Here is a 72,089-nt window from a genome sequence, read left to right on the forward strand (position 1 = left end):
GGAGGAGATGGTGGAGTCAGAGGTGGGGAAGGAGAGGAAAATCTGAGAATCATCAGCATAGAAATGGTATGAGAAACCATAGGATGCGATGAGGGGGCCCAGGGAGCGGGTGTAGAGAGAGAACAGGAAAGGACCCAAGACTGACCCTTGGGGGACTCCAGTTAAGGGAGGGTGAGGTGTGGAGGTTGCTCCACGCCAGGTTACCTGGTAAGTGCGGTTGGAGAGGTAGGAGGAGAACCAGGCCAGAGCAGTGCCAGAGATCCCCAGGTCAGCAAGAGATGATAGTAGAATAGAGTGATCAACAGTGTCAAAGGCAGCAGAGAGGTCAAGGAGAATTAGGACAGAGGAGAGAGAGGCAGCTCGGGCACACTTAAGTGAGTTGGTGACAGACAGGAGGGCGGTTTCAGTGGAGTGAGCAGAGCGGAAGCCAGATTGGAGAGGGTCAAGCAGAGAGTGGTTGGACAGGAAAGCAGAGAGCTGGCGGTGTACAGTCCACGCAAGGGTTTTGGAGAGGAAGGGTAGGAGGGAGACAGGATGGTAGCTCTGGAGGGAGGTGGGGTTGAGGGTAGGTTTTTTGAGGAGGGGAGTGATAGAGGCTTTTTGAAGGCAGAGGGAAAGATACTAGAAAGTAGAGAGATGTTGAGGAGGGAGGAGATGAAGGGGAGTTGAGCAGGAGCAGCAGCTTGAAAGAGGTGAGTGGGGAGGGGGTCCAAGGCACACGTGGTGGGTTTGTGACCCTGGAGCAGGGAGGAGAGGTCAGAGTCTGAGAGGGGCAAGAAGGTGGAGAAGGAGGGCGAGTTAGTAGGGGATGTAGTGGGTGTAGGGGTTGGAGCAGGAGGGGGTGCGGGGGAGGGAGAGGTGTTAAAGAGTTTGCGGATATCTGAGATTTTAGAAGAGAAGAAGGAGGCAAAGTGGTCAGGGGAGATAGAGGAGGGAGGAGGAGGGAAATAGGGTTTAGGAGGGAGGAGAAGGTAGAGAATAGTTTACGTGGGTTGTTAGTGGAGGCTTTGATTACAGATTGGAAATAAGCACATTTAGCAGAGGAGAGAGTAGAGGAGAAGGAGGAGAGGAGAGTGCGGTAAAGGTCTAGGGCAGCAGGGAGTTTGGTTCTCTTCCATTTCTTTTCAGCAGATCGCAGTGTGATTCTTGCCGAGCGGAGCGCAGAGGAGAGCCAGGGATGGGGAGGGGAGGGGCGAGCAGGTCGGGAGGTGAGGGGACAGAGGGAGTCGAGGGAGGAGATGAGTGAGGAGAAGAGGGTGGAGGTAGCAGAGTCTACGGAGAGTTGTGAAAAGGAGTCGATAGGAGGGAGGTGAGAGAGAGCACTCAGTGTTCACTCAGTGAGCAGGGAAGTGGGGTAATATTTCCTGCCACGTTTTCAAACATCAGCATACATTGGATAAGAATGCAGCCCAAGGCTAGTTACCTTTATTGTCAAATTATTGATTGTTGTTTATGAAATGGATTTTGTTTTTAGAAGTTACATTTTGACAGGTAGTAATTAACAAGTAGTGTTATGTTAATATTTTAAGTACAATATTTACATGTTGTATGTAAAGATTTGTATAAAGAGGATCCTGAACAATAGGTTGTGCTATACAGCTTTTATTTCACTCAGGACAGATTTCCCAATAAACCACAAGCCTCGAATGGTACACTTGAATGTTTCCACTCCATTAATGAACAGCGATGCTGGAATCCATTGTGATATTTTTTTTCCCCGCTCTGCAGACTCTTCCCTGTGTGCAGCTGGAGGGCAGTTTCCACAACGAAGGATACCAGCTGGAGCCAGGTGCCTGCTGCTCACATCATCATGTTATTATTATTATTCTATTTCTCTATCAAGCCTGCTGTTCTACAAGCAAGGGTAATGTGTGAACTATCAGCAGTCTCAGGGTGGAAGTTCTGAATCCAGCCTGGTGATGAAGCCCCATGAAACAATGACTTGATTTACATGCGGGGAAACTTTCAGGACATTTGTCTACTGTCATGACTTATTTAAGGTGGTACAGCTGGATTACTATTTTAGATAGGTGTGGTTTCTGTTTAGTTTATGTTTGAATAACAATATAACAAATTATACAAAAACAATCAAATACAACATGAAGTTTCAAAGCAGGAATTGTTCAATTAAATATAAACCAAAACTATCTAAAATTGTAAGTCAGCCATACCACCTTAAATAAGTCATGACAGTAGAAGATAAGTCATGACATTTTAAACCAAGCCAGCGTCTCACTTGATAAAAGCCCTGCCACATGGAAAACAAATTGGTGTTATGGAAAGAGACTTTTTAATTTTATGAAATATGAAGTTTTATCAAGCCTATCCTTATATAGATATTCATCCTCTTCAGATATACTAGAAATGGTGTCTATAGTGTTCTTTCTAGTTTCCTCCGTCCTGCCTATATAGTGATGCATTAGATCACATGCAATTACAGTACAGCCATAGCTGAAGGGTTAATATGGATAACAAAAATACAATTGTTTGTGTTGTTTTGAGGGGAATAGTTGGTTTCTAGATTAGAATCTGTGATTGAAATTACTGATGTCCCGCATGTGTTGGCCTTTATTAAAACACACAACAAATCTATTGTTCCTGTCGTCACAAAATCTCTTTTGAATCCCCTTCCAGATTTGAACTTGGATCCAGAGACAGTGTCCAGTACAGGATCTGTGCAAACTCTCAGCGCCCCTGTGCAGGTTAGTAGTCTCTGCTTTGGATTGTTAAGCAGCAATTCTAGTCAACTCTCCATTATTCAGAGTAATATGGGGGAGGATGATCTGGATTCAACAGAAACACATAGAAAAACACATCTAGTATACTTAGTGTTCCGCGTTTTGCTTTTTTATTTTTGATAACCCTGTGATGTCCCTATAAACATAATTTGAGCTGATTTACTTTCTTAATCAATATTTAATTACCAAAGGACATTGGTTCAATTTACCCTTCTATGTTTTGATTGAGTTAAAAAGGACATGCATTGATCTTGCCTGATTCCGGACCTGCATTTCGTTCGGGCTCAGTCTAATCATTGCTGAATTTCATTGCGTTTGTTTTCTTCTGCTAATTTAAATAACATTTCACTGATCAAATATACCATTTATTGACTTAATAACTGTTAATTAATGTTTAAAGGGAGGTAAAGAGCTGGAAAAAGAAAACCGATAACTTGGAATACTAAATATACCGGACTTCAAGTCACCAGTGTACAGTACTGTTTATTTGTTTTTGAATCACTCCACCATTGTTTTATTTAATTCTTTGAAATAATTGTTTTTCATTGATTTTTCAGATTAGCCGATAAATAGTTAGAGTTATGTGTATGAAATAAACAAATCTTTCTTATTTTTAAATTGTGAACTGTCTGTTCATCTATCCTGTAGTCTGATGACATCGTCACTCCTTAATACATTTTTATACTGTTGGGAGACGCGTGCAGGGAGAGCCAGGTGCCTTCGGGAGACTCTAATACAGTACCTCCTGGTTTAGTTGCTAAAGCTAAAATCCAATCTTCTAATATGTATGTTAGAGAAAGGAGCCATGTGACCTGACTATGTATGGTCTCATTCCTACTACAAACCGAATAAATAAATGGGCTCGGTTTGTACCTCAACTCACTGGTGATGTTGACTCCCTTCTACTTGTTATGCTCCTAACTGTGATTGACGAGCTTCCCATCAGTATAAGATGGATAATGTTTGGAAAGTCAAATGGAAATAACATATACCATATGTTCTTTAAAATGATCAATATTATTATTATAACAGTAGTAAAAACCAAATACTGACACTTACAGAACATTATTGAATAATTTAAAGGAAACATAGAAATGTATTACACAAATACTTCCAAATGTGATGAAATTTGACTTTCAAAAGCCAGCCCTTATGCTTTACACACACAGTTAGGGAACAGGTTTACGCAGTTACTTTTTCTGAACTTGGAATGTCTTTCTTTATATTCTATAACTTTGTAGAATTATACATCAAAAGTCCTTCATAACCACTCATTCACACCAGCTGTCACTCCTTATTACTACTATACTACCATCATTTATGACACAGGCATGTGGTTAGGATTACTGTGAAATTTGAAAGGCAATATTTGCTGAAGGGTTTGCACAGTCTGACACAGGAAGTGGTATGGTATATTTATTCATTTAAACAAGATTATTACAATTGGTAAACATGTCAGACTCTACTGCAAAGCTCTTGAGTGTGCTTGGTTGAATACAGAGCCTGAAGATCTGCAGAGTAATTCATGGGTGGAAATGAAAGAAAGTGGAGGAATTGGAGTAGTCACTGGAGCTGCTGCCGTGTCTCCAGTAACACATTGGGGGAGTAGATCTGCCTGGCGATGGTGGTGCTGTGGAAGAGCTGCTCTTTGGTGTGGAGATCTGTCCTTGTAGAGCTTCATTAGAGAAAGATGGAGGTGTGGGTCTGTTCATTGAAGGAGGGGGGCATTCTAGTCACTGGTTGAGTGGTTAGTTAGGTGGATCTATTTACTGTTGGAGGGGGAGGTCTATTCATTGGTGGATAGGTGTGTCTGTCTAGTGGTGGATAAGGAGGTCTATTCATTGGTGGATAGGTGTGTCTGTCTAGTGGTGGATAAGGAGGTGTATTCATTGGTGGATAGGTGTGTCTGTCTAGTGGTGGATAAGGAGGTCTATTCATTGGTGGATAGGTGTGTCTGTCTAGTGGTGGATAAGGAGGTCTATTCATTGGTGGATAGGTGTGTCTGTCTAGTGGTGGATAAGGAGGTCTATTCATTGGTGGATAGGTGTGTCTGTCTAGTGGTGGATAAGGAGGTCTATTCATTGGTGGATAGGTATGTCTGTCTAGTGGTGGATAAGGAGGTCTATTCATTGGTGGATAGGTGTGTCTGTCTAGTGGTGGATAAGGAGGTCTATTCATTGGTTGAATTTCAGATTGATCCATTGGTGGATGGAAAGGTCTATTCATTGATAGGAATTCATTCATTGGTTGACCAGTAGGTCTATTCATTGGTTGAATGGCAGGTCTATTTGGAGGAAATGCAGCTTCCTTCATTGGTTGAGCAGCAGTTCCACTCACAGATGAAAAAGCAGATGCATTTATTGGTCGGGGGGCAGATCTCTTCTTAGAAGAAGCAGAACAGGAAGATCCTGCCATCAGTGTGCCTGGACTTGATGATGGGATTCCAGCTGCTGCATTCTTCTGAAACACAAAGCACTCATCAGCATCAATAACTGCAGTTCACAAAAACATGCATCCCCTTGCAAACAAAGCAACTTCATTTCCAGAAAGATGTGCAGCAATTTCTAGATTGAATAATAGACAGTTTGTTCAAAGCCTTATCAGAAGAACAAGTTAATAAAGACTGACAGAATGAAAGAGTAACCACACAAAGTCATTCCCATAAGTATCTAATAATCTCTTGACTTTACCGGATCATCCAATGGAGTTTCACTTGCAGTCAGAGGTTGGACACAGGCTCCTGGGCAAAGAATAGAATTCAAATCCATTAAAGCAATAAAAGTGAACTAGTTAACTCTTTAAGCAGATAAAATAGTTCCTTACAGACAATCAGAGCAGCTCAGTACCTCCTTAGGCTTAACTGAACATATCTTTTTATTGATTTAAAGACCTTTCTGAAGTTTGTAAACTTGTAAGATTAGCAGTGATAACATTCAATAATTCTATATTCCAAAGAGTAATAAAAGCAGTCACTCTGAGGGGGGAAAAGAAAAAAATTCTCCTTAACTATAATCTGCCAAGAACCAAAAGGAACGATGACCTCAAGCTCTGTATATACTGTAGCTGTTGAACTCTAATAAATTTACATATTATGTGGGGCACCCAGATTAGCTTTGCATTCCTCTGACACATGATGATGGGATACATTTTGAGATCATTTACTGTATTCTCAAATTTTTATAAAATACATGTATGAAATAATGTATGAAAACATGGCCTGACTTATAGAATTGAAGACATTGTGCACACCACTTAACCATTCAATTCATAATATGCATGGCATTTCCACCGGTAGTGTGCAATGAAAAAGATATATAGCAGTTCTTAATCAACAGGCAGTATGTGTACATATTAATGCAATAATAAAACCAGCTCTCACTGCTGTGCTGGGGGAGGCTCTGTGTCACTCGGTGGGTGGGGGTCAATCGAATTGCAGAAGCTCTTTGCACATTCCCAAGCCTGATGTGAGCCTCGACTAGTCTGAAAAATAGGAAACTATTTCAGCCACGGAACCTTAATGGACAATGTAAAATGATACAAAATGTAATTCAGGGCGGACGCACTTTTGTCGAAGGTTTGCATTTTCATCCTTCTGCACTTGCAGAGCCCGTTCAGCAGCTCGTTTCTGAAGCTGTGACAATACAGAGAGGGATAGAGGGTAGCATTAGGAAGCAACTCTGCTTAAAGAGATCAGCACTGTTCTGTGAAATGGAGGAGTCACAAAACACTTACCCATTTCTCATGCACTGCCTTCTCACAAGACAGATTCTATAAGAGAGAAGATTCATTTCTGTCAGGGCATCGAAAACATAGATGTGAACTTTGCAATTCAAAGGGGATCTCAAGTAGTGTGTGTGTGTGTGTGTGTGTGTGTGTGTGTTACTTGTTCACATATTCTGCTACAATTGTTTAAGTAAGTTGTGTGTTTTTATTTTTTCGACATCCTGACCACTTTTTTACACTATTAAATTGCACTACACTGTGCTTCGTTTCCAAGATGGCTTCACAAGTACCCTTCAGAAGAATGTCAGAACTATAGTTCCCATCATCCTCTTGCTCATGTATGAATGATGGGGGTGATGGGAAATGTAGTTCTGACGTTCTTCTGAAAGGTACATGTGAAGCCATCTTGGAAACAGAGCATGTAGACTGAAATTTAATAATGTAAAAGGAGGTCAGGATGTAAAACAAATTAAAAATACACACACTTTACTTAAACAGTAGCAACGTATGGAGACATGTAACACATAAAGATTCTCTCTAATTCAGATTTTTCATTCTTAGCCCCCAGGTAAACATTTTGGACAGTTTTCAAAACAATAGTTCCTGTTGTTGACATGATATATGTTTACAGTATATCTGTATTTCTTACAGGTTCAATGATTAACACATAGTGCTATATTTAAACATGCAGTATAGTAATACTGTAAACAAAGATGATTCTACTTTCCATAACAATGACTGCACGTAAACTGTACAACATAATTTGTGTATTGCAATTTCAAACGTGGTGCTTTCTCATTGCAAGATATATAGGTATATACAGTGCTGTGTGCAGTGCAATCCCATGTGCTGTATACAGATTTTTTCCATTAAAGGGTATACGTATACTGCTGAAACAACCAATATTTAGTTGGAGGGCATGACGGATTGCCAAACAAACTATAACATTCATTTCTTTGAAAACAACAGAAAGGCAAACTAAAAAGCTAAATAAAGTTTGCAAATGCACAGAGCATTCCACACTATTCTGCACAGGGGGGATTGGCAGATTTTGACCAACCTGTGCAGCAAGTTGAAATCATGGGATAGGCAGCAGGAAGGTTAATAGCAGTCCACAGCTGCCCAGATCTGATATTCTGCCCTACCTGGTATGCATAGGAATACTGTGTATTCTTTAGTTTCTCCTGGATTTTGTGCAATCTTTCCTTGTAAATCTTTAGTTCCTTGTTTGCCTGTACTGGATTTCCATTGCCTTCAAACAGTCTCTCCTCCTTTTCTCCATGCCTGTGCTCTTCCTGAAGGAGTTTTCTGAAAGATTTTAGACTTGTTATCCACAGCTATTATCCACTCAAAACAGTTGAATTCATTAAAGGGGAAATCAAGTTCCCCACAGCTCTGTAAGTAAGGTGTGTGTATTTGTAAACTGTTCACGCCAGAGGTATTTATTTGTTGAACTCTTTCTTTATGACTTTATTAACATCCCACATGTGTCACCAGCTCCATTACAAACCGTCATATTACTAACTGAAACCCCGCCCTCACAACCTTACTAAGCCCTCTGTCCTTTGACCTGCAGAGTATATGCGGTAACACCCCCAATACTCCACAGTATTTTTTTTTTTGACAACCTGACCACTTTTTGACACTATTAAATTGCAGTCTACAGTGCCCTGTTTCCAAGACACATGTACCCTTCATCGTCTGCTGTATGTGTGATGGGGGGTGATGGGAAATGTAGTTCTGAAGTTCTTCTGAAGGGTACATGTGAAGCCATCTTGGAAACAGAGCACTGTACACTACAATTTAATAGTGTCAAAAATTGGTCAGGATGTCAAAAAACAATACACACATCTTACTTTAACAGTTGTAGCAACATATGAGAACATGTACAGTAACACACACAAAACAACTTTATTTCCCCTTTAACAAGGTGAAGTTCAACTCTTAAGACTCTATTGAAATCGACATGGAGCTGAAACATTTGTCATTGATCTCAAGTCTCCTTTAGTGCTTCACAACTTCAGATGTCCATAAAATGGCAGTTGAGTCTCCTCTGTAGCCCCTCCCAGCAGCATGAATACTCACTGTCGGAGAGTGTTCCATGTTTGCTCATACAGATCCCTCAGTATCTCCAGTTTGTGTTGGGCAGTCTTGAGGTTTCTGTGCTCCAGGTTTCTTCTTTTCTCTGTAACACAGATCCCCAGTGTAATTCTAATGTAATAACTGGGAGGGAGTTCATTATTAGAGAAGCAAGAAAGCGAACAGGACATGTACCTTCCATCTCACGTCTGGCTTTCTCTTCATCTGCTAGTTTGGCCAGATTTCTGTCTCGTTCTTCTGCCTTTGCTGTGATTTGGATCTAGATTTAAATGAATGGAGAGTACATCGTACACATTCAGAAAACACGTCTTTACCACCCTATTTAATGCATGCTTAGTGTAGTTTATTTCATTTTTGCCCAGCACATGTATAATGTATCTCAATAGTGGGCAGCAGTGTGGAGTAGTGGTTAGGACTGTGGAATCTGACTGGAGGGTTTAATTCCAGGTGGGGGACACACTGCTGCTGTAACCTTGAGAAAGGTACTTTAACCAGATTGCTCCAGTTAAAAAAGAAAATTGTAGAAATGCCTAATTGTATGTAAAAAATGATGTGATATCTTGTAATAATTGCAAGTCTCCCTGGATAAGAACGTTTGCTAAGAAACTATTAATAGTGCAAAATTGCAGAGCAATTTAATAAAAGCAGCATAAAAAATAATCACCTTCAAATGCTTAAAAAAAGGATAGCTATTTCATAGAACTAGGACTAGAATGAATTTGAATGAATTAGACTTACCTGTGAAACGATGTTGATCTGTTTAATTGTCTTCTTCATTTGATTCTCTGAAAGAGTAAATGTGTTTGTTCAAACTCCAGTTTGGTGGTACTCAGCTCTGGCCCTCGACATCCATACCAGTCCTGCTCTTTATTCTAATCAGGTCCACACTACAAAACCGATCTCTAGAACCCAACTCAAAACCGTTCTGATTAGTCTAGCTCAAAGTGCCCACACTGAAATACCTCTTTCTCTTTAGTCAGTATTAATGCATTCACACATTATTAAAATAGTGTGGTTTCATTTCTAGCAGTGCAGTGGCTAATAGGACTTAATACACTATCCCACCATGCACTAGCTAGTGTTTGCAAACAAGAAAATGTGGATTCTATGCTAGTAGAACAAATTGTGCTTCTGACTTTCCTGAAAAAATGCAGTCACATATGGCAGTAGGTCCTATTATATGTAATTTATTTAAATAACGTTTATTTTACAAGTTAATTAACGTTTATTTGACCTAAAACCTGCTTCCTACAATGTTCTGATGTTAACAGCAACAGCTCGCCACCTCACACCGGAGTTTACACCCAGTTCCCCTAAGGCAGTGCCTGTTTGCATGAAACATCTTAAGACTATTTCACTTATTTCACTTTATTTATTTTTTACCATCGAGGCATCGTTTTTTCCATAACGCAAAAAAAAAAAAAAAATGCAAAGAGGTATTTTTAGTTACAGCCTACACGGAAATGAAACATTTCTCCAGTCTATCTCCATATCATTATATGTTTATAACTTAATACTTTAATTATACACATTTCAAATGATCTGTCTCTCACACTGCATTAACTCAGTTCCTCAAAAGTTAAAACAAATATTGCTGTATCATGCAGGACCCACGACCGTCTTCTATGAAATTATTAACCATCTTTCATAAACAAACTGCTTTCAACGTCAATTGTGAACTTCTTGCGCGAAATCATTTAAGAAATGTAAATATTTGCAATAGCCATGCGCCACACGTAAACTGAGGATTCTGGGATATTGGAGGATACACAATACGTAGATCGGTATTACAACGTCCAGACATATGATAATACGCACTAACTGATGCGACCTTATTTAGAACCGGACTGTAAACCACCTCCTGAGGTAGTCTCAAGTCTGGTTCTCGAGGACGGCATTAAACGCTCTGTAGTGTGGACACAAACCGTATTTAGCACTTTTAGGTGGTTTAAAAGCAACTAATACGGATTAAATATTAATCAACAGGTTCAGTGAATTAGAATTAGAATAGAGAGTATGGAGTAAAATCCTTGCACTGGACTAGATGGACTAGATCTTAAGGGCCAGTTTAGCACCACTACTCTAGCCCCCACCCCCTTAAATATTCAGTTATCTGCTGCATTGCTCGGGGATTACACTGCACCTGGAGTCTCACCATTGACATTTCCTTCCTGAATCGTCACAGTCTCACACTGAGCATCTGCCTTCAGACCTCCCAGCTTGCTTATCTGCTCATATAAAGCCTGTAGATTGTAAGCAGTCAAAGTCGTACACAGTTTTCATAAATGAGTCATTTACATTGAATTAAAAACATTTGAGATTAAAAAAAAAAAATAATACTATAACTAGTGAACAGAAAGGAGTGGCAGTGCTCTATTTTAAGTGAAATAAATAAGTAACATTTAATAAATAAGTTACAGTATCGGCCTGAATTTACGGCGATTTCGATTTTCAAAGAAGTGAAATTTGGAGGATGTACTTTTTGTTTCTGAATTACGTATACAGGAACATTCTCTCTTTCCAGCAATACTGCCCCTTTTAGTCTGGCTGCTGACTGGCGGAGCACTCGAGTGTGATTTGACGAGTTTGTCTTTTTCAGCTTTGTCAGCAGGTCACTTAAGAAGTAGTCTTTTGTTTTTATATATTATATTAAGCAGTGGTGTACCTCAATGTCACAGTCTTTGCTGGCTATGGAATCTGCCATATCTTTGGAAATCTTTTGGAGCATTTTCATTTCCTCAGTAAGCTTACTGCGTTGTTTCTCCCCGTCTTTCACCTCTTTCAGTAGCTAGAAAACAAGAATCCTTCAGTGTTAAACATTGTGTTCCAGCACAGAGCAGTGCAGTGCTCTACACATATACAGGTGTGTTCTCTTGTATAGAATACAAGAGTTCTACTTGCCTCTTCCTTCTCGTGGTTTAATCTTTCATTCTCTTCCAGAGTCCACTGCAGCTTAGCCCGGAATTCAGCCTCTTCAAGACTGTCCTTTTCCAAAACTCCTGCTTCCTAAATTGGTTTCATATCCAAGAAATGGTATAGTTTACATACGGATACAAAACTAGATCAAATCTTTTAAATAGCTAGTATACCAAATTATCTTGTTCTAGATAACATCAAACCAACTTAGATATATGCAATATGAGTGTAGCGTTGGAGATTTTATGCCTTTAATGTGTTTTTTGTTGCTTTTCCAGTAAGTGTTATGTCACTCTTGTTCAATTAAGGGAACATTGAGCGATGGAGACCATGTCTAACCACTGCAGCTCCCATTGACTCCAAGTGAGAGGCGAAGACAAGCACATGCGTCCACCGAAACGTGCTTCAGGCTGTCAGGCCATCCGCTTTCTTTCACTCTTTCTTTCACCGTGAAGTCAACCTTATCTATCGGGTCGAAGGAAATGCAGTTCTGGTTGAAAAACAGCCGGCTCGCAGGTGCTCAGTCACCACAGGAGTCTCTGGTGTGTAGTGATGAGACAAGGATTACTCTGTCGACTGAAACCCTCCACACTTGAGCGCCGCTTAGCCAATTGTACTCTACCACCTGTATGCAGTCCTGCTGGGTCACTTTTTTCATTTTTGTCCAAGGAATGATAGAGCACCACAGTAGATACTGTGATACAATGTACTATATGTGTTATTATTCATATATATATATATATATATATATATATATATATATATATATATATATATATATATATATATATATACACAACATGCCTGCATATATTTCTAAAGAAGGCTTACATAGCGTTGCGTTTAATTTAATTTGAAAAAAAAATACAAAAAACATACATTTAATTTTGGATAATTTTGCATAATTTCGCTTTTTTCTGTGCACAATTCCCTGGGTTTTAACTGGGCAACAGAATAACACCAATCATACCTTCAATGGTTCTGCATTCCATGATTCAAAGATCTTCTCGCAGCTCTGAATGGATGTTTGAATCTCAGAAATCTATTCAAAATAAAAGAGGCTACAGTGAAACTAAGAAACAAGGTGTCATCTTTATGTTAATATCGGAGTAAGTGAATAGAAACTACATTGCTAGGCAGTAAACTTGTTAACTGATCAAACTTACCAGTTGTTCTTGATTGGCCCGCTTTGTCTTGTGTTGCTCTAGGGCAGACTGTGAGGCTCTGAGCTGTTCCTCTGCGGATTCGTTCACACGCTGTAGATATTCACACATGCCCTTTTAGGTGAAGGACAAAACAGAAAGATTCAAACAGTGCTCCAATTCCACAGCATTTCAGGGGGAACTCAAGGTTTTTCGTGTGTGTGTGTGTGTGTGTGTGTGTGTGTGTGTGTTACGTGTTCCCACATGTTGCTACAACTGTTTAAGTAAGGTGTGTGTGTATTGTTTTTATTTTTTGACATCCTGACCACTTTTCTGCACTATTCAATTGCAGTCCACTTTGCTCTATTTCCAAGATGACTTCACATGTACCCTTCAGAAGATCTTCATTCTCATGCTCATGTATGGATGAGGGGGGTGATGGGAAATGTAGTTCTAAAGTTTTTCTGAAGAGTTCTTCCGAACAGAGCACCAGAGACTGCAATTCAATAGTGGTCAGGATATCAGAAGAAATGAATAAAAACAATACACACAACCAACTTAAACATATGGGAACATGTAACACAAACACAAAAACGTTCCCCTTTAATTACATACTTATTCCAGCAATAGTAATAATACTTGGTAGTTCCAATGAAACTGGCATTTATGCAATTAATTTGGATTATTACCATACTATTACGCAGTAATGACATGGTAATAACAGGTATGTGTGCACTGGCGTCTAATGAGCTGTCCATTATTCTTCATGTCCTACCTGCAGGTTCTTGTTTTCACGTGTAGAAGACTGTGTTGCCTCTTCAGTTTCTTTCAGATGTTTGCCATGTTCCTGAATCTAATCAGAACAATACAGTTCATTAGTAGAGTTCTTGGTTTAGGTTTATTTTCATTCAGACTCATTCACGTTTGTTTGGGTATTTTTTTTGACTTGGTCACTTTGGCAGGGTACACTGAGTGGTGTTGGTCATGCAGGCAACACATGAACAGTGAGTGTGTGATGTAGGTGAGCTCCTCAAAGCAGCTCAGTAAAATAATCACTTTAACGGTTTGCTCAGTTCTGCTGTCACTGAGCCACTCAGGACGCTCCTGAGCATTTCTCATCAGAGATCAGAGTGAGTGGATGGAACGGACACCTGCAGGAAACAAGTGGAGGCGATAGGAAGAGTTGACTAATTCACACTGAAGTCACCGATGATGAATTGGTATGACTTCATAAAGTTAATACATAAGATGGAACAAATGGCTGTTTTCAAATTTTTATCATTTTATTTCATTTTTCAAAATTTAGAGCTGTTTTATAATTATTATTACTGGTGCCATTAATATCCCATACGGAAAGGAAATGTATTTAATATATTTAAAATATATAGCTTTACAATGCATACATTGTTCCTACATTTTCCATATATGAAACATATTTAAATATATCAAATACACACACATATATATATATATATATATATATATATATATATATATATATATATATATATATATATATATATATGAAACATATATGATTGTGACAGGCTGGCGAGTGGTGACGTCAGGCCAGAATGCAGGACACAGAACCGAGGCAGTAGTACTGCAGGGCAAAAGACACTGCGGCGCCATTTATTCAAACAATAATACAAATAAATATTTAAACCAAAAACACAAAAGAAAAGGTTTCAACAAAAATAAATCTCGAACGCAAACAAACGCTAAGGTCAGGCTGAGCAACTGCCTTCACTGATCCTTATCCGTTCTTCCTTTTAAATATAGCTCTCACTCTGAACACCCACCCCAGCGCAGCGAGCTGCAGGTTTTTATATACTCAGCCGGGGGATTAACCAGCTACCAATCAGCTGATTATCCCATAGCTGCATTCTGCACGAGTTTTTGAATTACAGGCAGAGGAGCTGCCAAACCTCGCCTCTGCCAGAATGTACACACATGCACGCACGCAAACACGCCATCTTTTTAAATAAATAAATACCTATACAAAATCATAATACAACATGACAATACACAATAACGAAAATGAAAACACATTTAAATGTACAGGGCTCCTCGCCCTGTTACAATGATCCATATATTTACAGATATATTGAAAATATATTTTCTTTCTCTATGGGATTATTGTTCGTTTTTGGATCAGTCCTGCAATGTTGGTATTAAACACCAGATAGCCAGATATGAGGTTTAGTCCAAACAGAGCGCCAAACTCAGGGCTATTTCATCTACCATAACCTCAGAAATACAAACGAGTAAAGAATTGTTATTCGCCATTTTAAACATCGCTCAGCGCTTTCGTGTAGCAGAGCATTAAGTCAATTTCAAATCAGATCAGTGTTCTTTCTGAGCGGCTCACTTACTTAACGCACCCACTGTTAAAATGTGTGAGCCGTTTAGAATATGTGAGCAGACACAGTGAGTTGAGTGTTGCACTTTTTCAACTCTTTCTAACAAAATGTAGAAACCCAAATCCATTACCTTTAAACACACACACATTCTTGCTGGTAAGAAAAAGGCACTGCAGACAGCTAGACGGGTTACCAGCGGATTGCTCGGATAAGAGAGGTGTTTGGATAATTGAGGTTTTAGCTCTTTGAGCCGCAGTGGTTTAATTATGAAACTACAGATTCTTCATTTCTTTTCCTGAAAATGTAGTGTGATTTCTTGCTGTAACCATTGTTTAGTATGTGTTGGTGGTGCCCTCTAGTGGACAAAATTGGAAACAGCCAAAATAAGTGACCTCACAGTTGCAAAGTTTAGCAGAATCTGTGTTTTCTTGCATGTATGCAAAATCATCCAATATCTGTTACAGGTTCGCTTTTTTTCAGAGTTTTGTTTCTTATGTGAAATAATGTTTAGGGTACGAAAGCATTGAACATTTCTGAAATTACAACAGTTTGCCGTATTTTTTTTAAGTTATATCACAAAAATGTAAGCTACTGTGCCTCGAAGGGTTAACCAGTTTAATTATTGTGAATCTTTTTCTCTTACTGCCCTTCACTTTACAAAGTCCATCCTGTGCTTACCGTGTGTTTTAAATCTGATAAATGACCAGCAGCTTGGCAAATTTCATCTGACAGCTGTCTAATTTTTTGGTGAAGCTGTATTTCTGTCACTAAAATAAACCAGAAATAACAAGAAAATATAACTTGCTGACAGCCATTTCAGTACAGCAAGCAAGACATAGACATTAAATAAATCATTTTAAAATGTACGTTGTTTTTCCATTAGATAAATACATACAATTGTTTATTTAAAAAAAAAAAAAAAAAAAACAGAAGAAAGAACCCTGAATCCTATTGCTTCACACTATTGTAATAACACTTACGTTGGTACATTGGCCTTTTGATCTGAAATAAATACATAAAGGAAAATATGACTCATTTTTCTGTCAGCTGTTTTTGTAAGAAATACGGTCTTTGCTGATACATTCATATATGTTAATTGAATAATTATAATAATCTATTTTGTTACTAAAGCAATTTACAATGAGTTATTTTACATGACAATTCCCCCTTACCCAGGGCAACTTACAGTTGTTACAAAATATGCACATTTAAAGAATTACAGTACAATTTAGAGTACAATATACAATCATTTCAACTTTTACTGAAGCAATCGAGGTAAAGTAACTTGCTCAGTGTCTCATCTTGGATTTTAACCCAAAACAAAAATTAGCAAGACCACTTGGGGATATTTTCAGTAGTTGTCTGAATCCTTTTTTTTTTTGGAATCGTATCATTAGTTAAATGAGGAATCACCATGAGAACCCCTTCTGTCAAACTGAATTCAGTTTCTTTACTCACTGCGAGCACAGTCCTCCATAGCACCACAAGGAAGGATATGTATCCCATCAGGAAGGTAACCATCACAGGTTCCCAGGGAACCCCAAAGAAATCAGGTCCTGGTCTCCAATCAGCAGGCAGGGTCCCAACAAACTAAAACAAAACAGAGAACAGAGCATTGTAAACCTTCTCAAATCTGAGGCTGCTTCAGCAGTGATCAGCAGCAATCAGAGAATCAGCGCTGTGCACAATCAGAGAATCAGTGCTGTACACAATCAGAGAATCAGCGCTGTGCACAATCAGAGAATCAGCGCTGTACACAATCAGAGAATCAGCGCTGTACACAATCAGAGAATCAGGGCTGTACACAATCAGAGAATCAGCGCTGGACACAATCAGAATCAGCGTTGTACACAATCAGAGAATCAGCACTGTACACAATCAGAGAATCAGCGCTGTACACAATCAGAGAATCAGCGCTGTGCACAATCAGAGAATCAGCGCTGTACACAATCAGAGATTCAGTGCTGTACAAAATCAGAGAATCAGGGCTGTACACAATCAGAGAATCAGTGCTGTACACAATCAGAGAATCAGCGCTGGACACAATCAGAATCAGCGCTGTACGCAATTAGAGAATCAGCGCTGTACACAATCAGAGAATCAGGGCTGTACACAATCAGAGAATCAGTGCTGTACACAATCAGAGAATCAGCGCTGTACACACTCAGAGAATCAGCGCTGGACACAATCAGAGAATCAGCGCTGGACACAATCAGAATCACCATTGAAGTTAGTTAGCTTTTCCTCACAGCTCATTAAAAAGAATACATAAATAACATTAAGAATACAAAGCAATCAAAAAATCTCTCTCTCTCTCTCTCTCTCTCTCTCTCTCTCTCTCTCTCTCTCTCTTTATATTATTTATTTAGGTTAATAGAAGTAGGAATAAAACTCTTGATAAATCTTGCTCTTTTAGACAGCAGTTTTACAAACCAGTAACATAAGGAGTGTTCCAGGTCACAGAGACTCTGCGTGCCTCACGCAGAATCGAACCATCACTTAGCTTTGTAAGATTAGGAGAAGGGGCCCGGTTGCACAAAAGCTATTAAAATATTTTAAGACCACTTTCTGGGCTTCAACTTAATAAATATTTAAGACCAAAATAAATAAGACCTGTTGCACAAAAAGTCTTATTTTCAACCTGGACTTAAATTGAAGTAATTATGTAAACCTCCTCCTCAGCAGGCTTAAATGGAGGGAACAAGCTGAACTGCTATCTGAGTCTGTCATACAGCATCTGTTTCAACATGTGGTTGCCAAGGGAAGAGACTACAGTATAGTGACTCATTTTTAATGTACCTGTTGCTAATAACGTGCATCCTCTATTCAATTTCTTCACTTGCCACAATTGCATTGCAAACAAGACATTTCCCCCCAAAAATATATCAATTTAGCCAGCAGTGTTTTCCTTTTTTCCCTTCATTTTAAGTAATTTCCAATACGAGTTACACCAGCAGCCATGTTTATTTTTCAATTCAACCTCAAAAAAACAAGACTGGTCTTCGTTACTTAGCAACAGCAGTTTAAGCCCAGTCTTACGTGAGACCTGCAAGGTTTTGCTTTGTGCAGCGGACTTATTTAGAGGTCTTACGTTTGGTCTTTTTACGCTAAAATACAATTGGCCCAGGAAGTACAATCATTTTCGCTGCACTACAAGAGACTTTCTTAGGATGAGCAACAGAAAGTATGACGTTATAACAGATATTACCATATGTCAACAGTGGATCAGTTCCAACCCTTTCTAACTCCAGCTCAAGAGCCAAGCTTATCCTTCAATGGAATCCTAGATACAACCTTAGCCTAGTTGGTTTTGGCTAGTACAATGTTGGATATTTCAGGTTACTTTTACATTTGAATAGGTAACTAAATCAGGTAATCAGGTACTGGTAATGGAAAACATTTACTGAAAAATGGCTATGAAACATAGGGCTGGTTTCACAAACCCCAACTAGCACTAATCTTGGACTTCCCAACCTAAACTAACATTGAGTAGTCCAGGATTAGTGCTAATTGGGGTCTGGGAAACCAGCCAATAAGGTTTACTTTGATAGATCCTTTGATATTATAGTGTTTCAAAGCACTTAATGCAACAATTTACAAGGCTCCTTCTATTAATACTTTAACATCCCTTCTGGCTTTTTAAATGTTTCTTATTGTCTGTTGTTTTTAATGCTTGTGTTTGTTTTGTTGTGCTTTTGTTTTTATTCTGACTTAAAACACGACTTTTAAGTGTTGTTTGCTATTGTACAACTTTGTGATTCGTTGAAAAGCGCTCTATCATTTTAATAAATGATTATTAATTATTACAGTTGAGTTCAAAAACAAATGACGGTAAAATCAATTACCATATAAAAACAATGATTGCAGTAACAACAAAACAATGGCAATGTAATACAATGAATTATAATAGAATTAAGCAAACAATTATAAAATCCATCAGTATTAGTACATCAGTACAACTTTCTATAGCTTTCCAAACCCTCCTACTACCTCTGTCCATACTTAAATCCCCCCCCCCTTAACTAAAGAAGTACTACAGCACTGAACATACCTCAATTACTGTCCTAACCAGCACTGAACATACCTCAATTACTGTCCTAACCAGCACTGAACATACCTCAATTACTGTACTAACCAGCACTGAACATACCTCAATTACTGTCCTGACCAGCACTGAACATACCTCAATTACTGTCCTGACCAGCACTGAACATACCTCAATTACTGTCCTAACCAGCACTGAACATACCTCAATTACTGTCCTGACCAGCACTGAACATACCTCAATTACTGTCCTAACCAGCACTGAACATACCTCAATTACTGTCCTAACCAGCACTGAACATATCTCAATTACTGTCCTAACCAGCACTGAACATACCTCAATTACTGTCCTGACCAGCACTGAACATACCTCAATTACTGTCCTAACCAGCACTGAACATACCTCAATTACTGTCCTAACCAGCACTGAACATACCTCAATTACTGTCCTAACCAGCACTGAACATACCTCAATTACTGTCCTGACCAGCACTGAACATACCTCAATTACTGTCCTGACCAGCACTGAATGGAGGGCAGATAATGGTCCCTTTGCCACATAGTGTGGAGAGCTGTCTCCTTTGGAATCCATTGAGAAAATAGAAAAACTCAACAGTCCAGGGACGAGATTTCTCTCACAACAATGCGTTTTCTATCAATAAAATACATTTAAAATAATAATTCTTAGTATAAATAATAGTAATAATAATATGAGATGTTACAAAATAAATATAAAAGTGACCTTCAAGTGAAACGAAACTGTTGCGGATGATTAACATTACAATGTTGTAGCTAGGATGCATAGAATGTTTTCTCATATGATGTCACAATGATGTCATAAAGATATCACCATGAGGCTTACTGTAGGTTTAGGTTTTTGATGGCATGACAACCATTTGTTTTTGTTTAAAGTAGATCTAAGGCAAATTCCTATTGATGTAATTGTGTTCCATGGATTGTGACATCACCTCTGTTTGCATCCTTATATCTTTAATAATATTGCATCTTTACTGAATATAGCACCTGTAGGGATTAAAGACGAGGTCAGAAGTGGAGATTTCAATCAAGCTGTGTTTATTCTGAGATCTCAGGAGAAGTACAATTCAAGCAGATTGACAGAGTAGGTCTGCCCATAGACATCAAGCACTTCAATATATATATATATAGTACAAGGGAAAAAAACAATTCCAATTGTTATGCTAATTTCACCGTCTGCAGCCTTGAACTTTGTACAGAAATGAGTTGTTTTGGCTTTAACATTCCCCACACTCAAACAAACACACACACATGCTAACTGACTCGAGTGGTTTTGTAGTTAATCTCAGGGATTGCTGTCATACTGACTCGAGTGGTGTTTTAGTTAATCTCAGGGATCGCTGTCATACTGACTCAAGTGGTTTTGTAGTTAATCTCAGGGATTGCTGTCATGCTGACTGACTCGAGTGGTTTTGTAGTTAATCTCAGGGACTGCTGTCATGCTGACCACTCCATCACTGCTGTCCCCCTCATCACTGCTGCCCTCCTCACTGCTCCCCACACCAGCAGCCCCAGCATAGCTTTTGGCCCTGTGTGGACACTTATGGAACAAATGGTTAGCACTCCCACACAAATCTCTTTTCTTTGCATTCTTTCGTGTTATTTCCCTTTTGGTTACAGTTTCTGCAAAAACAGTCCTTACAATCTTCAGCCTTGTGCCCCATCTCATTGCATTTCCTGCAAACTTCAGGCTGTCCAAAATAAAACAAATAGCCTCTATTCGATCCTATCGAGAAGGAGGAAGGCGGATGCCTCACCCCCTCATACCCCTTTTCACTAGGGCGGAACCTCGCCCACACTCTCCAAGTCCCGTTCCACATCCCGAACTCGTCCAAAGATTTCTCTGGCGGTCTGACCACATTAACATATTGTCCCAAAAAAGTAGACACATCTTCTGCAGGCACAAACGGGTTGTACATAAGCACATTCACCACCCTAACTTCTTGCCTAAAAAGCGCTTCAAAAACAAAATCCAAAAAAGGCTTCTTCTTTTCATTAGTCTTAAAACATTGCCAAACATCCCTACAATATTCTTCTGATTTAAAAGTTAAATAAAAAATTCCTCTTGCCTGAAAGTCCTGCAGACAGAACACTTTGTCGAGGTCCACCTTTATCCTTCTCAGCACTTGCTTGACGAAATCCTTCCTCAACATTTCTGGTGTTCCTTCCTTCTTCAATAAGCGAATAGTGTTCCTCAGACGAGGTCCCAGGGGCTTTGCTGCATTCTCCACCATTCCTTTGCCTTCTCTTCCCCTTGAAAATCAAAGCTGCGGGCAGGCCACATACAAAGATCTGAGCCAAGAGGCCGCGAAGCGATGCCCACAATAGTTTTGCCCAAATGCCCCGGGCGCGGCCGCCCGCCGGAGCTGCCGGGGTACTTGCTTCTTGGACTGAGGGGAAAAATGGGAAAAAGAAAAAGAAAAAAAAGGTGCCAGGCTCCAATTATTAACACAGCCGCCGCCGCCGCTGTGCTCGTTCTGCTTTTAAACCCATGTCGAGCCCCACCCCGAGGGGCAGGGCTAGCCAAAAATTGCATTGAACTCATAAATGCTCCTCTCCACGGAAATCTTTAGTAAAATACTCTTTTATTGAGATTTTATCTTTTTTTTCCATTTACACCCATTCATTTCATTCATTTTACATTTCTTTTAAAGATGACTTTCATGCATACAGACATACATTTTGTTTTAAAAGCATTTAAAATACATTTAAAAACACCAAGACAATCGTGCTTTGTACATGGTTAAAACAGACACAGATTAAAATCAACATGAAAAAAACCTGTGCTGCTTTAAAAGTGACTGGAACAAAAGAACCATCTATAAAAAAACAGTGCTTGTGAGGGCCGGGGAGTGCTCTCTAAAAAAGTTCAAAAGTGAACATAAAACAGAACAATAAAACTATAGAAATAAAACAGGGAAAGGGGACAGTGTATAAAACAGTGAGTTAAAATTCTAAAATTTTAAAACACTTAAAATGTAACTTTTAATAGTTACCATTAAAAATCTTTTAGATACATAAACAAAACCAAATCAAATAAAAATCCATAAAACTGAAACAAAAAGACTACATAAAACCAGGGCACCGTTCAAAAACGGTCATGCCAGCTAAAAAGGGCGGAATGCTGGCATGACAAAATAAATAAAAGGCTTAGCGGTGCCCCGTAGTCCCGCTCCTAGGAGCTAGCGGTTCCAGTTTTTTCCTTCATTCCATCTTCACGTCCTGAAGTCCGGCGATCCTCCAATCCGCGCAGGCCTTGTCCTTCCCGAGGGTCCGGATGTCCAGAATTACAAAGTCCTTGATAAGAGTTTGTGCCCTTCTGGTCGTGGTGATAGTGTCTAGCTCCTGCTTGTGGTAGACACAGACGTTACGGCCCTCCCACAGGATCTGCTTGACAACATTGATGACACGCCAAACGCACTTAGCTGTGCTGGTAGTGATTCCTCCCGCAGGCCCATAGAGCACAGTCTCAGCGGTCATCTTGGCCGTGTCAGCAAACCTGTTTAGGAAGACAGAGACAGAGAGCCAGACACTGCCAGCCACATCACACTCCCAGAAGATATGGGCTGGTGTTTCTCTCTTGCGGCACTTTGCATAGGGGCATGTTTCTACTTGAGCTAGTCCCCTCCTGAACATGAACGCTCGAGTGGGGAGTGCACTGTGGACGGTGTTCCATGCTAAATCCTTCTGGACATTACTGAGGCAGCTGTGAGACACATTCTCCCAGATTTTTTGGCTTTGGGCGAGGGAGAAAGTAGCTACTTTTTCAATTTCCTGGGAACCGGCAAGATATTTAGTTACAGCCTTGTATTCCCAGGAGGCCAATTTTGCTTTATCTAAGCCCAATTTATATATAGTGTCCCTTAAAGTTCTATAATACAATGGGGGGTCCCAGGAGTACGGCACGGTGTTGTCAATAGTGCAGAGGCCCAAGGCCCTGAGACAGGTGGCAAAATAGAAACGATTCATGTAACATACCTTCCTGTCCAGGGCCTGGATGTTCTTGATAGTTTGCGTGAGCCCCTGCACTCGGGTGAGCTGCACAACGTCCGGGACCCCCTTACCTCCCTTCTTGTCGGCTTTACTCAAGGTGGCTCCCTTTACCCTCTCCATCTTGCTGCCACAGATAAAGCAGTGGATAATGCGGTCCACCACATTTTTGGTGGTCCTGTCTGGGGGAAAGATTTTTCCTATATAAGAGAGGATGGGGAACAGTATAGACTTGGTTATTAATACTCTACCCGTCATTGTTAAGGATCTTGTGCTCCATCCGCCAATCTTTTTACGGACCTGGTTAATGGCCGCCGTCCAGCTCTGGGCCCCCGAGCTATTGTTCTCGAAAATGAGGCCCAGAATCTTGATTTTGTCCTTTTTGACAGGGTACATGTCCGACAGTTCCCTATCTACCTGCCAATTTTTAGACACGTAGACTTCGCTCTTGGGCTTATTAATCACTGCTCCGGTTGCTGTACAGTACTTCTCAAGGATATTACTAATCCGAGGTACCGACGATGTGTTGGTGCAAATGAGTGACACATCGTCCATATATGCTGTTGTTTTGACCTGGACCCCTTTGGATCCAGGCAGCTAGAAACCAGTTATATTGGTATCCCTACGAATTGCCTGCAGGAGGGGTTCAATGCACACGACATATAGCAGTGGGGATAGTGGGCAACCCTGTCTGACCCCTGACTGGATAGATATTTTACCAGTCAGGTGTCTGTTCACCAAGACTCGGGTACTAATGTTGGTATAAATAGTTTTAACCCACTCCCTAAGTCCAGGAGCGAATTTCATCTGGTCCATCACTTTGTACATTTATTCATGGCTTATCCTATCGAACGCCTTCTCCTGGTCAAGGTTGAACAGGCAGAGGGGATGGTTCCATTCTCTAGAATAAGCCAGAATGTCCCTTGTTAACATTAAAATATCGGTGATGGACCTCCCTGGGACACCACAAGCCTGGTCGGGGCCAATGACCAAAGGGAGGTGTACTTGTAGCCGGAGCATCAGAGCTTTGGCTAGTATCTTGTAATCCACTCGAAGGAGGCTGATTGGAGGCTGTGTGGTCCAGTGGTTAAAGAAAAAGGGCTTGTAACCAGGTGGTCCACGGTTCAAATCCCACCTCAGCCACTGACTCATTGTGTGACCCTGAGCAAGTCACTTAACTTCCTTGTGCTCCGTCTTTCGGGTGAGACGTAGTTGTAAGTGACTCTGCAGCTGATGCATAGTTCACACACCCTAGTCTCTGTAAGTCGCCTTGGATAAAGGCGTCTGCTAAATAAACAAATAATAATAATAATAATAATAATAATAATTCCGTAGATCTTTAACTTCCCCTTTCTTATGAAGGAGAGTAATTACACTCTCCCGCATAGAAGGGCCCAACCGCTTCTCCCTGTAGACCGCTCTGTAGACCTCCGCTAAATGGACTTTTAGCGTGTCCCAAAAAAGATCGTAATACTCACCCGGGATGCCATCTGGACCTGGCGTCTTACCGGTGTTCATGGTCTTAACCACCTGGGTGAGCTCCTCCAGCGTGAGTTCTGGGTCCTTCTCCTCCTCCTCCTCCTCCTCCTCCTCGTCCCGCACCGAGTCAGGCTCCAACTGGCTCAGGAACCACTCTATCAGGGTGTCATCTGTAGCTTTGATGTTATATAGGTCCCTATAGAAGTTCTCTACCACTTTTTTCTACTACTATCCTCCCACTGCTGTCGAGCATGGAGGACATCAAGTGCCGCTTCTCCCTCGTTTTCTGGAAGAAGAAGCGGGTACACTTTTCGTCTTCCTCCATTTTTTGCACTTTTGCATTGTGCATGACCTTTCGTTGTCCCTCCCTACAAAGCACTGAAAGATCTAGCTTGGTCTGGGCTATCTCGTCGCTTACAGGGAACCTCCGAAGCTGAAGCAGGCTCAGACGCTGGAGGGCAGCATTCAGGTGTTTATATTTGGCCCTCCTTTCTTTTGCTTTCCTCTTGCCTGCTGCTATGAAATAACCCTTAGTTCTCATTTTGACCATCTCCCACCACTCTATAGGGGAGTTGAATAGGTCACGCAAAGTGGTCCACTCAACAAGCTTGCTCTTATAGGCTGCAGCTATGGAGGGGTCGTCGAGTAAGGAGGTGTTTAATTTCCAGACCCCTGACCCCATCTGGGAGGTCTGAGGGACCTGCAATGTTACCTGCAGAAGCCTATGGTCAGAGAAGAAGACGTCCTGGGTGTCTACTGCCGTCTTCGTAAGGGAGCTGGTATGCAGGACGAGATCTATACGGGAGAAGGAGGTCCCAGATGAGCTCACCCAGGTAAAGGGAGGCACCAGGTCCTTACCTGCATCACACAGGGAGAAATCAGATATTACGGAGGACAAAACTCTACTAGAGCGGTCGTTGCGTGGCCTGCTCCGGTCTACGTCCCTTAGAGCACAATTGAAGTCACCCGACACGATGACGGGTAGGTTCCCCAGCAGGAGTGGACGCAGCAGTGGAAAAAATTGAACTCTTTCGTTTTGGTTAGTGGGTGCGTAGACATTGACCAGTCTGAGGGGAGTGTTGTTGTATGTCACATCCACGCTCAGAATTCTACCAGGTTCTACCTCACTGCTGCTGCGGGAGGTAATAAATGGGTTTTTAAACAGGATACCTACTCCGTCGGCTCTGGCTATGTTGGAGCCCGACCAGAAGGAGTCCCCCAGGGTCCCACTCTCCTTCAGGTCCCTATAATCAGGGCTCGACGAAATACCACACTCCTGCAGAAAGATGATATCTGCTTTCAAGTTAGTTAAATAGTTTAGTACATCAAATCTTTTTTGTGTCTCCCTGATGCTCCTGACATTAACAGACACACATATCAGGGCCATCAGGGTAGCTAACAAGAAAAGGAGTCGCTGCGTCCACCCCATAGCGACTATGATTGGGAGGTCGGGACACTCTTCCTACTCTTAGCTCTACGCTTGCTTCGAGGGGGCTTGGGCTTATTTGCAACTCCCATCACCCCTGAGAAGGTACTCACTGCTGCCTCGTCCAAGAAGGCACCGTCTTTGTATGCACAGTACGTGGAGTTGTTTGGGCTATTCAACTCCCCACAAGGTAAGTCTGGTGGAACTTGCTCAGGGCCCCTCGGAACGTGTGGGTCAGCTTTGTCCTGGGGGGGGGGGGGGGTTATGACAGACAGCCTTCTTTGGCTGTTACTGTCTGTTGAATTTGAGCTGTTAGTCGACTTCTGGCTTACCGCGTCCAGGGGTATTCCCATGTCCTCCAGTGCTGTATCTAGGAGGACCTCTAGGGGGCCCCTGGTTTTGCCCATACAAGGGAGGGGGTCAAGGATGCTTTGAAGGGAGGCCCTTCGCTTGAAGAGGGTCATTGCTACCAAGGTACTGCTGATCAGGGGAGGTGTTGACCCTGACCTCTCCCTCGGTGCATTAGTGAACACCTCTTCTGCGAGGTGTGCTAGGGTTTGTGTTAATGACTGGGAAGGCTGGCTGGGGATGCCCTGGCTGGCTGCTACCTGCCCATTAGGCGGCAGTGTAGCCATCCCGCTCGCCTCCGTCTCTGCCTGCGAGGGCAAAACTGGGGACTTTGTGTGGACATTAGCTGGTTTTGGATCTATGGGGGCCACCTGCAACTTGCTGTCTTTGGTCTTTATCTTCTTTCTTTTCCCCACCCTCGGCTGGTTCTTCACTCCCTTCCCCTCCTTCTCACTCTCACTTTCACTGTCGCTTTCGCTTTCCTCCCCCACTGACTCAGTCCTTATGGGGTCATAACTAGAGCCGAGGGGGTGCTGGCGCTGAGAGGGCCCTACTCAGGGGGGGGGCGCTGCTGGGTCCGGGCTCCCTCCCTGCCTCGTGTTCTGTATCAGAGGAGCTACTGGAGGAGCTAGTGGAGTAGCTGTTGTACTCTCTCTCTGGGCTGGGGGAAGGGGTCCTCGTAAAACGGGACATGTCTCGGGGGCGGGGGGGGGGTGAGGGGGGTGCTGGTGATGATGGTGGTGCTGGAGTCTGGGTTTTGGATGCTGTTGGTGGTGATGTGGACTGATCTTTGTTACTTGCTCCCTCTTCCTGCTCAGGCCTAGGCTTGTTGGTATTTGCCTTGCTGGCTCTGGCCATGTTGGCATAGGAAGAGGGGCAGTCCTTAAACAGGTGCCCCTTCTTTCCACACAAATTGCACTGCCTCTCTTCTCTGCAGTGGCTGGTCTCGTGGGGGGCGCCGCAGTTCCTGCACTTGACTACAGTACATGCGGCCGCCAGGTGTCCTAATTCCCCACATTTCCTGCAGAGTTTTGGCATCCCATTATAGAATACCAGCCCTCTGTTGGGCCCTAACACTATGGAGTTTGGAATGTGGCGGACGCCTCCAATGCCCGATGGATCAATATTGGGGCGTACCAGCCACTTTCTGGCTCCTGTCCAAACCCCATCTTCGTCAGTAATTTTCCTCCCTTCTGATGACACCCTCCCATAGCGGTTAAGCCATGTTGTAATGTCATAGTCGCTAACAGCCTCATTGAAAAATTGGACAGTAACAACTTTAATTTCTCTGTCTGTCAGTGCATCCACACAAAATTCTTTGTATAGAGCGAGATATTTATTCTCCCCCCAAAAGGACCACATTTCTTGTAATTTTTGGGGGTTCCTAAAACTGACCTCAAACACTTCCTTAAGCCCTGGCAATTTCACCAAACAATTCAAGTCAGAAGGGGAAAAACCCATACCCCTCTGAAGAATGGTCCGGCTGAACTCCAGTCTCGTCAGTCCTGGTTCCGTTTCCTCTTGCTGGTTTCTTGTGAAGCACACCGCATTGTGCCTCCTGGTCTCCTGGGTTGGCCAGAACGCCATCCTTCAGCTGGCTCCTCCGATTGGGGTGGGAGAAGCCTCTGGACGTCCGGGTTGTCTCTCTCTGCGGAAAAGAGACAACGTAAGCAGCAAATCTGGGCAGTTGAAGGAACTATTACTTTAGTCCCTGAGGAGATGGTCGCCTCACAAGAGGGACCCCCTCCCCAGGTGAACGGTGTCCTTCCCTGGCGGAGTAGGGGGCGCTGCTTGGCACCGAGACCACGTAGGAAGAATCGTGGCTGTGACGCCTCCTCGGGGTCCGGGGCCACCCTCTGCTCCTCCCAGATGGCGCCATCTGCTGGGCCTCTCGGTCTGGATCTCAATCACGATCAAGGGCTGGGGATGAGGTCGTCTAGGTCATCAAAGGGTCCTCAAAGGTCGCCTGGATGGTAGGTCTTCCTTCTCTCGAACTCCAGGAACGTCTGTAAAAGCCGGAACTGTTTGAAAAGGAAAAAAACTGGAACCGCCTGAAAAAGAAAAACTGCTCTCAACAGTCAACAAAATCTTGAAAGACCCTCGGCCTGGATTGGGCAAGCCAAAACCAGACTGAGCATTAGTCTTCCAAAAAGTTGCCGTGCTGAAGAAAAGCCAGTCAAAAATAAAAAAGGTCTGTTCCTCTTCCCTCGAACAAACCTCTCACAGACCCTTGGAGGGAGCGGACAATGCCACTACCCTCTAAGCCTTAGTCCTTAGAAAGATTTATGCGATCTGCCAGGCTCCAATTATTAACACAGCCGCCGCCGCCACTGCCAATGTGCTCGTTCTGCTTTTAAACCCATGTCGAGCCCCACCCCGAGGGGCAAGGCTAGCCAAAAATTGCTTTGAACTCATAAATGCTCCTCTCCACGGAAATCATTAGTAAAAGGCGAAAGATTTATTCGAACTGAAGAGAAGCCAGAGTGTGGCTTTACTTGGAGCCCAGCTCTTCCGGCCGGCCCAAAGGCCTTCTCTTCTACCCGGCGGCAAGGCCAAACAAAACAAAACAAAACAGGGAACTCTTCCCAAAACACAAGTGCCGTTCGGTCCCGGCAAAGGGGCGCTTTGCTGCTGCTGCTGCTGCTGCCGCCTTGAAAGCGAGGGCTCCTTGCACCACTAAACAGCTGCGTTTCTGCTTTACCACTGCGCTCATCCTCCTCCTCCCACGAGCGCAAGGCCTTCTGGGTACACTGGCCTGCCTGCCTTATTTGGAACAAAAAAAAAAAGAGCGGGAAAAAATACAACCCAGAAAAAGGGAGAAGCTGTCTCTCTCTCTCTCTCTCTCTCTCTCTCTCTCTCTCTCTCTCTCTCTCTCTCTCTCTCTCTCTCTCTCTCTCTCTCTCTCTCTCATTCTCTCTCTCTCTCTCTCATTCTCTCTCTCTCTCTCTCTCATTCTCTCTCTCATTCTCTCTCTCATTCTCTTTCTCTCTCATTCTCTCTCTCATTCTCTCTCTCATTCTCTTTCTCTCTCATTCTCTTTCTCATTCTCTCTCTCAATCATTCTCTCTCTCTCATTCTCGCGACTTTGGACGCGCGCCGGGCCCTTCCTGTGGATCGCCCCAGCTGCGGCCTGCGTCGGCTCCGTCAAGGCGTGTTGCCTCGGCCGGCGCCTAGCAGCTGACTTAGAACTGGTGCGGACCAGGGGAATCCGACTGTTTAATTAAAACAAAGCATCACGAAGGCCCGTGGTGGGTGTTGACGCGATGTGATTTCTGCCCAGTGCTCTGAATGTCAAAGTGAAGAAATTCAATGAAGCGCGGGTAAACGACGGGAGTAACTATGACTTTTGGCAGTTGGAAACCGATTACAATCGGTTCAATGGTCCTGAGGCTGTTCTCACGGATTGTCACAGGAAGGCTGACAAAGGCCTGTCCTCTCAACCCAAGACAGCGAGGATTTATCTCCGCACCAGGCTGTTCTGAAAACCTGAAGGTGCTACAGACAATCATCGAGCATGCGAAAAAACATCATAACCAACTGGCAGTAGTATTCGTGGATATAGAGAAGGCATTCGACTCGGTCTCGCATGAACATATCATGTGGGTGCTACGGCAGAAGAAGGTGGATGAACATGTCATCAGGATCATCAAGAGCTCTTATCAGAAATGCACCACTTCGATTGAACTGGAAGGGAATAAGTCTCTGCCAATTGAGATGAAGATCGGCGTGAAGCAAGGGGATCCGATGTCACTGCTACTGTTCAATTTGGCAATGGATCCGTTGATCAATGCCCTTGAATCAATGGGCCAAGGATATACAATCAATGGGAACAGATTGGCAACACTGGCATTTGCGGATGATCTGATCCTGGTGAGTGAGTCGTGGGATGGAATGGAGAAAAACCTGGTTATCCTGGAGTCCTTCTGTAGTCTTTCCGGACTGGTCGCACAAGCCAAGAAGTGCTATGGGTTCCTCATAACACCTACACACGATTCGTATACAACTAGACCATGGAATATCATGGGGAATGAGTTGAACATGATCACACCAGGCGAATCTGAACATTATCTGGGCACAAAGATTGATCCTTGGGTCGGCATTGTAAAGGCCGATATGATACATCAGCTACAGGAGTGGATGGGGAGGATAGACCAGGCACCGCTGAAACCATCTCAGAAGCTCTTCATACTTAGAACGTATACCATTCCCCATCTCATATACCTAGCTGACCACACTGACTGCAAGGCCAATAGCCTGAAAGCTGTTGATATCCTTATCAGGGCAGGAGTAAAAAAAATGGTTGCATCTTCCGACATCCATATGTGATGGTATTATATACTCGAGGATTAGAGATGGAGGGTTGGGTGTTTTAACATTGGCGAGCTTAATACCTTCGATACAGATTAGAAGGTTGCAGTGAATTGCCGACTCCAGCGACAGGGTGATCCACAGCTTGGCAACGACAGAAGAGGCCCAAGAGAAACTGCAGAAGTTGTGGACAGGAGCAGGGGGGCAGTGGAAAGTACCCCGAACCTGCGAAACCCAACAAGGTTGGCTGAACCCATTGGAGGTGACGGGGTGCAAGGAACAACCGCACAAAAGCCCAAATATCTTTTGCCCACTAGATGGAGACAGGACGAATTCCTGACATGGAGCGGACTCCCGGTGCAAGGTATGGGTATACAACTGTTCTGGAACGACCCCATTAGCAACAACTGGTTACGGAATCAACACAGAGTCCAACAAAAACATTTCATAGCCGCAATGCAACTCAGAGCTAATGTGTACCCTACCAGGGAATCCTTGAACAGAGGCCGGATGGGCGCACAGTCATCTTGTAGGAAATGTTCAGCAAGACTGGAATCTTGCTCGCATATCCTGGGGCAATGTCCATCTGTCCAGGGGGCCAGGATCGCCCACCACAACAAGATCTGCAACATACTAGCAGATGAAGCATCAGCCTTGGGATGGAAAGTGTATAAGGAGGCTAACCTAAGGAATACAGAAGGAGAACTGAGGAAGCCAGACCTTACATTCACAAAATCAACAAGATCTCTGGTCATAGATGTCACAGTAAGATTTGAATGTGCTGCCAACACCCTGGAAAATGCTGCCAAAGAGAAAGCACAGTACTACTCAGTACTCAATAGGCAGATTCAGAATCTATCCAATTCCACTGAGATCAAGTTCTTTGGATTTCCAATGGGAGCAAGAGGGAAATGGCCGTCCATTAATAACATCGTCCTGGCTGAAATGTGGATACCTGAAAATAGAAGGATCTCTCTAGCAAAATTGCTCAACCGTAGAACTCTCCTGTACTCGCTCGACATATTGGCAATGTTCTGTGGGAACAGTGCGGTATATGAACAGTTCACCTAGGAATAGGAAGTTTGAGTGGTAATTGAAAAATTGTAATTAGTCATTGTTGTACAATTAAACCTGTACCCGAATAATAAAGTCGTGGGAATCTCGTGCCTTGTCATCTAATTAGTGAAGCGCATGAATGGATGAACGAGATTCCCACTGTCCCTACCTACTATCTAGCGAAACCACAGCCAAGGGAACGGGCTTGGCAGAATCAGCGGGGAAAGAAGACCCTGTTGAGGATGACTCTGTGCCACCAGTGGCACACCCATGGGTTGGTATTGGTTTCCAGACCCTTTTGACTATTGCAATGTAATCTGAAGTTAGCATAATGCATTTTACGTTATTACTTTTCAATTTTATACTTTTTGACAAAATTAGCTATTTTTACCATTGTAGAGAAAATCCCTTTAAATTTAGTGAAACAACCAAATCAAACAATTCTGTTATTCCTGTGTTGTTAAGAACCTTGTTACTATCATGTGTGTTGCATTTTTGTTCATTGAAGAGATATTTTACATTATTTATATATTAAATATGTACTTTTTCTCTCTTTAGTCTTAACAATTTTGTAATTTTTGTCAGTCCTGGTATAGCCCTGTTTGCTGTTCCTAATATTCTGGCCATTCTCCTTGCAAATATTCTGGAGGATTTCAATGGAAAATCGAAAATTATGGAAGAACCGAGTGTGGAAGTTGAGACGTGCATGAGGGATCCAAGAATAAGTGCTCTTCCCTGGGTCACCATTGAGTTACATGACCAGAGACACAATAGTGCTTTATAACCAGTCACCATTGAGTTACATGACCAGAAACATAATAGTGCTATATAACCAGTCATCACTGAGATGCATGACGAGACCCAGAATTAAGCTACATGACCATAGTTAGAATTGTACTACATGACCAGAATCACCTTTGAGCTACATGACAAGACCCAGAATTTAAGTAAATGCTTAAGTTTGCAGTGAGAATGGGGGAGAATTGACACTCCCACAAAATTTTGAATTACTGTTATATCATTGTCTACTTGTTGTCCAGGCTTGATAAGTTCTACATTGCTCTACATACTGAACTGGATATTATCCTTGTGTTAATTCTCATTTTGCTGGAATATTGAGAGATATGGAAACACCAGTTGCTGGACGGTCAGGTTAGGGTTGGTGTAACTGCTGGAGCTAGGGTTAGGGTTAGGGTTAGTGTAACTGCTACAGCTAGGATTAGGATTGATAGAACTGCTGGAGCTAGGGCTATTGCTTGAGTATTGTTTTTTGTTAATTGAATAGTTATTATCATTTGTTAATTTTTAATATTAAATTTGAACTTTTTCTCTCTTTATTCTTAATATTTATGTGGTGTTTTCCAGTCCTTTTATAGCCCTTTAGACATGATGGGAGACTACATTTGGGGGCTGATTCGTGAAAGTGATTTACAGTATAATCGTAAATCTCGAAAAACTACTCACTTCTAAATCTTTTGTAGTCATTTTTGTATTACTTTAGTATAAATACATGTTAATTTGGATTCATATGTTGTTTTTTTCTGACTTTATGTGAACGAAAAGACACAAATTAGCCAGTTTTCTCATTGGAAATAGGTAAATTTCAAAATATCACTGTCCTGGTCACAAAAGCAAAGTTTGTGGGGAATAATAGCCATTTTCTATACTTTTGAGGCATAAGCAATTAGGATATAACACTTACTACCCAGGAAAAAAAAAATAATAATAATTTTACACGGTGTAATCAACGTATGTGAAAACAGACAATCTCAACAGTTCAACTTTAAGTATAAATGGATTATTTTAAAACCACCCATTTTAGTGGTGAAAGACACACACACACACACACACATCGAGAGATGAAACTGTTAAATAAAACAAGCATTACCAAGTATTGCACTGTACACTACATATATAGTGTACAGTGCAATGCTTGGTAATGAAAAACCAATTGACCGCTAAAATGTAGAGTTGACTATCACATGGTAAGCGTGAAAGACCGCGTGGCCTAATGGATAAGGCGTCTGACTTCGAATCAGAAGATTGAGGGTTCGAGTCCCTTCGTGGTCGACTTTTTATACAAAGTCAGGCTCGAGCCACAGCATACAGCGCAGATCAACGAAAACACAGAACGTTGCTTATAAAATCCATAGAATTAACAACCTTATAGTACTTTCCAACTACATTGAAAACATGCCTGTAGTCGAGGCATGTGTTATTTATTTCATTCAATTAGTTTTAAAATTACCAAATGACAGATGACACTAGCGAAAAGAAAAAAAAATTCTCTTTAGACAATATTGAACACCATATGAAGCGGGGATACTGATATACGATAATGGAGCACTCCGTTGAAGGGTATTTATTAGTTTATGTACAGACGTGCTCAAATTTGTTGGTACCCTTACAGCTCATTGAAATAATGCTTCATTCCTCCTGAAAAGTGATGAAATTAAAAGCTATTTTATCATGTATACTTACATGCCTTTGGTATGTCATAGAATAAAGCAAAGAAGCTGTGAAAAGAGATGAATTATTGCTTATTCTACAAAGATATTCTAAAATGGCCTGGACACATTTGTTGGTACCTCTTAGAAAAGATAGTAAATAATTGGATTATAGTGATATTTCAAACTAATTAGTTTCTTTAATTAGTATCACACATGTCTCCAATCTTGTAATCAGTCATTCAGCCTATTTACATGGAGAAAAGTAGTCACTGTGCTGTTTGGTATCATTGTGTGCACCACACTGAACATGGACCAGAGAAAGCAAAGGAGAGTGTTGTCTGAGGAGATCAGAAAGAAAATAATAGACAAGCATGGTAAAGTTAAAGGCTACAAGACCATCTCCAAGCGGCTTGATGTTCCTGTGACAACAGTTGCAAATATTATTAAAAAGTTTAAGGTCCATGGAACTGTAGCCAACCTCCCTGGGTGCGGCCGCAAGAGGAAAATCGACCCCAGAGTGAACAGAAGGATAGTGCAAATGGTAGAAAAAGAACCAAGGATAACTGCCAAAGAGATACAAGCTGAACTCCAAGGTGAAGGTACGTCAGTTTCTGATCGCACCATCCGTCGCTTTTTGAGCGAAAGTGAGCTCCATGGAAGAAGACCCAGGAGGACTCCACTTTTGAAAGAAAAACATAAAAAAGCCAGACTGGAATTTGCTAAAATGCATATTGACAAGCCACAATCCTTCTGGGAGAATGTCCTTTGGACAGATGAGTCAAAACTGGAGCTTTTTGGCAAGTCACATCAGCTCTATGTTCACAGACGAAAAAATGAAGCTTTCAAAGAAAAGAACACCATACCTACAGTGAAACATGGAGGAGGCTCGGTTAGAACATAAGAAGAACATAAGAAAGTTTACAAACGAGAGGAGGCCATTCAGCCCATCTTGCTCGTTTGGTTGTTAGTAGCTTATTGATCCCAGAATCTCATCAAGCAGCTTCTTGAAGGATCCCAGGGTGTCAGCTTCAACAACATTACTAGGGAGTTGGTTCCAGACCCTCACAATTCTCTGTGTAAAAAAGTGCCTCCTATTTTCTGTTCTGAATGCCCCTTTATCTAATCTCCTGTTTTGGGGCTGCTTTGCTGCGCCTGGCACAGGGTGCCTTGAATCTGTGCAGGGCACAATGAAATCTCAAGACTATCGAGGCATTCTGGAGCGAAACGTACTGCCCAGTGTCAGAAAGCTCTGTCTCAGTCGCAGGTCATGGGTCCTCCAACAGGATAATGACCCAAAACACACAGCTAAAAGCACCCAAGAATGGATAAGGACAAAACATTGGACTATTCTGAAGTGGCCTTCTATGAGTCCTGATCTGAATCCTATCGAACATCTATGGAAAGAGCTGAAACTTGCAGTCTGGAGAAGGCACCCATCAAACCTGAGACAGCTGGAGCAGTTTGCTCAGGAAGAGTGGGCCAAACTGTCTGTTAACAGGTGCAGAAGTCTCATTGAGAGCTACAGAAAACGTTTGATTGCAGTGATTGCCTCTAAAGGTTGTGCAACAAAATATTAGGTTAGCGGTCCCATCATTTTTGTCTATGCCATGTTCATTTGTTTTATTATTTACAATATTATGTTGAATAAAAAATCAAAAGCAAAGTCTGATTTCTATTAAATATGGAATAAACAATGGTGGATGCCAATTACTTTTGTCAGTTTCAAGTTATTTCAGAGAAAATTGTGCATTCTTTGTTTTTTGTGGAGGGGTACCAACAAATTTGAGCACGTCTGTATTTATTCAATGATGTATCTATTTATGTATGTATGTATTTATTTATTTATTAATATTTTTATTTGGCATAAAGTATCCTACAGAAATTAATAGAACATAAAACAAATGAACACATTCATTTGTATTGTTGAAATTCCGATGATGAAACAGGACACACTCATTGTAGAGTTAAGTATCAGATGACACGCATGAAAGACCGCGTGGCCTAATGGATAAGGCGTCTGACTTCGAATCAGAAGATTGAGGGTTCGAGTCCCTTCGTGGTCGACTTTTTATAAAAAGTCAGGCTCGAGCCACAGCATACAGCGCAGATCAACGAAAACACAGAACGTTGCTTATAAAATCCACAGAATTAACAACCTTATACTACTTTCCAACTACATTGAAAACATGCCTGTAGTCGAGGCATGTGTTATTTATTTTATTGTTATTTTTAAAATTACCAAATGACAGATGACACTGGCTAAAAAATATAAATCTCTTTAGACAATATTGAACCCGGGGATACTGAGATATGATAATGGTGATGGGGTAAACACCGGAACGAGATAGAACGGCCCAGAACGGTAGTTTAATGAATTCAATTGCTTTAAAAAACAGCATAATAAATTTAGAGACATATGAGGAGAGTATTTTAAAAACCGATTAATAACTAGCTGTCATTTACCCGTTCCGGGCCAGAACCCTCTTTTTATCACCCAAAAGCTCCCGGAACACTGGGTTCCGAAGGTGCAAAGACGACGAAAATTATACACATAATACAACATAACACTATTGAAAAAAAACCCACCGAACCGACCTTTAACTGCCCATTTTGTGCAATAAACAGCTGTATAGACAAAACCGCACGGAGCATGGCATTCCTAAACTGCACAGAATATGAAAATAATACACAGAATACACCTGTGGGAAAAAACATAACACTATTGATAAAATCCACCGAACAGACCATTAATTTCCCATTCTGTGCAATAAACAGCTGTATAGACAAAACCGGCCGAGATGTTCGTGTGCAATGAAAGCATACCTGAGTTTTGATCATCACTTTGCCTACCTCGCCAGACAGGTTCGAGCCACAGCATACAACGCAACTCAATGAAAACACAGAACGTTGCTTTTAAAATCGACAGAATTAACAACCTCATACTACTTTCCAACTACATTTAAAACATGCCTCTAGTGGAAGCATGTGTTATTTATTTCATAAAGTTATTTTTAAAATTACCAAATGACAGACGACACTGGCTAAAAAATAAAAATCTCTTTAGACAATATTGAACAAAGGATCAAGCAGGGATACTGAGATATGATCATTTAAATCACTGCACATGTTTCTGTAGACTAAAATGTGATGTGTGCTGTACAGATCAAAATGGATTCATATCTGAAGCTTATTACCAGGGTGATGGACATGCAAACCATATATAGTGTACAGTGCAATGCTTGGTAATGAAAAACCAATTGACCGCATCACATGGTAAGCACGAAAGACCATGTGGCCTAATGGATAAGGTGTCTGACTTCGAATCAGTAGATTGAGGGTTCGAGTCCCTTCGTGGTTGACTTTTTTTATAAAAAGTCAGGCTCGAGCCACAGCATACAGCGCAGATCAACGAAAACTCAGAACGTTGCTTATAAAATCCACAGAATTAACGACCTTATACTACTTTCCAACTACATTGAAAACATGCCTGTAGTCGAGGCATGTGTTATTTATTTCATTCAATTAGTTTTAAAATTACCAAATGACAGATGACACTAGCGAAAAATCTCTTTAGACAATATTGAACACCATATGAAGCGGGGATACTGAGATACGATAATGGAGCACTCCGTTGAAGGGTATTTATTAGTTTATGTACAGACGTGCTCAAATTTGTTGGTACCCTTACAGCTCATTGAAATAATGCTTCATTCCTCCTGAAAAGTGAGGAAATTAAAAGCTATTTTATCATGTATACTTACATGCCTTTGGTATGTCATAGAATAAAGCAAAGAAGCTGTGAAAAGAGATGAATTATTGCTTATTCTACAAAGATATTCTAAAATGGCCTGGACACATTTGTTGGTACCTCTTAGAAAAGATAAAAAATAATTGGATTATAGTGATATTTCAAACTAATTAGTTTCTTTAATTAGTATCACACATGTCTCCAATCTTGTAATCAGTCATTCAGCCTATTTAAATGGAGAAAAGTAGTCACTGTGCTGTTTGGTATCATTGTGTGCACCACACTGAACATGGACCAGAGAAAGGAAAGGAGAGAGGTGTCTGAGGAGATCAGAAAGAAAATAATAGACAAGCATGGTAAAGGTAAAGGCTACAAGACCATCTCCAAGCGGCTTGATGTTCCTGTGACAACAGTTGCAAATATTATTAAAAAGTTTAAGGTCCATGGAACTGTAGCCAACCTCCCTGGGTGCGGCCGCAAGAGGAAAATCGACCCCAGAGTGAACAGAAGGATAGTGCAAATGGTAGAAAAAGAACCAAGGATAACTGCCAAAGAGATACAAGCTAAACTCCAAGGTGAAGGTACATCAGTTTCTGATCGCACCATCCGTCGCTTTTTGAGCGAAAGTGGGCTCCATGGAAGAAGACCCAGGAGGACTCCACTTTTGAAAGAAAAACATAAAAAAGCCAAACTGGAATTTGCTAAAATGCATATTGACAAGCCACAATCCTTCTGGGAGAATGTCCTTTGGACAGATGAGTCAAAACTGGAGCTTGTTGGCAAGTCACATCAGCTCTATGTTCACAGACGAAAAAATGAAGCTTTCAAAGAAAAGAACACCATACCTACAGTGAAACATGGAGGAGGCTCAGTTATGTTTTGGGGCTGCTTTGCTGCGCCTGGCACAGGGTGCCTTGAATCTGTGCAGGGCACAATGAAATCTCAAGACTATCGAGGCATTCTGGAGCGAAACGTACTGCCCAGTGTCAGAAAGCTCTGTCTCAGTCGCAGGTCATGGGTCCTCCAACAGGATAATGACCCAAAACACACAGCTAAAAGCACCCAAGAATGAATAAGGACAAAACATTGGACTATTCTGAAGTGGCCTTCTATGAGTCCTGATCTGAATCCTATCGAACATCTATGGAAAGAGCTGAAACTTGCAGTCTGGAGAAGGCACCCATCAAACCTGAGACAGCTGGAGCAGTTTGCTCAGGAAGAGTGGGCCAAACTACCTGTTAACAGGTGCAGAAGTCTCACTGAGAGCTACAGAAAACGTTTGATTGCAGTGATTGCCTCTAAAGGTTGTGCAACAAAATATTAGGTTAGCGGTCCCATCATTTTTGTCCATGCCATGTTCATTTGTTTTATTATTTACAATATTATGTTGAATAAAAAATCAAAAGCAAAGTCTGATTTCTATTAAATATGGAATAAACAATGGCAGATGCCAATTACTTTTGTCAGTTTCAAGTTATTTCAGAGAAAATTGTTCATTCTTTGTTTTTTGTGGAGGGGTACCAACAAATTTGAGCACGTCTGTATTTATTCAATGATGTATCTATTTATGTATGTATGTATTTATTTATTGATATTTTTATTTGGCATAAAGTATCCTACAGAAATTAATAGAACATAAAACAAATGAACACATTCATTTGTATTGTTGAAATTCCGATGATGAAACAGGACACACTCATTGTAGAGTTAAGAATCAGATGACACGCATGAAAGACCGTGTGGCCTAATGGATAAGGCGTCTGACTTCAAATCAGTGGATTGAGGGTTTGAGTCCCTTCGTGGTCGACTTTTTATAAAAAGTCAGGCTCAAGCCACAGCATACAGCGCAGATCAACGAAAACACAGAACGTTGCTTATAAAATCCACAGAATTAACGACCTTATACTACTTTCCAACTACATTGAAAACATGCCTGTAGTCGAGGCATGTGTTATTTATTTTATTAGGTTATTTTTAAAATTACCAAATGACAGATGACACTGGCTAAAAAATAGAAATCTCTTTTGACAATATTGAACCCGGGGATACTGAGATATGATAATGGTGATGGGGTAAACACCGGAACGAGATAGAACGGCCCAGAACGGTAGTTTAATGAATTCAATTGCTTTAAAAAACAGCATAATAAATTTAGAGACATATGAGGAGAATATTTTAAAAACCGATTAATAACTAGCTGTCATTTACCCGTTCCTGGCCAGAACCCTCTTTTTATCACCCAAAAGCTCCCGGAACACTGGGTTCCGAAGGTGCAAAGATGACGAAAATTATACACATAATACAACATAACATTATTGAAAAAAAACCCCACCGAACCGACCTTTAACTGCCCATTTTGTGCAATAAACAGCTGTATAGACAAAACCGCACGGAGCACGGCATTCCTAAACTGCACAGACTATGAAAATAATACACAGAATACACCTAAGTGGGAAAAAACATCACACTATTGAGAAAACCCACCGAACAGACCATTCATTTCCCATGCTGTGCAATAAACAGCTGTATAGACAAAACCGGCCGAGATGTTCGTGTGCAATGAAAGCATATCTGAGTTTTGATCAGACAGGCTAGAGCCACAGCATGCAGCGCAACCACCCGATACGCATGCGAGCGTCAGTGACACACTGTACGATACGCATGTGAGCGCCAGTGACACACTGCCCGATACGCATGCGAGCGTCAGTGACACACTGTCCGATACGCATGCCAGCGTCAGTGACACACTGTCCGATACGCATGCCAGCGTCAGTGACACACTGTCCGATACGCATGCCAGCGTCAGTGACACACTGTCCGATACGCATGCCAGCGTCAGTGACGCACTGTTCGATACGCATGCCAGCGTCAGTGACGCACTGTCCTATACGCATGCCAGCGTCAGTGACACACTGTCCGATACGCATGCCAGCGTCAGTGACACACTGTCCGATACGCATGCCAGCGTCAGTGACACACTGTCCGATACGCATGCCAGCGTTCGTGACACACTGTCCGATACGCATGCCAGCGTCAGTGACACACTGTCCGATACGCATGCCAGCGTCAGTGACACACTGTCCGATACGCATGCCAGCATCAGTGACACACTGTCGCTGGAGGTGAAAAGCGCTTAGTGCCTCCTGGCCTCCTGTTAAACCAGCGCTCAGTGCTGCACCGCCGCGGACCAGCAGCCCATTGCGAGCGAGCAAGCCAATACAGAAAGTATCACATGACTAATGTTCGTGTGGTGTTTTAGCTTTCTCAAATCATTTTCTTTAGAAACTTTATTTTTATTTTTGATGGCGCACATTGTAAGTGATATTCTGGAAGAGGAAACTCCCTTTTCAAAGTGCGTAGAAACAAGCAATCAGCAGCGACAGTGCTTCCCGGCAGCTTTTGTCGAAATTCTCTTTTTATATTTATTTTCTGTTAACATTAGTTTATGGATAATCAGGTTTGCTTTTAAACCAATTAAATTGTTACAAAAAAAGACTATTCTATAGTCCATTCATTTTTAATTCCGTACATGGTCTTGTTGTACTATTGCTCAAATATACACTCCCTTCTTTCTTTCTATATTTACTCCAAACCTCGCTTCCTATAATTTTAGGAAATGACATGTCAGCACTGTGCTTGCAACATTATATATATATATATATATATATATATATATATATATATATATATATATATATATATATATATATATATATATATATATTTAATGTAACTTAGGAGTGTAAGAAATGACCATTATAATAGGCAGAGACAGTTTTCCACAACGTGTCAGTCGTGTCAGGTCTTTAGGGCTGCATCACAATGAATGCTTTTCTAATTCTTTTGAAAAGGTTTTAGGTCTTTCTTTTTAAAAAACATTCATTTAAAAACCTTTACTGTAGTATTATCTTTCCTTTTGTTTTATCTGTCAGGTAAGTACCTGTATGTCCCTGAGAAGAATGGAGAGTGTCTCCGTAGGGTAGTGACCGATGAAGACGAGAAGACTGCCATTCTCAATGAATTTCACGCAGGACACTTTGGCTCATGGGTGTGTGGACAAGGGGGGGGGGGGGGGGGGGAGCCCCAGAATTAGGAGTTATTTGTTTTATTGTGTTGGACAACACACGTGGAGGGGTGATGAGGTGATGGACCACAGCCAGGCTCTGCTACGTAGACAGTATCCACAGCTGGGAGGTTTGTTTGCTGTCACCATCCTGACACAGCTGACTTCCTTCAGCTCATCGACTCGGGGATTTGTACAGATTCTCAATGTGTCTTGCAATCACTGGGTCACGGTAAGTAACATAGGCTGTGAGGAAGGTACTTTAAATGTGTTTGACTCTTTGGGAATTAATAATAAGCATGATTTCCGTTCCCAGGTCGTATCACTGCTGCAGTACAGTGGAAAGACAGTTCGGATCGGGTGGCCACATGTACAGCAGCAGCAGGGATGGAGTGACTGTGGACTGTTTACCATCGCAAACAGCCTCACACTCTGCATGGGTGGAGATCCAGGTAAGTTATGTTATGATCAAAAGCAAATGCGTGATCATCTTTTTTCTTGTTTTGTAGATGGATCTCTTCCTCCTTTCCCGAGGTGTGAGAGAACCCCGCCCCCAGAGGTACATTTCTGTGATGTGGAGACCATACAGGATTGCACTGGAGCTGATGGTGGAATGCGGGAGGTGTGGCGAATGGTTCCATGGCCAGTGCCAAGATCTACAGCCAGATGACCTCATAAGTATGGAGGAGTATATGTGCTCCATTTGCAGAGTTACACACATGGGTAAGTATGGTAAGTAAAGGTGTAACAGGTTTATTTTGTTTTTTACTGTGTGTTTTTGTACATTTTTTACTAAGCATTCTAGCTTAGTATATTATACTAACACTTCAATGTGGCAATGCCTGTCAAGCAACATTCCCATCATTTACAGCTATTTACATACGTATTGTTAATAAGGCTCATTGTCTTCAGAGTTTATTTTTCATGAGTGCACAAACTACTTATTTTGAATTTATTTTTTTCAGCAGACCCTGATTCTCTATTGAGACTTTTTTATGATATAAAAGTACAGTAGATGTAATTCTGAAGTAATAAACAACTTCACATTTTACGTGTACGTTTCAGACATTAATGCTTCAAATTTGATTTTCATTCCAATTAACTGATTTTAGACGATGACATCCTATAAAAGTTAAGAGTATGAAATGTCCGTATGATTTACTGATAACACACGTCTCTATAAATTGGTGATGTCATTTTTAGACAGGCAGCCTCTTTAAAGTCCTTCTTTTTTGTGGGTTATGTGAGAAGAAGGCATTTTAAAGTTCTGTTAAACCTGCTCCTAACACCCCACTCCATAGGTCAGGACCTGACGTGGTGAGGGGGCTTTTTACCAAAGCTGACCTGCAGTATAGTTTTTTTTTTTCACTAATGCTTACGCATTAAGTCCTGGATAGCACGATACAATGGAAATATGCAATCTGATCATGTACTGATCAGGGACAATATGTTGTGGTTAACAATCACATTGCTTCTAGTTCCAAATTTGTACTTTTGAGTGTTCGAAGTTATGGAAGAAACATTCTTATTTTATAGCATATGATATAATTTGGCTTCATACATATCACTGTGTAACACAATGTTGGTTCCTGGGTAGTACGTGTTATTTCCTAATTGATTATGCCTCAAAAGTATAGAAAATGGCTATTATTCCCCACAAACTTTGCTTTTGTGACCAGGACAGTGATATTTTGAAATTTACCTATTTCCAATGAGAAAACGGGCGAATTTGTGTCTTTTCGTTCACATAAAGTCAGAAAAAAACAACATATGAATCCAAATTAACATGTATTTATACTAAAGTAATACAAAAATGACTACAAAAGATTTAGAAGTGAGTAGTTTTTCGAGATTTACGATTATACAGTAAATCACTTTCACGAATCAGCCCCCAAATGTAGTCTCCCATCATGTTCTCGTTATACTGTCCTTGGTAGCGGCGTTCAAAGTCCAGTATATCCTGGTGGAAGCGCTCGCCTTGCTCCTCCAAGTACGCTCCTATGTTCTCCTTGAATTTATCAAGATGAGCATCAAGGATATGGACTTTGAGGGACATCCTACAGTCCATTGTGCCGTAGTTCTTCACCAGAGTCTCAACCAGCTCCACATAGTTTTCGGCCTTGTGATTGCCCAGGAAGCCCCGAACCACTGCGACAAAGCTGTTCCACGCCGCTTTCTCCTTACTAGTGAGCTTCTTGCGGAATTCATTGCACTCCAGGATCTTCTTTATCTGTGGTCCGACGAAGACACCGGCTTTGACCTTTGCCTCAGACAGCTTAGGGAAGAAGTCTTGAAGGTACTTGAAGGCTGCCGACTCCTTATCTAGAGCTCTGACAAATGGTTTCAGAAGGCCCAATTTGATGTGCAGTGGTGGCATCAGCACCTTCCGGGGGTCCACCAGTGGCTCCCACTTGACGTTGTTCCTCCCCACAGAGAACTCGGTCCGCTGTGGCCAGTCCCGCACTGTGGTAGTGCGCCTTGGTGTCCCTGCTGTCCCAAAGGCAAAGATAGCAGGGAAACTTGGTAAAACCGCCTTGGAGACCCATCAGGAATGCCACAATTTTGAAGTCTCCTATGACCTCCCAGCCGTACTCATCATACTTCAAGGCGTCCAGCAAGGTCTTGATGCTGTTGTAATCCTCTTTGAGGTGCACCGAGTGAGCCAGGGGAAGAGACGGGTACTTGTTACCATTATGGAGCAGCACGGCTTTGAGGCTCCTGGATGAGCTGTCAATGAAGAGGCGCCACTCATTCTGGTTACAGGCGATTCGAGGTATGACACAGGCCCGGTTTTTGGAATGGAACTGCAGAACAGTCTCGCGTTTTGATTGGTCCATGTCTGTCACATGAATATGTCGTCACATGAGTGGAAACGCTTCTGTGGTGGTGTACTTTTTTCTTTCAAGTAGCATATATCTATAATTATTTTTGCGATATATTTTAATATAAAATGTATACACTTTTGCATTTTTGTTAGAGGATACATTAGTTTATCTCTAATGTAATCACAGATTTACATATAGACTGCCGCTGTTTTTATTTACGTCGCCAATTCTGGGCCGCTTTGCATTTTTGAATTCAGCCCAGTTTTGGGGACTCAGCTGACAGCTGAGTTTCTAAGTCATCCATGCAGTTTACCATAAACTGGATTGTGAATTCATTTGAGAGTAACCCTTACTACATGAATCAAAGTGAATGTATGTTTTACTCTCCCCAGAAATCTTTTTTTTTTTTTTTTTTTAAGAAAAAACAAATAATATGTAAATGTTAAAAAAAAACGTATTTCTTATTATGTGAAGAAACTACATTGCACTGAAATAGATACATGAAAATTAATTAAAGCAGTCGTTTTCCTTTATTAAAGGCTAATATTAAAACACATTTTTGGGAAGGAACATGGTATTCCGAAAAAAGGACATCTCATTTTCTTATGTAACGTCCATCAATATATTGTAGTGTTTCAGGTTCTTTTTGGACAGAAATGAGACTGCAACTGTGAGTAGATGAAGGCCGTTTATTTTGACAATAATTAAATAATCACAAAATAAAATCATAAAGTGAGGGCAAGGAGACTGGGAGTCGACAGTGAAAATAAATGATTGTAGTAATTTTTCTTTTACCCTACCCTTCCCAGTCTTTTCCCCACCCCTCTTTTGTGCAAAACCTGCACTCCAATTCCCCTCCACATACGTGTAGCACCATGCAACCCTGGCACGCACACACCACCATGCAACCCCTGCACGCATACACCCACCATGCAACCCCTGCACGCACACACCACCATGCAACCCCTACATGTATACACCCACCATGTGACCCCTGCACGCATACACCACCATGCAACCCCTGCACGCACACACCACCATGCAACCCCTACATGCACACACCACCATGCAACCCCTACATGTATACACCCACCATGTGACCCCTGCACGCACACACCACCATGCAACCCCTGCACGCACACACCAATATGCAACCCCTGCATGCACACCACCATGCAACCCCTACATGCACACACCAATATGCAACCCCTGCATGCACACCACCATGCAACCCCTACATGCACACACCAATATGCAACCCATGCACGCACACACCACCATGCAACCCCTGCACGCACACACCACCATGCAATCCCTGCACGCATACACCACCATGCAACCCCTGCACACACACACCACCATGCAACCCCTACATGCACACACCATCATGCAACCCCTACATGCACACACCACCATGCAATCCCTGCACGCAGACACCACCATGCAACCCCTACATGCACACACCATCATGCAACCCCTACATGCACACACCACCATGCAATCCCTGCACGCAGACACCACCATGCAACCCCTGCACGCAGGCACGCACAAAAAAAAAATCAAAGTTCCTAACCCCCACAGAACCCGAGATACGCCCTGTCAAAAATCTCCAAAGATTACCCTTTTCGGGGTCATATCTCCATGACCCTGGGGCCTAGAAACCGGGTTGAACTTCCTAGGGTCATGTCTGGGGGCCCTCTTTCACAGGGAACCACCTGTTTTCAAATGCTACACTTTTAATAAATTTACACATTTTCAGCATGATAGCATGTCAAGGTTGCATTTCCAATAGCTTTTGAGCTCCAGGTTGGCAAAAAAAGTCTAAACTGGTGTCCTTTCTAGCTGGGGACACGTCACTTGGAGGGATCGACAGGGGCCCCGAGGTGGACCTCCGTACCGATTTTCAAGTCTCGGGGACCCCTGGAACCCGAGATATAGCACCCTGAAAAATGTCTATGGGAAATCCCATTATAAAACCCCTTTGGGGCAACGCCCACCATCTGGCGGTGGGGTGAATCCAGATGCTCGCAGTACCTGTTCTTAGATGTCCGAAACCACTGTATCGCTGTATAACTGTATACCCTATAAATATCACTTTTTATTGTGTATTTGAGGAACACAACCAATTACAAACTTCATTTGAATTGCTGTGCTATCAGAATATCAGTGTATAACTTTGCTGGGTATTGCAGTGTATGCATCACTTTTACAAGGCTGTCAAAATTTTAAAAAAGGCTGTCAAAGTTACAAAAAAATAGGTGTGCTCAATACTTGTACAATACTAACCCAATACTTGTCTTTTTAATTCTGTGCATCCCAATACTTGTAGTTAAAAGTTTTAAGAATTAAGCCTACTGTTTGTTGTTCTGTCCTAAACCAGCAGTTTATCACCCAAATTTATTAAATTAAAGGGGGGGGGGGGGTCATCAGATTATTCTCCATTTTATTGTAACTGAGGTACCGTTCAGTTGAGCGAAAATTGTAAAGGGGTACTCGAGCTGAAACCTCCAGATAGAAGGGGTACAGTTTCAAAAAAAAGTTGAAAACCCCTGACCTACGGTAAAACTAACAGGAATAGATAAGGGAAATGTTGACTAATACGATACAATATGATTTATTTGAAGTTGTTGAAGGGCACTGGTCTCTTAAACCCAGAAGTTCTGATAAACCCCTACGCCTCACTATATATTGATGGACATTACATAAGCAAATGAGATGTCCTTTTTTTTTTTTTTTTTTTTTTTTTTTTTTGGTATACCATGTTCCTAAATGTTTTCTGGGGAGAGTAAAAAATACATTAACTTTGATTCATGTACTAAGGGTTACTCTTAAATGAATTAACAGTCCAGTTTATGGTAAACTGTGCATGCATGACTAGAAACCCAGCTGTCAGCTAAGCAGAATATCTCAAAAACTGGCCTGAATTCGAAATTGCATAATTAGGGACGTTATCTAAAAACCAGAGCAGCACAGAAATTGGGATGTTATCAGAGCGGCCCAGAATTTGGGAGGTTATCTAAAAACCAAAGTGGCCCAAAATTTGGGACGTTACCTGCAAACCAAATCGGCCCAGAATTTGGGACGTTATCTAAAAACCAAAGCGGCCCAGAATTTGGGACGTTATCTGAAAAGCAAAGCGGCCCAGAATTTGCGACGTAAATGATAAAAGAGGCAGTCTATATGTAAAACTGTGATTACATTAGAGATAAACTAATGTATCCTCTAACAAAACTGAAATAGTGTATACATTTTATATTAAAATATATTGCAAAAACGATTATAGATATATGCTACTTGAAAGAAAAAAGTACACCACAACAGAAAGCCAATTCTTACATTCGTGCATAACATGATAATTCATATAAAGTAATTACCCATAGTTTGTTATATCAGTACAGCGTAATACCACATTATATTTTAATGGAAAGGTGGTGGAAAGCAGATCACTCTTTCTCTCTGATTACAATGTTAAAAATGCCTGCAAGCTTTTCCACTCGTGTGACGACATAGTCATGTGACAGACATGGACCAATCAAAACGCGAGACTGTTATGCGGTTCCATCCCAAAAACCGGGTCTGTGTCATACCTCGGCGATTCCGATTGCCTCGAACAGACTGGTCACATTGTGGCAGAAGCAGAGCCAATCTTGACGGGTGAAGAAGCTGGAAAAAGGTTGGTGACGCTTCCTCTGATCTGCGACTTGCACACTTTCATCCAACAAGTTCCGCTGCTTGAGCCTAGACGTCAAAAGCTCGGCATTGGACTTGGTGAGACCAAGATCTCTAATCAAGTCGTTGAGGTCTTTTTGGTTGGGGTAGTATCCAGATATGTATCCACTTAGGCAGCTGGAACTAAACTGAACTGGTGGGCTTAAGGCCCCTGTATTTATACTACTATTTATATTACTGGAAAGTTCTAGAAAGTTCTAGAAGTTACTCCAAGTTTACTCAGCACTGAATATTTCTGGAATGTTCTGGAAAATAGGTACATTTCAAAATATCACTGTCCTGGTCACAAAAGCAAAGTTTGTGGGGAATAATAGCCATTTTCTATACTTTTGAGGCATAAGCAATTAGGAAATAACACTTACTACCCAGGAACCAAAAAAAAAAAAAAAAAAGTTGTTACACGGTTATTTAACAAATGCATATACAGTATTACTGATAACAAAGGAACAACAACCAATGTGCAGACCTGCTTTGAGAAATGACAGGCTCCATTCCAGGATGATGCCAATGATCTGACAAACACTGTAAGAAGCGGCAACACATACCATGAGGGTGTATTACTTCATTTTAAGAGAAATGTGTTTGCAGATTTAGTGCAAGACCATGCATGAATAATGCTAAAGATCAAATCTTTTGACCTGTTCATTCCTTTAATTTTTGACATTCCCTAAATATTTCTCACAATATACACTGAAGCTACTGTATAACCTATATTAATCATACTGCCTTATTGGAGTAAATAACAATATTTGTTGATCACAAACTTATTGGCACATTTTCAATTAAAGTCTGTAAGTTAAGGTTAGTCTTAATTGCGGTAGTCACTATTAACACTTCATCAATTAGAAACCACTATTTATCAATTTAGCAATATTTTATTTATATATATATATATATATATATATATATATATATATATATATATATATATATATATATATATTAAACATTAGTTGTAAAACATGCACAGAAACTGAAGCAAAGTAGTTCGTGCACTTATTATTATTATTATTATTATTTATTTCTTAGCAGACGCCCTTATCCAGGGCGACTTACAATTGTTAGAAGATATCACATTATTTTTACATACAATTACCCATTTATACAGTTGGGTTTTTTGGACTTAGCACAGCATGGTCAAAACAAAGGAGTTGGATCCAGATGTGAGAAAAGGCACTTGTTACAGTAACTACTACAGCAGCAGGGGAATCGATGAAGAGCGTTGTGGGGAAAAAATCTTAATACAAAAATCCACAATAATCACGAAGTATTTGAAGACTAATTCAACTGAAAGGATGGAAAGAAGTGGACGTTCCAGGAAAATTACGACTATAGCAGCTCGCAGAAAACCACCATTAACAGCCAAGGATTTAAAGAAACAGTGTATGAAATAACTATACAAAGTCATCTAAACACAAAAGGCTTATACGCGACCTTAATGGTAACATTTGACAATTCAAATAAAAAAATAAATAAAAAAAGCGTCTTGAATGATCTTTAGTTAAGGGTGTCAATAATTTTGTCTGCAATTGTATGTGTAATCATGACAACTCCCTGATTGTGAGCCATAAAAACAGCAAGACTATAAACATCAACATGACTACCCACAAATGTGTAGAAATTACTACTAGACTCTACTTCTAACTTACTGGTTGAAATGGAGTTTGTAATGGGCTGGATACGTCTTTCAAACGTTGAACGTAGCTCATGGAGGTCCAGGGCAGGATCTTTTGATGGTAAATTGAGCAGGCTCTGTGGGAGCGGGGGAGGGGCGTCTGATTGCGGGCTTATCCTGCAATTTCGACTTGCAGCACATGTTGGGCAAAATTTGCCGATCGCGTCTTAATAGTCGTGCAGTGCTCTGTGCATTTGCAAAGTTTAGTTTGCCTTTTAGTTTGCCTGTCTGTAGTTTTCAAAGAAGTCTCTTTCTGCATCACCCCTTATAAAAGTTAATTCTGGTATTTTTGCAGTTTCACCTTTTCTACAGAAGCATATTGGTGCATAATTGGGGGAGTGTCGTTATTACTAGAGCCATGCGTTTTTCGCGATTTGGTTTTTTAAACTGTATTTCAGTCCTCCAGCCACAAGATGCTGATATAGCCTACTCATTCAGCAACTGATTGTGCAATCATTAACAATCATCCCATCTCAGTTAGTCATTCTGTTACCACTAAGTACACGTATTGGCAGGTTGATTAACAGAGAGGTGTACGTGTAGCGGTTTACATTTATTTAATCATGCATCTCTGTGTTAGTTATACAGTTTATTTAAAAATATTTCTGAGAATGTGTAAATAAATGTATTTAAATGCTTTAATTTACCAGGAACACATATAGTTTGTGGGTCGACTATCCTTACTCCTTAACTCATTAAAGGTTGGAGCTCTAGAAATGGCTGAAGATAGGAAAGATATGCTTTAAAATCTCAACTCTGTATTGTGACGCATGACAAGGGACTAGTAAATATGTTACAGTGGTTTCAAAGATGTAGAGAGTCCATCAAACATGTAATAGTCGCAGAATTAATATACCGAGCACAAGAGGAGCACAGCACAGTTGACACAATAAACAAACTGTTAAAACTTTCTGTTTCTGAAAAACTGTCTATAAACCAGATCAATGCAAAAGGAAACCGCATTTTATTCAACTACATCTGTTAATACTACGTCCGCTCTGTTAATCAACCTGTCAATGCACATACTTTGTAGTAATAGAATGCCTAATTGAGATGATTAATATAACACAGTGGGGTGATTGTTTCGTGAGGTGGCTCTCAGCCTCTTGCGGTTGAGGACTGAAATATAGCTTAAAAAAACAACTCTGGGGAGTTCCCTGGGGGCGGTGCACAATTATCCAAGCGCGGCTCGGGTAGGGAGGGTTTGAGTCGGCTGGGTAATCCTTGCCTCAAAGCGCACTAGCGACTCCTGTGGTGGCCGGGCGCCTGCGAGTTAGCTGAGTTGCCTGCAGAACTGCGTTTCCTCCGACGCAATAGCTCTGGTTGACTTCACTGTTTGGCTTGCCGTTTGAAAAAAGGAGGTCGGGTGACAGAACTCGCTTCAGAGGACACATGTGCTTGAGTTGCAGCACTGAGACAAGGTCTTCAAAACAATTGTAATATAGACTTTAATATGTATTTCTTGAAATAATGGCACAGTTATCTCACAAAAACGGAAGTAAAGGCTTCCGTTTTCATGAGATAATTATGTTGTTATTTTGAGATACTGCAAGTATCTTTCAAGTAGTTTTTACTTTTGTTGTTATGAGATAACTGTCATTATATTATGACATACTTGCACTATTTTATTTTAATTCTATGTAGCACCAATATACATGTGTACTTTTCCCTTGGTTATGTTCTGCATGTACTATAGTTTGCTGTGTTTTTCCATGTTCAATGATATACCTCACTGTGCCTTGCTATTCATTCCGGTGCTTACCTATGCTTTCCAGTATGCTTCCACTGTGCTTTATTACACTTCACTGTGTTTGTACTGAAGGAAACAAAGCATCCTCATCCTCTCCTCCCATTAGAATGTGCTGGAGCTCAGCCTGTGTGACGAAGACGCCCTCAAAGATGACTGCCACGCCTCTGTTCTGTGTGACGTGGGAGGGTTGACTCCAGGACAATCTGAGAAGTGCACCTTTACTCTTAAAGAAGAGGTACGGCCTGGCCAGGCTGAGTAGTTTACATTACAAAAACAAAACAACGATCACGTCTTCAATAAAAGGCTATCTCCGGATACAGCAACTGCTGTGCTCCCAAAAACAGGTGCATTCATTGTATTAATAAGAAAGACCAATGATTAGCAGTCTATCAGTATACCAGTGTGCTTGAATGTACATTCATACAATAAGCCTGTCTTCCTTTATGTTTACAGAATAGCCAGTGCCCCTCTAATGTAGATGTCCTGTCTGTTTTATAGTCCAATGAAGAGCTGCAGGTAGAATTTGAGTTGCATGAAAGGTGAGTGTCTAATTGGTTTCACACAACTACAACTATAAATTACACTATTGAATTGCTGGTGCTATTTTTTAAATATTGAGTGCCTGATTAATTTTAGTTTTTTTTATCCCTCAATTTTCTTCCCAGTTGTGTTTCTGTGGGTGTCCTCCGATTCCTCCAGCCAAGCCAGCTCCCTTATTCACTAAGGAACTTGAGAGTGGATGTCGGGGAGCCGCCTCACTGACCTCTGCTCTTGAGTTCCTGGCCAGCAGGGGTCACTGCAGGGCGTTGTCAGGGCCAATGTGACGGCCCTTCTGGAGTTGCCCACCCAAAGCTCATGCAAAGACACTCCTATGCTATATAGCAGTGGTCTCCAATCCTGGTCATGGAGAGCCCCTATCCAGTATGTTTTGTAGGTCTCCCTAAATCACCAATTTCAAAACACTGGAACACATGGGGGTGGCACGGTGGCGTGGTGGTTAGTGTTTCTGCCTCACAGCACCAGGGTCCTGGGTTCAATTCCAGCCTAGGGGTCTGTCTGTTTGGAGTTTGCATGTTCTCTCCCCGTGTTCATGTGGGTTTTCTCCAGGTACCTCGGTTTCCTCCCACAGTCCAAAGACATGCTGTTCACTCTAAATCGCACCTCTGTGTGAGTGTGTGTGTGTGTGTGGTGCCCTGTGATGGACTGGCGTCCCATCCAGGGTGTAGTCCTGCCTTGCACCCTGTGTCTGCTGGGTTAGGCTGCGGCTCAACATGATTTCTTTGGCTGGCATGGAGTGTTATTATTATTATTATTATTATTATTATTATTTATTTATTTCTTAGCAGACACCCTTAGCCAGGGCGACTTACAATCGCAAGCAAATACATTTCAAGTGTTACAATACAAGTAATACAATAAGAGCAAGAAATACAATAATTTTTGTTCAAGTATGACAAACCACAATTCAATAATACAGCAGATAATAGTGATAGTTACATCAGGATATGATTAAATAGTGATAGTTACATCAGGATATGATTAAGTACAAAATACTACAGGTTAAACACTTGGCAGATTACAGTATTCTGAAGTACAGGATTAAATGCAGTAAAATAGGGGGCAGATAAGAGCAAAATAAAGCACATTTAAATGAAGGGTGATAGTGTCCCAGGATACAACAGAGGAGTTCTACAGGTGCTGTTTGAAGAGGTGAGTCTTAAGGAGGCGCCGAAATGTGGTCAGGGACTGGGCAGTCCTGACATCTGTAGGAAGGTCATTCCACCACTGCGGAGCGAGGGTGGAGAAGGAGTGGGCTCTGGAGGCAGGGGAGCGTAGCGGAGGTAGAGCCAGTCTTCTAGTGCAGGCGGAGCGGATAGGTCGGGTGGGGGTGTAGGGAGAGATGAGGGTCTGGAGGTAGCTGGGTGCAGTCTGGTCAAGGCATCTTTAGGCTAGTACAAGAGTCTTGAACTGGATGCTAGCGGTGATCGGGAGCCAGTGGAGCGAGCGGAGTAGTGGAGTAGCGTGGGCGAAGCGAGGCAGAGAGAACACCAGGTGGGCAGCAGAGTTCTGGATGAGCTGGAGCGGACGGGTGGCGGACGCAGGGAGGCCAGCCAGGAGGGAGTTGCAGTAGTCTAGGCGGGAGAGTACCAGGGCCTGGACCAGGAGCTGGGTAGCATAGTTGGTGAGGAAGGGTCGGATTCTTCGTATGTTGCTGAGGAAGAATCGGCAAGTGCGTGCCAGAGTGGAGATGTGTTGGGAATAAGAGAGGCAGGGGTCCAGGGTAACTCCAAGGTTCTTAGCGGAGGAAGAGGGAGAGAGTGTGGTAGATTCCAGAGGAACAGAGATAGAGAGATCAGAGGAGGGGGAGGAGGAGGGAAAGAAAAGGAGGTCAGATTTAGAGAGGTTGAGTTTGAGGTGATGCGAGCGCATCCAGGAGGAAATAGCAGACAGACAGGTAGAGATACGGGAGGAGATGGTGGAGTCAGAGGTGGGGAAGGAGAGGAAAATCTGAGCATCATCAGCATAGAAATGGTATGAGAAACCATAGGATGCGATGAGGGGGCCCAGGGAGCGGGTGTAGAGAGAGAACAGGAAAGGACCCAAGACTGACCCTTGGGGGACTCCAGTTAAGGGAGGGTGAGGTGTGGAGGTTGCTCCACGCCAGGTTACCTGGTAAGTGCGGTTGGAGAGGTAGGAGGAGAACCAGACCAAAGCAGTGCCAGAGATCCCCAGGTCAGCAAGAGATGATAGTAGAATAGAGTGATCAACAGTGTCAAAGGCAGCAGAGAGGTCGAGGAGAATTAGGACAGAGGAGAGAGAGGCAGCTCGGGCACACTTAAGTGAGTTGGTGACAGACAGGAGGGCGGTTTCAGTGGAGTGAGCAGAGCGGAAGCCAGATTGGAGAGGGTCAAGCAGAGAGTGGTTGGACAGGAAAGCAGAGAGCTGGCGGTGTACAGTCCGCTCGAGGGTTTTGGAGAGGAAGGGTAGGAGGGAGACAGGACGGTAGCTCTGGAGGGAGGTGGGGTCGAGGGTAGGTTTTTTGAGGAGGGGAGTGATAGAGGCTTTTTTGAAGGCAGAGGGAAAGAGACCAGAAAGTAGAGAGGTGTTGAGGAGGGAGGAGATGAAGGGGAGTAGAGCAGGAGCAGCAGCTTGAAAGAGGTGAGTGGGGAGGGATTCCAGGGCACACGTGGTGGGTTTGTGACCCTGAAGCAGGGAGGAGAGGTCAGAGTCTGAGAGGGGCAAGAAGGTGGAGAAGGAGGGCGAGTTAGTAGGGGATGTAGTGGGTGTAGGGGTAGGAGCAGGAGGGGTTTGCGGGGGAGGGAGAGGTGTTAAAGAGTTTGCGGATATCTGAGATTTTAGAAGAGAAGAAGGAGGCAAAGTCGTCAGGGGAGATAGAGGAGGGAGGAGGAGGGGGGGAAGGTTTAGGAGGGAGGAGAAGGTAGAGAATAGTTTACGTGGGTTGTTAGTGGAGGCTTGGATTACAGATTGGAAATAAGCACATTTAGCAGAGGAGAGAGTAGAGGAGAAGGAGGAGAGGAGAGTGCGGTAAAGGTCTAGGGCAGCAGGGAGTTTGGTTCTCTTCCATTTCTTTTCAGCAGATCGCAGTGTGATTCTTGCCGAGCGGAGCGCAGAGGAGAGCCAGGGATGGGGAGGGGAGGGGCGAGCAGGTCGGGAGGTGAGGGGACAGAGGGAGTCGAGGGAGGAGGTGAGTGAGGAGAAGAGGGTGGAGGTAGCAGAGTCTACGGAGAGTTGTGAAAAGGAGTTGATAGGAGGGAGGTGAGAGAGAGCAGTGGAGGCAAGGACAGAGGGGGAGAGAGAGCGGAGGTTACGGCGAGAGGTGACAGTGGGGGTAGGAGGAGCAGGGAGAGGGGGGAGAGACAGAGAAAAAGAGATGAAATAGTGATCAGAGAGGTCCAGGGGGGTGACAGAGAGGTTGGAGGGGCAGCAGGCCCTGGAGAAGGTGAGGTCCAGTTGACGGCCAGCTTTGTGGGTAGGAGGGGACGGAGAGAGACAGAAGTCGAAGGAGTGAAGGAGAGGGAGGAATCCAGCAGAGTGGCTGGGGTTGGAGAGATGGATGTTGAAGTCACCCAACAGGACAGTCGGGGTAGACAGAGAGGGGAGGGAGGAGAGTAGATAGTCGAGTTCATCCAGAAAGTGAGTGAGAGGCCCAGGGGGGCGGTACAGAACAATGAGCAGGAGTTGACAGGGAGAGGTTAGTTGGACTGCATGAAATTCAAAGGTAGTGACAGAGAGGGAGGTGAGATCGGAGGGGACAGAAAAGAGTAAGGAGGGAGAGAGGAGAAGACCCGTCCCACCTCCCCGTCCGGTGAGACGCGGGGTATGGGACAGGACGTAGACAATTGTTACAAGATATCACATTATACATTATTTCACATTATACAGATATCACATTATTTTACATACAATTACCCATTTATACAGTTGGGTTTTTACTGGAGCAATCTAGGTAAAAGTACCTTGCTCAAGGGTACAACAGCAGTGTCCCCCACTGGGGATTGAACCCACAACCCTCCGGTCAAGAGTCCAGAGCCCTAACCACTACTCCACACTGCTGCTCATTAAAGCTAGCAGTTCTGCAGGTGGACATTCATAGGTTTTGATTTCAAGAAGTTAACACTGTATGAAAATTACACAAAACCATGTATGTTACAAAGTGATATGCTTCATAAAATGTGTGAAATAATTGTTTAATAAGGTCCTGTGTGCTCTTCCAGGCAATTTTGAGCACCTTCCAGAGTGCATCCAAGCAGCTTGCCCTTCAGTTCATCTTGATTTGTAATCACACAATACCTGCTGCAGACAGGGCCAGAGCCCGTATTCATAAAAGGACTAAAGTGACAAAATTGGAAGTGAGGTTCTTACTTGGGCTACTGAAATAATGTGGAATTCATAAAACATGATCATTCAAGTAAGGTTCTTAATTCTCATCTTGACGATAAGACACCTAAAGAGATGTTCTTTAGTTCAACAGGTGAGGTTACTGTGTGTGTTGTGTAAGCTTCTCTATGACAGGTGAGGTTACTGTGTGTGTTGTGTATGCTTTTCTATGACAGGTGAGGTTACTGTGTGTGTTGTGTGTGTTTTTCTATGACAGGTGAGGTTACTGTGTGTGTTGTGTAAGCTTCTCTATGACAGGTGAGGTTACTGTATGTGTTGTGTGTGTTTTTCTATGACAGGTGAGGTTACTGTGTGTGTTGTGTGTGTTTTTCTATGACAGGTGAGGTTACTGTATGTGTTGTGTGTGTTTTTCTATGACAGGTGAGGTTACTGTGTGTGTTGTGTAAGCTTCTCTATGACAGGTGAGGTTACTGTGTGTGTTGTGTGTGTTTTTCTATGACAGGTGAGGTTACTGTGTGTGTTGTGTGTGTTTTTCTATGACAGGTGAGGTTACTGTGTGTGTTGTGTAAGCTTCTCTATGACAGGTGAGGTTACTGTGTGTGTTGTGTAAGCTTCTCTATGACAGGTGAGGTTACTGTGTGTGTTGTGTATGCTTTTCTATGACAGGTGAGGTTACTGTGTGTGTTGTGTGTGTTTTTCTATGACAGGTGAGGTTACTGTGTGTGTTGTGTAAGCTTCTCTATGACAGGTGAGGTTACTGTGTGTGTTGTGTGTGTTTTTCTATGACAGGTGAGGTTACTGTGTGTGTTGTGTGTGTTTTTCTATGACAGGTGAGGTTACTGTGTGTGTTGTGTATGCTTCTCTATGACAGGTGAGGTTACTGTGTGTGTTGTGTAAGCTTCTCTATGACAGGTGAGGTTACTGTGTGTGTTGTGTGTGTTTTTCTATGACAGGTGAGGTTACTGTGTGTGTTGTGTGTGTTTTTCTATGACAGGTGAGGTTACTGTGTGTGTTGTGTAAGCTTCTCTATGACAGGTGAGGTTACTGTGTGTGTTGTGTGTGTTTTTCTATGACAGGTGAGGTTACTGTATGTGTTGTGTGTGTTTTTCTATGACAGGTGAGGTTACTGTGTGTGTTGTGTGTGTTTTTCTATGACAGGTGAGGTTACTGTGTGTGTTGTGTAAGCTTCTCTATGACAGGTGAGGTTACTGTGTGTGTTGTGTATGCTTTTCTATGACAGGTGAGGTTACTGTGTGTGTTGTGTAAGCTTCTCTATGACAGGTGCAGTAATATGCCCGGTTTTATTTAAACATATTAATCATTCATGGATGACTTTCATTTAAACTTTCATATACTCATTGTGTTTGTATCATTAATCAGTTTAACAGAGATAAGAAAACATTGGGGACAGCACAGCATGTATTATGAGTCAATACATATATCTTGTTTATTTATGATGATATATAAACTCAGTTTAAAGTCAGAAGTGTTTTAAAATAGTTTATTTTGTTTCAATGATGTGTTTGCTTTTCTAAAAACGCAGAATGATGATAACAGTTTTAATTCAGTGTAGGGTAGAATTCTATAGCTCAAGCTATACTGCCAACAGGGCTGATAATAAATCATTCACATAGAAAGAACTGGACCTTGTCACACAATTCCTTCTCAGCATTTTAATTAAGAAACATAGTTTGTTTAATAGCATTAATGAAAAATAAAGCAGCAATGTTCACATGACTGTAATATACCATGTGCATGTACTGTATATGCACTAGTGGATCATTACACTATAATATACCATTCACATGTACTGTATATGCACTAGTGGATCATTACACTATAATATACCATAATATATATATATATATATATGATTTTCGGTTTTAACCGATAAAACCCGATGAAACACCCCCGATACAAAACTAAAAATGAAATCTGTGGATAGCCAATAAACACAGGAAAACACAGTCAAAACTGTGGAAATTGTTAATCAATTCATGTTGACTTTACCCTTTTCTCATTAAAAAAATAAAATCTACTACAAAAAATAATGAAATAGGTTCCCCAGTGTTGCTGAGCAATGTCCCACCTTCCTGACTTGCATCTATCCTTGATTCGTTCTGAAGACTTTAAACTTTAAACTCACCCCAACTACTAAACGACAGCACATTCCTACATTTCTATTGGAGACTCCGCTTGCGAGATTTTTAAACGAGATTACAATCAGGATAGTAATAGGCTTGTTAGTGAGATTTAAAGCTGAATTACAGTTAAGATATGGAGGATTTAAAACTGAATTGTGGCGAAATGTACAAAAATGCCTCCACACAAAAAACCCAGAAGAATGACGGCAAAGGAAAGAAGGTACAATTTAAGTGTGCAAGTACTGTCGAGTTACTACTAACTATACATATTTTGACAGAAAAAAACGCTCAAGCATTTTGGAAAGTAACCAAAAACACTAATTTCATAAAGTTTATCAAAAACGAAAGCCCCGAAAAAAACGATTTACATAAAACTCGAAAATAACTCAAAATAAGCACCGAAAAATACAATTAATAAAACCCCAAAAACAAGCCCTAATTATATTGTATAGGATCTGATCCCTGTTCATGTACGTTTCAGTATTTTACTTTTGAATAAATCCAGAAGATTTTTTTTTAATTTAGTGTGACCAGTTATTTTTTTTATTTTCTCCCCTGCCAGTTTGGGAATTATTGCACCACTTCACAGACTCTCTTACTGCCAGTGAAGAGGCCCAGGGGATAATACAGGTTCCCTTCAGCCTCCACTCTCTGAGCAGTGCTTCCCTTTTACATCAGACAGTCTCATGCCAGAGAAGCTCTTTCCAGGAGTCGATCACCTGTCTATAGAGGGAGATGGCTGGTTTCAGATCTGAAACCATTCATTTCATGACACGACTGCTGTCTATACCTCTGTCTCTCTTTTTATCTCTGTGTGTGTCTGTCCAGGACTGCTGTCTATACCTCTGTCTCTCTTTATCTCTGTGTGTGTCTGTCCAGGACTGCTGTCTATACCTCTGTCTCTCTCTTTATCTCTGTGTGTGTCTGTCCAGGACTGCTGTCTATACCTCTGTCTCTCTCTTTATCTCTGTGTGTGTCTGTCCAGGACTGCTGTCTATACCTCTGTCTCTCTCTTTATCTCTGTGTGTGTCTGTCCAGGACTGCTGTCTATACCTCTGTCTCTCTCTTTATCTCTGTGTGTGTCTGTCCAGGACTGCTGTCTATACCTCTGTCTCTCTCTTTATCTCTGTGTGTGTCTGTCCAGGACTGCTGTCTATACCTCTGTCTCTCTCTTTATCTCTGTGTGTGTCTGTCCAGGACTGCTGTCTATACCTCTGTCTCTCTCTTTATCTCTGTGTGTGTCTGTCCAGGACTGCTGTCTATACCTCTGTCTCCCTCTTTATCTCTGTGTGTGTCTATCCAGGACTGCTGTCTATACCTCCATCTGTCTCTCTTTATCTCTGTGTGTGTCTGTCCAGGACTGCTGTCTATACCTCTGTCTCTCTCTTTATCTCTGTGTGTGTCTGTCCAGGACTGCTGTCTATACCTCTGTCTCTCTTTATCTCTGTGTGTGTCTGTCCAGGACTGCTGTCTATACCTCTGTCTCTCTCTTTATCTCTGTGTGTGTCTGTCCAGGACTGCTGTCTATACCTCTGTCTCTCTCTTTATCTCTGTGTGTGTCTGTCCAGGACTGCTGTCTATACCTCCATCTGTCTCTCTTTATCTCTGTGTGTGTCTGTCCAGGACTGCTGTCTATACCTCTGTCTCTCTCTTTATCTCTGTGTGTGTCTGTCCAGGACTGCTGTCTATACCTCTGTCTCTCTCTTTATCTCTGTGTGTGTCTGTCCAGGACTGCTGTCTATACCTCTGTCTCTCTCTTTATCTCTGTGTGTGTCTGTCCAGGACTGCTGTCTATACCTCTGTCTCTCTCTTTATCTCTGTGTGTGTCTGTCCAGGACTGCTGTCTATACCTCTGTCTCTCTCTTTATCTCTGTGTGTGTCTGTCCAGGACTGCTGTCTATACCTCTGTCTCCCTCTTTATCTCTGTGTGTGTCTGTCCAGGACTGCTGTCTATACCTCCATCTGTCTCTCTTTATCTCTGTGTGTGTCTGTCCAGGACTGCTGTCTATACCTCTGTCTCTCTCTTTATCTCTGTGTGTGTCTGTCCAGGACTGCTGTCTATACCTCTGTCTCTCTTTATCTCTGTGTGTGTCTGTCCAGGACTGCTGTCTATACCTCTGTCTCTCTCTTTATCTCTGTGTGTGTCTGTCCAGGACTGCTGTCTATACCTCTGTCTCTCTCTTTATCTCTGTGTGTGTCTGTCCAGGACTGCTGTCTATACCTCCATCTGTCTCTCTTTATCTCTGTGTGTGTCTGTCCAGGACTGCTGTCTATACCTCTGTCTCTCTCTTTATCTCTGTGTGTGTCTGTCCAGGACTGCTGTCTATACCTCTGTCTCTGTCTCTCTTTATCACTGTATATGTCTATAATGGACTGATGTCTATACCTCTGTCTGTCTCTCTTTATCTCTGTCCTGGACTGCTGTCTATACCTTTGTCTCGGTCTCTCTTTAGTAGAAGGATCTTAATATTTCATGGTATCTCAGACATTCACTGAATTATTAGAGTCATGTGTTTGGACAATTGCTGTACCCTTTGTTCTTTACAATGACAACTAGAAGAGCTCTGAATACTGTAACAAACTTGTACGACTGCCATGAATCAATTAGAATTAGTAACAAACGTATTTACATATCCTGCATTGTGCTACAAAGCAATTCAACACAAACATGGATATTAAGTGCTCAAAATATTTTCTAAAGCAGAAACATTCCATCATCACATACAATAAAATCTGCAGTATCAAGGATACTTACAGGACAGTTGTGAGCAACAAGTTGCTGTAGTTTCTTCAGAAGAGATCTGCTCCCTGTTAACAGCTAGTTAAACAGATGACTGCCAGGGAATGTGTGATTCCTTAAATAATCGTCTCATGTGGGCGTGTAGATCTGCAAAATACACCCATCTACCAATACAGGAGGGGGGGGGCGGTGCTAGTAATTACAATGTATCCTCCCTCATTTCAACAACAGATATCGCTACTGTCTTAATAATGTTTAACATGCTCAAAAGGACAAAACTCTTGGTGCTGTATTATTATGTATTTTTTAGCAGATGCCCTTATCCAGGGCGACTTATAAGATATCACATTATTTTTACATACAATTACCCATTTATACAGTTGGGTTTTTACTGGAGCAATCTAGGTAAAGTACCTTGCTCAAGGGTACAGCAGCAGTGTCCCCCACCTGGGATTGAACCCACGACCCTCCGGACAAGAGTCCATAGCCCTAATCACTACTCCACACTGCTGCCCCTCTCTGTATAGTGAGTCTCGGCAGTTCCGCCAAGATTTTCTAACTTGTACGAGGAACTACCGTTCCTCTCAATATGTGGGATTTGTACTTCACATCCCTCCTCATTTCATTGTCCAGTGAATTCTCATCCTCAGCAGTTTCATTTCTATACACTTTATAAACTCATCTTCCACATTCTTTTTTCAGTGCATGTCAAGAAACCGGAATAAGATCTTCATCTCTTTAGTTTCTTTACCCATGAATGATATGTTTTGATATATAATGTATTCCTTCAAACTAACCAACACATTTTTAAAGAACATGTGTGTGATCTCTACGCCCTGTTATGCTGTTTGACCAATTAAAAAAAAATAAGATATAAAAACCTGGTTATTGATTTAGATGCAACAAGAAACAATACTGCTGTGTTTAATTTATGCACAAACTGGATTCATCATGAAAACTGAGTCATGAGGAACATTAAAACCAAGAGAAGGATATTATTATTATTATTATTATTATTATTATTATTATTATTATTATTATTATTATTTATTTATTTATTTATTTCTTAGCAGACGCCCTTATCCAGGGCGACATTTTAGATGGATTGCAGATGCGGCGCCGACAAGCGGTTGCAGAACTTAGCTCCTGCTATTCCTTATCCAATGCTGCCATCGTGTGGCCATTTAGTAGAACAGTTGGTAATATATATATATATATTTTTTACCTGAACACAGCTCAGTGACAAGCGGTTGCTGGTGCCTTCTGCTGTTTGTAATGAGTAGTACAGGTATTGAAAATCAGTAATTAATTAATTAATTTATTTATTAGCAGACACCCTGATCCAGGGCGACTTTCAATTGTTACAAGTTATCACAGTACAAAGTATCACATTATAAAACATCACATTACAGAATATCATAATACAGATAAGAGCAGATATGAAAGTACCATAAAATCAATTCAAGTAAGAGCAAAATAATGAAGCGCACAGTAAACTATAAGAGTGAATTCGACTAAGAGCAGCTAAACCTGATAGTAACTATTTGCTGATATTTATACACACAGTACTCTCCTGCGTATCCTGTAAATATTCTGTTTGCTGTATTTTAAGAATGTATCTGAAATGTCTATTTTTGCACATGGGTTAAGGTTATTATGAGTCATTTCAAAGGGCAACTTAGCTGATAGATAGATAGATAGATAGATAGATAGATAGATAGATAGATAGATAGATAGATAGATCGATCTATTAGAACAAACAGTTCTAGTAAATGGCCACACGATGGCAGCATTGGATAAGGAACAGCGGGAGCTGCGTTCTGCCCGTCTCCATGACGACCAGGTTTACAGCACAGGAAGCCCTGCGACCCGACACCTCCCCATGTGAGTTTAATTATTTATTCTTAAAAGCAATACTATTTTAATCCACAGCAGGGACTGATAAAACAGCCTTTGTACAGCAGTTGCCCTGCGGTGTGCAGGTCAGGGAGCTGTGTGGGTGCTGGAGTGCGCTGCAGAGCAGATTTCCACTCGATCACACAAGGGAATATAAAGGATGCCGTGTTCAGAGCTGACTGTACGATTTTGTGTGTGGAGGGATTGAAACCACTGAAGCTGTGTAAAAAGAAAAAAAGTGAAGAAAATGTACGTGATCTCTAACTCACTGTTTGACAAATAAAAATTCAAAAATAAAAGTATGTGTGACGCTTATTTCCCTGCAAGCCCTTGTCTTTATTCACTGGAGCACACAGACTCTTACGGGGGTTTGAAACCACACATCACTTTGCGCGGATCCTTACTCATGTCTGTCCCACAGGAGTTCCCTGGCTGTAGTTTATGTGGCTGTTCTTTGATCTGGTTGATTCTAGTGTGTGCAGAGCTGCTAGTCTGTGATGGTTGATTCTAGTGTGTGCAGAGCTGCTAGTCTGTGATGGTTGATTCTAGTGTGTGCAGAGCTGCTAGTCTGTGATGGTTGATTCTAGTGTGTGCAGAGCTGCTAGTCTGTGATGGTTGATTCTAGTGTGTGCAGAGCTGCTAGTCTGTGATGGTTGATTCTAGTGTGTGCAGAGCTGCTAGTCTGTGATGGTTGATTCTAGTGTGTGCAGAGCTGCTAGTCTGTGATGGTTGATTCTAGTGTGTGCAGAGCTGCTAGTCTGTGATGGTTGATTCTAGTGTGTGCAGAGCTGCTAGTCTTTGATGGTTGATTCTAGAGTGTGGAGACAATCCTGTTATTGTACCTGTGATTTGACAGGACACTGACTGGTGTATGGTTTATGTTCTCCACTAGATGTCACTGTTTCCTCAGCTTTTTTGTATCAACATTCAGGAGTCTTGAAAATAATATAGATTAATGGATGACCACAGGCACGAAATAGGGGAGGGGAGGGGAGGGGAGGGGAGGGGAGGGGAAGTAAAGTGGATCCTCTGTTATATCATTAAAAATAATAACTCTGTGTTACATGATTCAACTGCAGCAGTGCAAGCTGTGATTCTTTAGTTCTCGTTTCTAGCTATGTTTTGTTTGATGAAATCAAAAAGAAATAACAAAAAAATAACTAAACACAGTCAGGTGTGTTTTGCACACTGTTTTTGGTGCTGGGACTCTGTATCAGCCTATAGGGTTAATAACTAATACTACACTGTACTTTCTCTTTATTAGCTTGTGTTTCTCTTCATGTCTCAGATGAAATCTGGATTCCAAGTGTGTGTGTGTGTGTGTGTGTGCATGAATGTGTGTGCATGGATGTGTGTGTGTGTGTGTGCATAAATGTGTGTGTGTGTATGTGTGTGTATGTGTGTGTGTGCGTATGTGTGTGTGTATGTATGTGTATGTATGTGTGCATGGATGTGTGTCTGTCTGACACATGATTAAGAACATCAGTATTACATTGGGTGTTGAGGTCCAAGTTAAAAGTTGTAAAGGACCTTGTCACATGTGGTTAGTTTCCAAATGGTCAGATTGCCTGGAAGCAACATCTGAAAACCTTCTGAATTCCTTTTTAAAACAAGTTCACAGCTCCTGAACCTGAGAGCTCCATTTAAACTGGTGTATTTTTAAACAATCATTCCATCACTTTGAGAGTAAAACCGACTCGAGCTCCGACTTGAGAACGTACACAACATTTAATAAAGGAAGCTCTAATAAAAATCACACTTACAACACGTCTTTATTGTTACACAAACTATTTTACTGCTGTGGGGGAAACTGATGGAGACCCAACCTGAGACCCTGTCTGCATTAGGAAATACCCGGTCACTTATCAAACTGACTTTGCAGTTTACGGCAGGACAGCTACAGGGCCTGTGTTAAGAAACCATTTAAAACAATACAGGGCACAGAAGAGGAGCTGATACCGTCATACCAGAACAAGTTCATATGGAGAGAAAAGTACGGCAGGAATTGTCTAGATGCATTTATAAATACTGCATCAGATCACACAGCTGCACAGGGGGTGCGACCCACATCTTAAAAGAAAAAAATAAAAGCTGAAAGTTCAAGATATCTTTTAAAAACTATTTCTTTTCAGAATAAGATTCTGTAGTTTAGGGAGGAGGAGCAGAGCGATGGAGCGATCAGAATGGCAAGTTTTGAATTGATTTGAATACTCATTTTGTAGTGAATGATACCTGATGTTCCAGGGACAGCCTCTTGTGTCTCCACTCCAACACCATCACTATCAATAGCATCTTCCAGTGCTGTTAGCAGATTTGGTATCCTTGACTTTATTAGGCTGTAAATCTGGGGCAGAGGTTGTGCAGGCTCTCCAGATGAATGCTGCTGGCATTGCTTTGTAACAGCATTGCGTGTCTCTGCTTTCAGCCTCTTCCACAGATAGTGGTGTAGCGCACAGCACTTATACAAATCTGTTAAAGAGAATGTAGTTCTGGGATTTTAAAATGGCATCAGAACTACATTTCCCAGTGCCTAGTGCTCCTAATGAAGCCAGCAATGAGAACCATCTGGGTCAATTGCGATGAACTTGTGGATTCAGTACAGAGCTGCATACTAAGCTGCGGAGCAGCTAATCATAATCTACTTCAAACAAAAGATGGAGGCATTGTTGCTAAAAGTCCCATTTCCAAGTATTGAAAATGCCTGCTCTGTCTTCCATTCCTGATTCTGCAGTTTATAAATCCCCCATCCCTGATTCTAACTTCCATGCAGGCGTGTGAGATTGCTGTTTAAAATCTCACAACCTTGCAATCTAAAACACTACAAATAATAACGACTTGAAACTACCTATTATCTAACGAGAGCATTTCCAAAAACATAAATAATAAAAAGTTATATCAAACTTGTAACAGCGTGGAACATTTTACAGGAAAGCGTAGAACTGAAACGGGCTTCAAAGCAACATCAAGTTAAACATGTAAAAACTATTTGTATAAACCAGAGCTATAGAATACTTAATGACAAAATATATGTTTGATTGTACATGGATCGCTTGTATGAGCAGACAGCAGTTTTAAAAGCTGCTCCAGTCATGGTATATATAAGAAATGCAGAAACAAGGACGTCTACGGTATTTATTACTGGAGTTTTAAAATGAAATCCTTGATTGAAGACACTGAACATCATTTAAAACAGCATTTAATACAGGCAGCAAAGCATTTTGATATAGATTTTATTTGGTTTAGTAGTCTCGTTGTCAATCAACACATTGATATTAAAAACACAGAACCTACGTTTGTTAATAGAGTACCCGAGAGAGAGAGAGAGAGAGAGAGAGAGAGAGAGAGAGAGAGAGAGAGAGAGAGAAGAGAGAGAGAGAGAGAGAGAGAGAGAGAGAGAGAGAGGGCAGTATTAAACACATCCTGAGCAGAAATCACCTCATTAAGAAACAATGCTATGCAGCCCATTACATTCCTAAAAGCTCTCTGGTGCCCCCTGCTGGAAACAGTACTGCTTTACACTTCAAGCTGTCCGCATGATAACTGCAGTACACTGTGCTGTGTCTTGAGGTGCCGCAGATTCACCATGGTATCGGGGAAGGTTCCATAGAACCCACTGCAAGAGGCTGAGCAACGCATGAGAAAAGAAAGAGAAACGTGCATTCATAATAACAATCTATTTAATATATTACTAATGTGACGTAACACAATCCGAATGCTCAACAAGACGATCAATACAAGATGTACTCGTTCATATTTGAATCAGTGAGCTTTTGATCTGAACAGATTGTGATTAGGGGTGACCCTGTTTATCAAGCAGGTTTATTCTTTTGTTTTCAGTAAATATTTCTGTATTTAGTCAAATATCTTCCTGTTGTTTAGGGGTCTACAATTCTGAGAATGTTCTCGAGTTCTGCAAGAGCCTGCAACTGACTTAACTTTTTCACACTAAGTGCAGGGAGAGGATTACACACCTGTGTGAATTTTATGGTGTCTTTTAAGGTCTCTTAAATGGCTGAATCTCTTCCCACAAACATCACAGTGATGAGGTTTCTCTCCTGTGTGAATGGCTTTGTGTTTAAGGTTTCCTATGTGACTGAATCTCTTCCACACACTCAGTGCAGTGATGAGGTTTCTCTCCTGTGTGAATTTGATGGTGTCCTTTAAGGTTTCCAAACAGGCTGAATCTCTTCCCACAAACAGAACAGTGATAAGGTTTCTCTCCTGTGTGAATTTTATGGTGTCTGTTAAGGTCTCCAGACTGGCTGAATCTCTTCCCACACTCAGTGCAGTGATGAGGTTTCTCTCCTGTGTGAATGGCTTTGTGTTTTTTAAGGTATCCTAACTGGCTGAATCTCTTCCCACACTCAGTGCAGTGATAAGGTTTCTCTCCTGTGATAATGCGCTGGTGTGAATGAAGATTTCCTAACTGTGTGAAACTCTTATCACTGGACTGTATGTGGGAAGGTTTCTCTCCTGTGTGAATGTGCTGGTGTCTTTTAAGCAGTGATATATGATTGAAACTCTTCCCACAATCAGCCCAGGAAAACGTAGTCCCTCCTGTGGGGTTTCCCTTGTGAGTTTCAGGAGCGTCTAATTGACAGGAACTCTTCCCACCTTTAATAGAATGAAGCAAGGTCTTCAAGTTGCCCTGGGTTTCAGAATTGTTAAAACATGCAGAATGTGTCGTCTCTGTACTCTCCACAGTAAGTGGGTGTCTGTCTTGTAAAGAAGGGATTGTAACTGAGTGAGTTCTCAATGTCTTCACATACTCTTCTTGGGGTGTCGTTTCTCTGTGTTTCTTGCACTGTGGTTTGCCTCTAGTAGAGTTTTTGCACTGGGGTGATGGAGTGGAGTCGTGTTCTCCATCTACTTTAGAAGCTAAAGAAAGAAAGAGAAGAGAGACAAAGGTTATTGTACAGCATTCTCCCACATGCACTGTTCTGCAGGGCTTCATGTCATAAACATGACAATAACAACACAGCAATGCTTACTGTGAGACACACAAGAATGAAATGTGCCGCTGAGAGCAAACATTACAGTCCCTGGGATAGTTGTAGTGAGATAAGCTTTTAAACATGATATTGTATTTGAATAAAGTGTAAGAAATAAAATAAGACTGATGGGTCATACAATACGGGTTCACTCTCATTGTGGCGATGCTGCTGCATACTCTCCACAGAACTGCTCTACTGAAATGTTTTTTTCCGGGGACGCTAAGCAACCCGACTGGATTTGGCATCACCCAGTGATGGGACATGTGATCCCTGCAGCTCTGTAAAGCTGTGGGAGCAGCACAACTGCAAACAGTCTACCAGGAATGGGGAAAGGCACAGATCTAACACAGGCGTGTCCAAGGCTGGCCCTTCCACTCCTGCTCTTTGTTCCAAACCTGTTCTAAGTTGTTTAATTGAACCAGTTAAAGCTCCATCCAGGCACAGGAACAGCACTTTATAGAAGTGAACCTGTTCAGTGTGGAGTGGAATGGCCTCCATGAGCGTGATTGGACAGCGCTGATCTCACAGCATTCTAAAGAGGCGTGGCAGTGGCTGCACATCTAGCGTGATTGGACAGCGCTGATCTCACAGCATTCTAAAGAGGCGTGGCAGTGGCTGCACATCTAGCGTGATTGGACAGCGCTGATCTCACAGCATTCTAAAGAGGCGTGGCAGTGGCTGCACATCTAGCGTGATTGGACAGCGCTGATCTCACAGCATTCTAAAGAGGCGTGGCAGTGGCTGCACATCTAGCAGATGCCTCAGGAGCAAGCACAGTGATGTCCTTGTTGACATAGTGGTTGGGCAGCTCCCCTTGTTAAAATATGAATCTCAAGCACACTGCTGGTGTTCAGTACCAGGTTCTGCAGGATGAATAGGCAGCTCAATGCTGCTTGTTTTGTAGGATTACCTCCAAATCCCAGATCACATTCAGATGGAGAATCATCACACAGGTTGGATCCCAGCTTGTTGTTCTCCTCAAGTGTACAGACATTATTTTCAGTAGGAAGTTCCTCTGCGATGGAGACACATTCCTGTTCTATGAATTCCTCTTTAATAGGAACACATTCCTGTTCAGGGATGTCTTCATCTTTAACACATGGCAGCTCTGTAACCTGTATTAGACTTGCACACCACTCCTGCTCAAAGGACTCCTCTTGTGTGTAAACTGCTTCTATCTTTGGCCCCTCCTGTGCTTCAGATTCAGGGATAGCATGGCTCTCTATGGGATCTGTGGGAAACAAAACTGTATAAAATTACAACTCTTACTTACTAGCTAGGCTCCTCTACAAAGCCAGCCCCTTGTCAGAATGACTGAATAGATTCAATTATTTTAGCCTGTCTGCATACGACATGCCTTTTAAACCCAGGATAATTCTGGTTGCTCTTCTTTGCACTCTTTCTAGAGCAGCAATATCCTTTTTGTAACGAGGTGACCAGAACTGAACACAATATTCTAGATGTGGTCTTGCTAATGCATTGTAAAGTTTTAACATTACTTCCCTTGATTTAAATTCAACACTTCTCACAATATATCCAAGCATCTTGTTGGCCTTTTTTATAGCTTTCCCACATTGTCTAGATGAAGACATTTCTGAGTCAACATAATGTCACCGGGTCTAAGAAGAGCTATTTCCCTTATTTGATTTATTTATTTTTAATTAATACAGTTACTTTACCCTGTTTTTAACTCCCAAATTAAAACACATTTTCCCTCGCAGCAGGAAACTGCACAACAGCTGAGGACAACAGAGGCAAGTCTCAGCAAAGTGTCTGAGGAATGTCTTTCTGTGAACTCATACTGTATTGTGATCATGGTTGGGATGGAAACATCGCCACGAGGGACATTACAGCGACTGCACATAACAGCACTATGACATCACCACGAGGGACATTACAGCGACTGCACATAACAGCACTATGACATCACCACGAGGGACATGACAGCGACTGCACATAACAGCACTATGACATCACCACGAGGGACATGACAGCGACTGCACATAACAGCACTATGACATCACCACGAGGGACATGACAGCGACTGCACATAACAGCACTATGACATCACCACGAGGGACATTACAGCGACTGCACATAACAGCACTACGACATCACCACGAGGGACATGACAGCGACTGCACATAACAGCACTATGACATCACCACGAGGGACATGACAGCGACTGCACATAACAGCACTATGACATCACCACGAGGGACATTACAGCGACTGCACATAACAGCACTACGACATCACCACGAGGGACATTACAGCGACTGCACATAACAGCACTATGACATCACCACGAGGGACATGACAGCGACTGCACATAACAGCACTATGACATCACCACGAGGGACATTACAGCGACTGCACATAACAGCACTACGACATCACCACGAGGGACATGACAGCGACTGCACATAACAGCACTACGACATCACCACGAGGGACATTACAGCGACTGCACATAACAGCACTACGACATCACCACGAGGGACATTACAGCGACTGCACATAACAGCACTATGACATCACCACGAGGGACATTACAGCGACTGCACATAACAGCACTACGACATCACCACGAGGGACATGACAGCGACTGCACATAACAGCACTATGACATCACCACGAGGGACATTACAGTGACTGCACATAACAGCACTATGACATCACCACGAGGGACATTACAGCGACTGCACATAACAGCACTACGACATCACCACGAGGGACATGACAGCGACTGCACATAACAGCACTACGACATCACCACGAGGGACATCACAGCGACTGCACATAACAGCACTACGACATCACCACGAGGGACATGACAGCGACTGCACATAACAGCACTACGACATCACCACGAGGGACATTACAGCGACTGCACATAACAGCACTATGACATCACCACGAGGGACATGACAGCGACTGCACATAACAGCACTATGACATCACCACGAGGGACATTACAGCGACTGCACATAACAGCACTACGACATCACCACGAGGGACATTACAGCGACTGCACATAACAGCACTACGACATCACCACGAGGGACATTACAGCGACGCAGTCAGAGTGGGCTTCACCACAGATTTTCTGATTGCAGACGACGAAAGTTTTTTTTTTTCACTGTTCCGATACAGCTCCATCATAACTAGACTGGTAAATACGAGAAGTACAACCTCCATGCAATAAAAGCGTGTTTCCACGAGCATTTTTTTTATGTAGTTAGGCTGCATATTTTTTTCACTTGTTTCAGAATGATATTCAGCACGTGTTTTGATTATATATATATATATATATATAATGTATATGATTACTCCTCCAATGGACTTCTGGGATTGGGCTAGGACTATATAAAGAAGGATAGGACAGTCAATCCCATGATGCAGTTCGGTACTCAATTACAAGCGCCATTTGTGGAGCCCACTCAGCACTGAATACATTGCGATGATGCTGTGGTGAAGCCCCAGGATATACCGGTATTTTTTTTTTTTTAACAACAATACAATATATCATTAATATAAAGTGTC

General features: G+C 42.0%; 3 non-coding genes across 3 annotated transcripts; 2 read left to right on the forward strand and 1 right to left on the reverse strand.

Moving 5' to 3' along the window:
- Positions 1-28,677: 28,677 nt before the first annotated feature.
- LOC117965912 (U5 spliceosomal RNA) lies at positions 28,678-28,792 on the reverse strand. The gene has a single exon (XR_004661584.2). It is a non-coding gene; the product is annotated as a U5 spliceosomal RNA (small nuclear RNA).
- Positions 28,793-33,666: 4,874 nt separating this feature from the next.
- Positions 33,667-33,739, forward strand: trnastop-uca (transfer RNA opal suppressor (anticodon UCA)). The gene has a single exon. It is a non-coding gene; the product is annotated as a tRNA-Arg (tRNA).
- Positions 33,740-36,109: 2,370 nt separating this feature from the next.
- trnar-ucg (transfer RNA arginine (anticodon UCG)) lies at positions 36,110-36,182 on the forward strand. The gene has a single exon. It is a non-coding gene; the product is annotated as a tRNA-Arg (tRNA).
- Positions 36,183-72,089: the final 35,907 nt, after the last annotated feature.

The sequence above is a fragment of the Acipenser ruthenus genome, chromosome 42, assembly GCF_902713425.1.
Source record: "Acipenser ruthenus chromosome 42, fAciRut3.2 maternal haplotype, whole genome shotgun sequence".
Taxonomy (NCBI): Eukaryota; Metazoa; Chordata; class Actinopteri; order Acipenseriformes; family Acipenseridae; genus Acipenser; species Acipenser ruthenus.